The sequence below is a fragment of the Pan paniscus genome, chromosome 9, assembly GCF_029289425.2.
Source record: "Pan paniscus chromosome 9, NHGRI_mPanPan1-v2.0_pri, whole genome shotgun sequence".
NCBI classification, from domain to species: domain Eukaryota; kingdom Metazoa; phylum Chordata; class Mammalia; order Primates; family Hominidae; genus Pan; species Pan paniscus.
In genome coordinates this window covers 51,797,301-51,869,389 of record NC_073258.2, presented here as the reverse complement: position 1 = coordinate 51,869,389, position 72,089 = coordinate 51,797,301, and the positions used below count along the sequence as shown (strand labels likewise).

At 40.2% G+C, this 72,089-nt stretch overlaps 1 non-coding gene and 2 pseudogenes across 1 annotated transcript; 1 reads left to right on the top strand and 2 right to left on the bottom strand.

Moving 5' to 3' along the window:
* Nucleotides 1–20,906: 20,906 nt before the first annotated feature.
* On the bottom strand, nt 20,907–22,464 carry LOC100985420 (phosphorylase b kinase gamma catalytic chain, skeletal muscle/heart isoform-like; annotated as a pseudogene).
* A 17,458-nt stretch (nt 22,465–39,922) lies between these two features.
* On the top strand, nt 39,923–46,102 carry LOC117975148 (pantothenate kinase 3-like; annotated as a pseudogene).
* A 2,970-nt stretch (nt 46,103–49,072) lies between these two features.
* On the bottom strand, nt 49,073–49,144 carry TRNAA-UGC (transfer RNA alanine (anticodon UGC)). The gene has a single exon. It is a non-coding gene; the product is annotated as a tRNA-Ala (tRNA).
* Nucleotides 49,145–72,089: the final 22,945 nt, after the last annotated feature.

The window sequence follows — 72,089 nt, the reverse complement described above, 5'->3', positions numbered from 1 at the left end:
AAAGAAAAAAAAAACACCCAAGCATCTTAGCTACTTTAAAAGGTACAGCATGTTATATCGTTAATGTTTAGTGACTTTGCAAGTTTGTCACGTATTTTAGTAGATATTTATAATCCCTCCCTGGAAGATAGTTCTCCTCCCTTAGAATAATCGTCTTGAGTGATCATTTGATTGCCCTGAGGACTGGAGTCACTGAGAGCGGTGGCATTTCCCTCACCTGGTCCTGTTGACCCTGGATGCTTCCAGCTTCCTTGCTGACTCCATATGTCCCTGACAAAACACCGAGCCTCATTCTGGATCCACATTTAGTTCATGCCTTACCATTTTCCCAGGTTGATCTTGTCATAGTGAATGTATTTGATCCTGAAGGAAGAAAAGGAAAAATCTTTCTTGGGGTCACAGGAAATTCTATGATCAATCAATTCTAGCTATGATCATTATTATTATTAGATTTAGGAGATTTATATTATGGGTATATGGGAAGAAATAGTCAAGAGAAGAGAAACGTTGAGAGGAAACAGGAGAGAGAGTCATTCCTTAGAAGAAGTAATGTCCCAACTTTACAATTTTTCCAAGGAGCAAAATATACCCCCATCTCCAATTTTAGTTATTTAGGCTCTTAGCCATGTCCTCCTTCTTCTGATTATAATTTACAACAAAATGATGTGGCTTCCGTTTTTGAACAAATGATGCAATGGACAAAAACCTCAAATATACCCTTGACTAATTAGGCCACTCATCAATTGGGCTTTAGCTTATCTATTCAGTCAGAAGACACAGTCAGATGACATCAGACTTATTACCATGGGCAAAGAGATTACTAAGGGATTAGAAGATTGGAAAAGCTGAATGGTATATCCTGGTAAGATTTTTGTGAGAACTTCATTTTCTAAACCTGCCTCTCTATGTCCCAAAGATTTATACAAATGATTTAATGCTTTGATGTGAATATGCCTGTGGCTTCAGAAATGTCAAAAATATTGCGTGAAAATGAAAATTTCAGGCTGCCAACTTTATGGTCTCCATGGAGTCATAGAAACTGTTTGGTTAATTCTTGCCACTGCATTATTTCCAGAAGTTCCCTACTCCACTTCCCACATACAAACAAAATAGCTGAACCTTTCTTTACACACATCCATGTTTATTTATTTGATGACCTTCTGTATTGGCACCCTCAATCAGCTTAGTCATACAACTAACTGGTTAACACAGTGATAAAGCTTGGCTTCCTCCACCTCTACCTCTCTCATATCTGCCTTTTCTATCCCAACCTCACTGCTCTTGTAGTTTTGTGAAATCTTGTGTAGTTTTGCATGCTATTTTTCCTTATTTTTCCCCCAATTATCCTCCTGCCAAAGCTATTTTTCTAAAGTACAAATAGTCACAAAGCATTTTCCCACTTATGTCAATTCTAAGACTCCCAAACATCCATGGTAGTGCTGACAATAGACAATGATGATGGGAATGTTCTGTATCAGAGTTATTCAGTATGGTAGCCACCAGCCACATGTGGCTATTGAGGATGTCAAGACTGGTTGGCTAGAATTAGAAATTGAATGTTTAAAATTTTTAATTAATTTAAATGTAAATAAGCATATGTGGCTAAGGTGGTCCATATTGGATGCTGCAGATCTGTGGGATAAAGTCCAAGTTAAGTAGGGTACAGGGATGCCATGCTAATGGAAAATGATGGAGTGCCTCCAAGATTTAGCTCCTGACTGCCTTTTTAGTCTCAGCTACCACTCTTCTCTGCCTTGTATTTTTGCCAGCAATACAAATACCTTGTAGCTCTTGAACATACTTTTCCAGGCAACACTACAATGTCTCTGTACAACCCATTCCTTTGGCCTTGTATATCTGCCTTTCCTGACTTTTTAAAACTGCCATACCCTGTAGGATCCTTTAAAATAGATGTGAGAAAGAAATCACTGTATCAAAAAGACCTTCACCTGTATGTTTATCATGGCACTATTCAAAATAGCAAAGATATGAATCAACCTACATATCCATCAAGGGAGGACTGAATAAAGATGTGGCATATATCTACCATGGAATACTACTGAGCCATAAAAAGGAATGAAAATTTGTCTTTTTCAGCAACATGGATGAAATCGGGGGCCAATGTCTTAAGTGAAATAAGTCAGAAATGGAAAGTCAAATGCAATATATTCTCACTTATAAATGAGAGCTGAACATTGGAGGTGGGAGGCTGGGAGGAGGGTGAGTGTTGAAAAATTACCTATTGGGTATCTCCTACAATATTTAGATGACAGGCACACTAAAAGACCAGACTTCACCACTACATGATATTTGCATGGAAGAAACCTGCACTTGCACCCCCTAAATATATAAAAATTAAAAAAAAACAAATAAATTAATTAAATACACCTGAGACTTATTCCTCCAGAGATTCTTCCTTATCTAACCCAGAAAATCAATTTTTTTATTTTTACCTCTGTAGGTCATTCTATTATTGCACTGATAACATTAAATTATAATTACTTACCAAACTATCATTTTCTTAAGAACAAGTTCATGACTTCAGTTGTTTGTTTTTCTAGCATCTGCCACATTACCCAGGATAGAGTGGTCACTTAATAAATGTATGTTCAGTTAGATGTCACTGAATTATTTCATTGACCCGACACAGAAAAAAAAAATATTTAACTGATTTTTTTCTGGTTTAGTGAATATCCTTTAGACTCAGCTTTAAGTAAAGCACCAAGAAATCTCATTTCCTTAGCAATAGAAAAAGAGTTGGGGATAGAGTGAGGTTACTGAATAGAAAATTGACTGCAAATGTCAAATACCAGGTTTCATCTGTTCATTCAGCCCAGACAGTTTGAGAATCAAAAAACATTCAAAGTACAAAGGGCTTTTCAAAAACTACTTTCTGTTATTGTAAAATTGTTTCTCCTACAACCTCTTGCCAGATTTTGGTTGTGTTTAAAATATACATAGTGCCAGTGTTTTCAGGAAACATATATAAATTAGATCTCTCCTTTGCATGGTTTAAAATATTATAGTTATTTCTCAAGGTAGAGGGAATCAATTTTTCTTGTAGTGAGTTCATTCCTTTCACAGATGTCCATACAATTAATAGACTCCATGTGGGTATCTATGAATCTGACCTGGAAAGGCCATGAATGGCTGTCTCATTTTTCCCCAGCTGTTCTTAAATCTAAAACATAATACTACCCAGCAGAGTTTAGATGCACATCGAGGCTTTATTTGTAGGGAAGTAAAATAATATTTGGTTCTCAAATCCAAATGATCTAGCAGACTCTGAAAGGAAGAACTGAAAAGTCATACATGAGACTGAACCCTCACGTCTGTACAGCATTTCACAATTTACCAAGCATATTTTACCCTATTATCTCCTTGGATTGTTATAAGAAACTCTTGAAATAAACAGAGTAAAAGCCCATTGTCTGCATTAATGAAAGGAAGAAAGAAGAAAGAAAGAAAGAAAGAAAGAAAGAAAGAAAGAAAGAAAGAAAGAAAGAAAGAAAGAAAGAGAAAGAAAAGAAAGAAAGAAAAGAAACTGATGGCTCTGTGGCTGATCCAACATGTCCAAGTTCTGACAGCCAGCAGGGCAGGGATAGAAATCTTGGAGTCAGAGACAGAGATCTGAGATAGAGACAGAGTCTCGCTCTGTCGCCCAGGCTGGAGCGCAGTGGTGGGATCTCGGCTCACTGCAACCTCCACCTCCCGGGTTCAAACGATTCTCCTGCCTCAGTGTCCCGAGTAGAGGGAGACTGTCTCAAATAATAATAATAATAACCTTACTGAAATGTATAATCTTCTTTTACTCAACTAAGTTACTTCATGAATAGGTAAAATGTGGCCAGTTACTGAGGGTTTACAAAGTAACATTTAGCAATATCTCTAGCAGAGAGACCTCCCTTGTAAGCTACTGGTTTGTAGCATTGCCAAATGACATCATTGTAAAAAACACTGTATCTCTAATGGGTATGAACACACTTGTTCTATTTTTTCCCAAACCTGCTCTTTCTCTTACATTACATGTTTGGCTCAGTGACATAACACATGATCACCCAAAATAGAATATTCAGTATCCTCACTTCCTTCGATCATTCATCTAAATTCTCTTGTTCTACAAGATCTGAGTGCTACTATCTCTCCATTTTCTTGGCCACTGCTATAGTGAGGCCTTTATTTCTTATCAGGATAATTTCAGTGCTATCTTTATTATCAACAGGTATTTATTGCACTTCTCCTAGGCTATGCACTGCAAATATAATCATGAGCATTCTAGCCACCAGGGAAATCAGAAAGTTGAATAACAAGCTCTCCTTAGGGTAGTTCAAGTTTTCCTTCTGAAAAACATGATTCTCCTATCTAACTACATTTAGTGTTCTGTTTATGTGATATATTTCACTCAAAATAAAACAAAAGAAATAGAGCAAAACTTTCAGGGCCTTCCAATCATTAGACGAAGCCTAGATTCACTAGCATGAAATACAGGACTCTTAAGATTTTTGCAAAACTCAGTTCTTGCCTCACTCTCCAGACCCAATTCATGCCCTTCTTCCTTTCTCTCTCTCTCTTTTTTTTTTTTTTTTTTTTTTTTTTTTTTTTTTTTTTTTTTTTGAGAGGGAGTCTTGCTCTTTCTTTCTTTCTTTTTGAGGTGGAGTTTTACTCTTGTTTCCCAGGCTGGAGTAAAACGGCACCATCTCAGCTCACTGGAACCTCTGCCTTCCTGGTTCAAGTGATCCTCCTGTTTCAGCCTCCTGAGTAGCTGGGATTACAGGCACGTGCCACCATGTCCAGCTAATTTTGTATTTTTAGTAGAGATGAGGTTTCTCCATGTTGGTCAGCCTGGTCCCGAACTCCTGACCTCAGATGATCTGCCGGCCTCGGCCTCCCAAAGTGCTGGGATTACAGGCGTGAGCCACTGTGCCCGGCCAAATCTCTCTCTTTCACCTGGCCTATTTTATTATTAAATTTTATGTTTTAGTATGAACTGATGCATTTTTATTATATTCAATGGTTTTTTTTTTCTTTTCTTTTTTTTTTTTTGAGGCAGAGTCTTGCTCTGTCACCCAGGCTGGAGTGAGGTGGCATGGTCATGGCTCATTGTAGCCCTGACCTCCAGGGCTCAAGTCATCTGCCCACCTCAGCCTCCCAGTAGCTGGTACAACAGGCGTGCCTGGCCAATCTAAAAATCTTTTGTAGAAGGCCGGGTGTGGTGGCTCACACCTGTAATCCCAGCACTTTGGGAGGCCGAGGCGGGCAGATCACTTGAGGTCAGGAGTTTGAGACCAGCCTGGCCAACATGGTGAAAACTGTCTCTACCAAAAATACAAAAAAAAAAAAAAATTAGCTGGGTGTGGTGGTGCACACCTGTAATCCCAGCTACTCCAGAGGCTGAGGTAGGAGAAACAGTTGAACATGGGAGGTGGAGGTTATAGTGAGCTGAGATCGTGCCACTGCACTCTAGTCTGGGTGACAGAGCGAGATGCTGTTTCAAGAAAAGAAAAAAAAAAAAGTCCAGGCGTGGTGGCTCACGTCTGTAATCCCAGCACTTTGGGAAGCCAAGGTGGGCAGAAAACCTGCGGTTGGGAGTTTGAGAGCAGCCTGACCAACATGGAGAAACCCCGTCTCTACTAAAAATACAAAATTAGCCAGGCGTGGTGGTGCATGCCTGTAATCCCAGCTACTCCAGAGTCTGAGGCAGGAGAATCGTTTGAACCCAGGAGTGAGAGGTTGCAGTGAGCTGAGATCACACCATTGCACTCCGGCCTGGGCAACAAGAGTGAAATTCTGTCTCAAAAATAAAAAGAAGAAAAGAAAAATATTTTGTAGAGATGGTGTTTTGTCATGATGGCCAGGCTGGTCTCAAACTCCTGGGCTCAAGCAATTCTCCCACCTTGGCCTCCCAAAGTGCTGGGATTACAGATGTGAGCCACGACGCCTGACTTTAATTCTTTCTTGTATACATATGAAATAAATTGACATTTGTGTATGATGTGAGGTAGGAGTCAAGACTGACTTTTTTTCTTTTCTTTTTTTGAGATGGAGTCTCGCTCTGTCACCCAGACTGGAGTGCAGTGGCTTGATGTCAACTCACTGCAATCTCCACCTCCCAGGTTCAAGCTATTCTCCTGCCTTAGCCTCCCAAGTAGCTGTAATTACAGGCATGTGCCACCAAGCCCTGCTAATTTTTGTATTTTTAATAGATACGGGGTTTCACCACATTGGTCAGGCTGGTCTCGAACTCCTGACCTCATGATCCACCCACCTCAGCCTCCCAAAGTGCTGGGATGACAGGCGTAAGCCACCACACCCAGCCAAGATTGACTCTTTTTCATAGGGATTTCTAATTGACTGGCACCATTACTGAAATGATACTTTCCTCACTACTACAATGTCAACTTTGTCATTTATCAGGTGATTGGTAAGTTTTGGGTCTGTTTCTAGACTCTGTTCATTGACATTTTGTCTATCCGTGTTTATAAACTGTCTCAATTCTTGTAGTTTTATAACAAGTCTTCCTAACTGGCGGTATAAGCCCTTTAACTTTCTTCTGCAATATTGAATTCCTGTTTAGGTATTTGCATTTTTCACAAAAAAAAATTTTAATTGGCTTGTAAATTTCCAACAAAAAATAGTGCTAGAATTTTTCTTGTGATGTGTTGAATCTACAGATTAAGTTGGCAAGACTGATTTTTTTTTTTCAATATTGATCTTCCAGTCTTTGACCATAGTATATACTTATTATGTAAGACTTCTGGAATCCCTTTCAATAATGTTCTGTAGCTTTTGGGATAGTTATCTCATTAGTTTTATTCATAGGTATTCAATAATTTTTGGTGCTATTGTCAATGGTTAAAAGCCACCTACTATGATACCTCAGAATACTGGCAAGCAAATACATTTTACCTAATTTATTTTTTTCACATCAGAATTATTTTGCCTTATTATTTATTTATTTATTTATTTATTTATTTATTTATTTGAGATGGAGTCTCACTCTATCAGCCAGGCTGCAGTGCTGTGGCATGATCTTGGCTCACTGCAACCTCTGCCTTCCAGGTTAAAGCGATTCTCCTGCCTCAGCCTCCTGAGTAACTGGGATTACAGGCACCACTGGGATTACAGCTCATGCCACCACGCCTGGCTAATTTTGTATTTTTAGTAGAGACCAGGATTCATCATGTTGGCCGGGCTGGTCTCAAACTCCTGACCTCAAGTGATCTGCCTGCCTCTCAAAATGCTGAGATTACAGGCATGAGCCACTGCACCTGGTCTCTTTTGCTTGTTAGTGAGAGTTGGGATAAGAAAGATAAAATAACATTTACAGTTGTTTTGTTCATTTTGTTATGTTTTGTTTGAGACAGAATTTCACTCGTCACCTAGGCTGGAGTGTAATGGCACGATCTTGGCTCACTGTAATCTCCGCCTCCCTGGTTCAAGAGATTCTCCTGCCTCAGCCTCCCAAGTAGTTGGGATTACAGGCAGGTGCCACCACACCCAGCCCATTCACAGTTTATTTATTCATTTATTTTTTGAGATGGAGTTTCGCTCTTGTCACCCAGGCTGGAGTGCAATGGCGTGATCTCAGCTCACTGCAATCTCTGCCTCCCGGGTCCAAGCGATTCTCCTGCCTCAGCCTCCTTAGTAGCTAGAATTACAGGCACACGCCACCATGCCTGGCTAATTTTTGTATTTTTAGTAGAGACAGGGTTTCGCCATGTCAGCCAGCTGGTCTCAAACTCCTGACCTCAAATGATCCACCCACCTTGGCTTCCCAAAGTACTGGGATTACAGGCGGGAGCAACCATGCTTGGCCTGGATATTTCTAAAGAAAAAAAAATCTCACAATTCTGTTTTTAAAATTGTGTATTTGCTTCTTCACAAAATCTACCAAATTTTATTTCAAAACTGTAAATGGGGCTGGGCATCATGGCTCATGCCTGTAATCCCAGTACTTTGGGAGGCCAAGGTGGGTGGATCACTTGAAATCAGGAGTTTGAGACCAGCCTGGCTAACATGGTGAAACCCCGTCTCTACTAAAAATATAAAAAAAGGTTAGGTGACTCATGCCTGCAATCCCAGCACTTTGGGGGGCCGAGGCCAATAGATCACCTGAAGTCAAGAGGTCAAGACCAGCCTGGACAACATGGTGAAACCCTGTCTACTAAAAATTCAGAAATTGGCTGTGCGTGGTGGCATGCACCTGTAGTCTCAGCTACTCAGGAGGCTGAGACAGGAGAATTGCTTGAACCCAGGAGGCGGAGGTTGCAGTGAGCCGAGATCACGCCACTGCACTGCAGCCTGGATAACGGAGTGAGACTCAATCTCAAAAATATATATATACATCGAGCTTGGGCACTGTAATGAGACCCCATCTCTACAAAAAAAATTTTTAAAAAAATGAGCCTGGCCTGGTGGCCCACATTTGTGATCCCAACTACTCAGGAGGCAGAGGTGGAGGATTGCTTGAGCCTGGGAGGTTGAGGCTGCAGTCAGCAGTGATCATGCCACCGTACTCCAGCCTTGGTGACAGTGAGACTCTGTTTCAAAAAATTCATATAAATTTTCAGAGTCTCTCTGAATTTATTCTCTTTTGAGGGTTGCCTGTAAAAAATAAAATATGTTTAGCCCCTAAAGCCATGTACCATTTCTCAGAATGTTGACTGGTAACTCCTCGGATAACTGAAACAACTTTAGACTTTATTAAGTCCTAGATTACATTTTAGTCTCTCATTTTTTAATTGTAGGACAGTGTGTTACATAATCTTCTGAGAGGTATCTTTTGGTCAAGGGAAAAAACTTAATTTGTCATCTGTCAAGCCTAGTTCAGCTTACTCTTCTTGATATTCAGAATTACAGATAATTAAAACTGCTAGCTTTATCACTCTCAGTCATCTAGGAATTTGCTTTCAGTTAGGGTTTTCCTCCTGGATGTTTGTAATTTAGCATTTTGAGACATATGCACTACCCTATTTATTGAACAGTGAAAGATTGTTATAAGAAAGGAAGGGAGATTGTAGAGCTATTCACAGACATTAGAGAGTAGGTGCTTTGGCTAGGCTACACTTTCACAAGTAATTTTTAGTATGTGTGAAAGACAAAGAAAAGAACATTGGCCATGGGCAGTAGTGCCCGCCTGTAATCCCACCACTTTGGAAGGCCAAGGCAGGCAGATCGCTTAAGCCCTGGCATTGGAGACCAGCCCAGGCAACATGGTGAAACCCCATTTCTCCAAAAATATACCAAAAAAATTAGCTACACATGGTGGCATGTGCCTATAGTCCCAGCTTCTTGGGAGGTTGACGCAGGAAGATAGCTTGAGCTCAGGAGGTGGAGTCTGAAGTGAGCTAAGATCTCACTACAGCTTGGACGACAGAGTGAGACCTTGTCTCAAAAAAATAAGTAAATAAAATATGAAAGCAATCTAAAGTTGTTTCTAGACTATGTCTCTGAAGATTGGGTCTTTATATATCTCTAGCCAAGTGATTTTGGTGCAGTATCATGCATTTCATTAACTTTCATTGAATGACTGGACAATTAGTTTGCAAGTTTATCTAGTCAAACTGAAATAATCTCTCATATTTACTCTGGTTAATGTATTTTTTCTAAAATGTTAAAGGGCTATTATGTGCTTGGTTAGTTTAAATAGCAGCATATTAGAGGACACTATGTTTTTTTTTTGAGACAGAGTTTCACTCTTATTGTCCAGGCTGGAATGCAATGGTATGATCTCAGTCACTGCAACCTCTGCCTCCTCGGTTCAAGCAATTCTCCTGCCTCAGTCTCCCGAGCAGCTGAGATTACAGGCATGCACCACCACACCCGGCTAATTTTGTATTTTTAGTATCAATCTCCTGATCTCATAATCTGCCCGCCTCGGCCTCCCAAAGTGCTGGGATTTCATGCATAAGCCACCGTGCCAGACCTTTGATGACACTGTTAAGTCATCTAATATGCCATGTTAATTACCACACTAGCCTCTTAACTAATGCAAATTCCACTTGAAAAAAATTGTAATACCTCCATGGGCTGTGTTTCAGAAGCTAAAAAGTTAGGTAATGTTAATATGATACAAATTGAACCACTGACTATCCACTATTTTACATGTGGGTTTTTCCATGTAAGAATAGTCTAGTTCCAGAGCTATCATTTCAGAATTGCTTGACACACGCATTTTATTTTATCCCTTTTGGTGGTAGTCGGGGTGGGGCTAGCCTCTCTTGGCCACTGCTTTTCTCAGTTTTCAAACAGCCTTATCTCATTTTGGCATATGTTACATACCATATGCTACCAACTCTTTCAATTGAGGGCAAAGTTTTTGCTACCAACTCTTTCAATTGAGGGCAGAAGTTACATGTACTTAAATATACCTTTAAGGAATCTCTTTATATCACTACTGAGACTTCAGTAGCATATGGCACCACAGAACTGGACTTGGGGAAAAAAAAGCCTTTGTCATTTATTAGATATTTGTGTATTAACTCCAAGTATGTCAATATAAAACCATGTTGACTGATTCTGACCCATGGGTGTTAATTTCTGGAATCTTGTCACAATAGTTCAAATCTTACCCTGCCATTTTGTATGTATTATCTTTTCTAGGAAGAAAAATCTGTAAAACTGGCCAACATCTTCATCTAGTGTCAGCATAATTCAAGTTACACTATAATGTAATATTGAGCACCCTATTATTGTATATGTTTATTTTGCTAAAGAGCTTAACTTCAGATCTCTTTTTGTTGGTCAACCTTTTGGTTTTTTATTCCAGAGTGGTATTTCAAGAATTGACTGTATCAAAGCTGCAAAAGTCCTTTTCTGGTAGCCAGTCATTGTGGGACTATGATGGATAATGGCACAAGTGTTACCAGGAAGGATAGGAGAAAGCATCTCATTTTTTTGCATTATTATCATACTGAAATAAGACACAACTAGCAAATGAATCAGACTAATCTAAACAATTCAGGGCATTACCTTGACAATGAGACTCAGTGTTCAAGACGTATCCAGAAGGCATTGGCTAACTATCATCAGCTTTTCATGTCTGCTATGAGCGCAACAAAAGATAAATTTTTGCATTTTTCTGATTTAATTATGCACCATTAATACCAAGTAACTGTTTTTAAAGAAGGCCCTGATGTTCTCCTGCAACAGGAAGTGAGATACTATGGGGCCGGGCGTTGTGGCTCATGCCTGTAATCTCAGCACTTTGGGAGGCCAAGGTGGGCGGATCACGAGGTCAAAAGATCAAGACCATCCGGGCTCACATGGTGAAACACTGTCTCTACTAAAATTACAAAAATTAGCTGGGCATGGTGGCATATGCCTGTAGTCCCAGCTTGGGAGGCAGAAGCAGGAGAACCTGGGAGGAAGAGGTTGCAGTGATCCAACATTGCGCTACTGCACTCTAGCCTGTGCAACAGAGGGAGACTCCATCACAAAAAAAAAAAAAAAAAGTTAGATGCTTGGCTGGACACAGTGGCTCATGCCTGTAATCCCAGCACTTTGGGAGGCCCAGGCAGGTGGATCACAAGATCAAGAGATCGAGACCATCCTGGCCAACATGGTGAAACCCCCGTCTCTATGAAAAATACAAAAAATTAGTTGGGCATGGTGGTGCGTGCCTGTAGTCCCAGCTACTCAGGAGGCTGAGTCATGAGAATCATTTGAATCCGGGAGGAGGAGGTTGCAGTGAGCCAAGATCACGCCACTGCACTCCAGCCTGGGTGACAGAGTGAGACTCCATCTCAAAAAAAAAAAAATTGTATTTTTTGTAGAGGTGGGGTTTCACCCTGTTACCTAGGATGGTCTCACACTCCTAAACTGCAGTGGTGTGATCATGGCTCACTGCAGCCTTGCCAGTAATTTTTCTCCATTTAAAAAAAAACAGTTGAGGGCTGGCACAGTAGCTAACATGTGTTAACCCAGTACTTTGGGAGGCCGAGATGGGAGAATTCCTTGAGGTCAAGATTTCGAGACCAGCCTAGTTGACACAACAAAACCCCATCTCTGTTTTAAAAATAAAACAAAATAAAACAAAAAAGAGGCTGGATGCAGTGTCTCACGCCTATAATCCCAGCACTTTGGGAGGCCGAGGCAGGTGAATCATCTGAGGTCAGGAGTTCAAGAGCAGCCTGACCAACACGGTGAAACTCCGTCTCTACTTAAAAAAAAAAAAAAAATTAGCCGGGCTTGGTGGCACACGCCTGTAGTCCCGGCTACTCAGGAGGCTGAGGCAGGAGAATCACTTGAACCTGGGAGGTGGAGGTTGCAGTGAGCCGAGATCACCCCACTGCAATCCAGCCTGGGTGACAGAGCAAGACTCCATCTCAAAAAAAAAAATTCTTTTTTTCGCTTAGTATATCATTACTATCTTCTCTTACAATTAGAAATTTATAAAGTTTTTTTTAAATGCCTACATAATATTCTTTTAGGTAAATCAACATAACTTACCAATTAATTTTTTATTACTGAATGCTTCAGTTTCTTAAAAATTTTCCATATAGTAGGCCAGGTATGGTGGCTCACGCCTGTAATCCCAGCACTTTGGGAGGCCGAGGCGGGCTGATCACGAGTTCAGGAGATCGAGACCATCCTGGCGAACACAGTGAAACCCCATCTCTACTAAAAACACACACACAAAAAAATTAGCCAGGAGTGGTGGTGGGTGCCTGTAGTCCCAGCTACTTGGGAGGCTGAGGCAGGAGAATGGCATGAACTCGGGAGGTGGAGCTTGCAGTGAGCTGAGATAGCACCACTGCACTCCAGCCTGGGCGACAGAGTGAGACTCTGTCAAAACAGCAAAAAAAAAATCCATATATAGAAGTGAAATATTTAAAAATAAAATAAATCTCTGTTCCCATTTCAGTTTGTTTTCTTGCACTGGGATCAAGTTGAAAGTGTTAACAACCAAAATACTTAGTATTTTGTTGATGAGTTAATGCTTAATTATTTCTCAATCTTTACCACTTTTGGGAACCTGAAGTTTATGGTCCAGATATTTTTTGGAAAGTCAGTTCTATTTTCTTCTCCCCAAATCAGAAACTGTAGTTTATTACATTACTTTTGGTGAACACATCTTAAAACCCTCAAAGATGATGACTGAGCCAGCATTTCAGCAAATCTCCTAACTAATAACTGAATTTAACAACATCAGATTAGGTATTTGGTGTAATTTTAGCTACCATGCAAAATTAGAATTATTTATTTATTTATTTATTTATTTATTTATTTATTTATTTTGAGATAGCGTTTCAGTTTGCTGCCCAGGCTGGAGTGCAGTGATTCCATCTCGGCTCACTGCAGCCTCTGCCTCCTGGGTTCAAGCGATTCTCCTGCCTCATCCTCCTGAGTAGCTGGGACTACAGGCACCTGCCACCACACCAGGCTAATTTTTTGTGTTTTTAATAGAGACGGGGTTTTACCATGTTTACCAGGCTGATCTTAAACTCCTGATGTCAGGTGCTCTGCCTGCCTCAGCTTCCCAACATGCTGGGATTACAGGTATGAGCCACCGTGCCCAGCCAAGAATTTCTAGGACTAATTTGATCCTAGTTTTAATGATCCCAACATCATTCTTTCATATGATTTAGAAATCATAAAACTGCTACTTCTACATCAGAGGTTCTTAGGGTGAATAGGCTTCTATGGTCTGTGATTTCACCCCCTCAGAATTATATGCAGCATATTGTGTTTATATGCATTTTTTTCTGGCAAGATTACCCATAGCTTTTATTAGATTTCAGAGAAAGTAAATTGTATGTCCACTCCCCGAAATAAAAACAAGTCAAAGAATAACACCATTCAAAAAATTTTTTTTGAGATAGAGTTGGTCTGTCCCTAGGCTAGGCTGCAGTGGCATGATCATAGCTCACTGTAACCTTGAACCTCTGGGCTCAAGGATCCTTCCGCCTCAGCCTCTTAAGTTGCTAGGACTATACGTGTGTGCCACTATGCCTGGCTGATGTTTTTGTTTTTGTGTTTTGAGAAGGAGTCTTGCTCTGTCACCCAGGCTGGAGTGCAGTGGTGCAGTCTCAGCTCACTGCAAGCTGTACCTCCCAGGTTTAATCAATTTTCCTGCCTCAGCCTCCTGCGTAGCTGGGATTACAGAGGTCAGATACCACACCACTCCCAGCTAATTTTTGTATTTTTAGCAGAGACAGAGTTTCACCATGTTGGCCAGGCTGGTTTCAAACTCCTGACTTCAGGTGATCTGCTTGCTTTGGCTTCCCAAGGTGCTGGGATTACAGGCATGTGCCACTGCACCCAGCCCGGCTAATTTTTATTTTTTATTTTTTGTAGAGATGGGATCTCACTATGTTGCCCAGACTGGTCTTGAACTCCTGGCCTCAAGTGATCTTTCCTCCAGCTTTCCAAAGCGCTGGTATTACAAGCATGAGGCACTGTGCCTAGCCTCACACCAGTCTTTTAATGGATTTGAAGGAATGCAATTGAATATTTTTTCTATTGTTAAGGAAAAAACAGTTTGCTATGAATTTAGTTATTTCCTATATGGTAATCAGTGTGAGAGTGCACCTACTTGTAACATTGAGCTAGTCATACTGCAAAGCAGGGATGCCATGAGGAGCACAGATGATGTCTATAAAGGGTCTTGCAGTGTGCCTGCTATACTATAGATGCTTAAAAGTAGTGGGTATTATATATGTTTGAAGAGATTTGTGTATTTATTTCATACTTTCACCTGTTATCCATCTTGCCATTTTATTCATGTTATGTAGAGGAAAGTAATGAAGTCTTCCCAAGTACTCCATACCTACCATTTCTCAGTATCTGCTAAAGCATTTTTCGTGCTGGAGGATTAAGATATTTTATGAATGATTTGGTTTCCCTGTTCCCATGTGATGCAGAATTATAGTTGTGGTTTCCAGCGAGATGACTATGCCACAGTTATTTTCGTGTGCTTGTATAATAAGAGTGTTTTGGTGTTTCTGCTATGTTCTAGACACTTACACTATACAGCTCATTTCCATATTGTATTTCATATGCAACACCCTATTGTGGTGAGTTTTCTGTAAAAGTAGGATCAAGGGAGGAGGAAGTGAGAGGACAAGACAGTGGAAGGCCAGAGTTGATCCAAGCCATGGAATTTTGGATGGAGTGGATATAGGTTAGATTTAGAGAAAAAAGTGGATGTCTGTTAGTTTCTTCTATCCTTGGAGGAGTGAGTACTTTGAACAGGAGTTATTACAGAATTGCAGGGAGATTCATCTACTGGGTAACACAGAAATTAAGTTGCTTTCCTTATTCACCTAACCCAATTTTCTAGAGACCTTGCTACTGCATTATGAGATGGTAAAACAAACTAATAAAACATGGAAATGAAAACAATGTTCTACTTTTTTTCTTCCTTTTTAAAGAACCAATAACCTTTATTATTAATTAGGTGCATTACTAATGAGCATTACTTCATTACTAATTAGTTACATGCAATTTTAACAAAATTTAAACTTCTTTGCATGAAACACACACAAGAAGCTGGCAAAGGAAAGGAAAGTGGAAGGAAACTAACATTTTTTGAGGCCAGACATGGTGATGAAACACTTTCCATTACTGTATTCAGTGCTAACAGTAACCCATGAGGTGTAAGTACTCGGATTCTCGTTATGTAGACTGGGTAATAGAAACACATTTTATTGGTTTTATTTTGTTTTTTGAGACAGTCTCACTCTATCGTCCAGGCTGGAGTGCAGTGGTGCAATCTCAGCTTGGTGCAACCTCCGCCTCCCAGGTACAAGAGATTCTTGGGCCTCAACTTCCCAAGTGGCTGGGATTACAGGTGTGCACCATTAAGCCTGGCTAATTTTTGTATTTTTAGTAGAGATGGGGTTTCACCATGTTGGTCAGTCTGGTCTTGAACTCCTGACCTCAAGTGATCCACCTGTCTGGGCCTCCCAAAGTGCTGAGATTACAGACATCAGCCACCGTGCCCAGCTTTTCTCTATTTTTTATATGTAGAAATAGAGATGGGGTTTTATCATGTTACCCTGGATTCAAGCTATCCGCCCGCTTCAGACTCTCAAAGCAGGGATTATAGGCATGCATCACCACGCCCAGCTTTGTTCAGTATTTATTAAGTGAGCAGTATAGCATTAAGAACTCACATGCTCATTGTCCTATATACTCTTACAACAACCCTATGAAATATACATTTTACCTTAATTTATAAAGTAATACACTGAGGCTTAGAGAGGCCAAGTAACTTGCTTAAGAACATAGTTCATCTGGGATTAGGATCCCTGGACTAAATGGTCTATATCTCTGAGCTAAGGCAATGAGGAAAATGTGAAGGGCCCAGAGGATGGAGAGGAGTGAGATTCAGAGGTGGACTGGTTGAGGAATAAGTCATGCTGAAGTTATTGCTGTCATCTTTTAGACTTGTGAAATCTGGAAAGATGTTAGCATCTTCTAGGTTCATTTCACAAAAAATACAAAAATGTTAACATGATTTAAATACTTAAACTCTTTGAGTTTGTCAATTCTACTGCTGCTATATTTTAATACTAAGGTGTTCTTTTAACTGTGTTTAACTCTTTTTTTTTTTTTTTTTTGAGACGGAGTCTTGCTCTGTCGCCCAGGCTGGAGTGCAGTGGCGCGATCTTGGCTCAATGCAAGCTCCGCCTCTCGGGTTCACACCACTCTCCTGCCTCACCCTCCAGAGTAGCTGGGACTACAGGCATCTGCCATCACGCCCAGCTAATTTTTTTGTGTGTGTGTATTTTTAGTAGAGACAGGGTTTCACCATGTTAGCCAGGATGGTCTTGATCTCCTGACCTTGTGATCTGCCCACCTCGGCTTCCCAAAGTGCTGTGATTACAGGCGTAAGCCACTGTGCCCGGCCTGTGTTTAACTCTCTCTCCATTTTAAAATTTTTACTTAAAATATTTTTAGTGAGACCCTGTCTCAAAAAAAAAAAAAAATGTTGGTCGGGTGTGGGGGCTCACACCCAATTACAGGTGTAATCCCAGCACTTTGGGAGGCTGAGACAGGAGGATCTCTTGAGCCCTGGTGTTTGAGACAAGCCTGGGTAACAAAGTGAGAGCCCCGTCTTTACAAAAAATACAAAAATTAGCTGGGTATGGTGGTGAGTGCCTGTAGTCCCAGATACTAGGGATGCTGAGGTAAGAGGATTGCTTCAGCTGGGGAGATGGAGGCTGCAGTGAGCTATGATTGCACCACTGCACACTAACCTGGGCAAAATACCCTGTCTCAGAAAAAAAGAGTTTTTAGCCTCCCTGGACCTTATTTCCCTCTGAATCCTGGTCTGGTAATTCTTCACTATCATAGTAATGGTTCACTCCCCTATTCCTTCAAGCAGATGACTTCGTATTTTGTCCGACTTTTCTAGTTATCTTCAGCAGGAGATTTCTCCCAAAGTATCAATTTCATTATCACTAGAAGAGCAAGTTTCTTATTCTCTTTAACTTAATAAGTGTAAGGCTATATTATGATGCAATTACCATGGAGCTAGCCTATCCTGACACTAGCAGCAAACTTGTTTAATACTTAGATGTATCTATCTATCTATCTATCTATCTATCCATCTATCTATCTATCCATCTATCTATCTATCTCTACTTTAAAAAGAAATTTATAAAAAGAGATGGGGTTTCACCATGTTGCCCCAGGCTGGTCTTGAACTCCTGGGCTCAAGAGATCCAACTGCCTCTTCCTCCCAAAGTGCTGGGCTTACAAGAGTGACCCACCTAGCCCAGCCTTAGTACTATATTTATCTGGGAGAGGTTCCAGTGCCCCAAAATACTGTGTTCTGTTAATATCTCCAAAATTTTTTTTGGAAATAGAGTCTTACTCTGTCACCCAGGCTAGAGAACAGTATAGTGACATCTCAGCTCACTACAACCTCTGCCTCCTGGGTTCAGGCAATTCTCATGCCTCTACCTCCCAAGTAGGTGGGACTACACTCATGCACCACCATGCTAATATTTGTATTTTTAGTAGAAATGGGGATTCACTGTGTTGGCCAGGCTGGTCTCGGACTCCTGACCTCAAGCCTTCCGCCTGCCTTGGCCCTCCAAAGTGCTGAGATTACAGGTGTGAGCCACCATGCCCAGCCTTCCAGTTTTTATATTAAATGAGTTTTAACTGCTCATTACATAGTTCATGTGTACATTGCTTTCTTTAGTGACAGCCATGGTTCTCCACTGCTGCAGTTGCACAGACTGAGAGTCAAGTGCCGTAACACATGCTTTTCTTTTTTTGTGCGTGACAGGGTCCTGCTCTGTTGCCCAGTCAGGAGTGCAGTGGTGTGATCATGGCTCACTGCTATCTCAACCTCCCAGACTTAAGTGATTCTCCCACCTCAGCCTCCTGAGTAGCTGGGACCAGAGGAAGGTAAAACCATGCCCAGCTATTTTTTTTAAGAGTGATGGGTCTCACTATGTTGCCCAGGCTGGTCTCAAACTCCTGGGCTTAAGAAATTCTCTTCCCTTGGCTTCCCAAAGTATTGGGATTACAGGCATGAGTCACCATGCCCATCTACTACATGCTTTTCATATCCAATATTGCATATAACTCTAATGTCAGCATTTTCCCTCATTGAATCTACTGGAGGTTGACTTGCTCATGGTCCTGTCATTGGGATTTGGATCTCCCCAATGATATCCTCATCTTGTATAAGATAATATTTCAAGTTGGACGGCCCAGGAGGAAATAACACTTGATTTTCAAAACATATAGGCCAGGCACAGTGGTACACAGCTGTAATCCCAGCACTTTGAGAGGCCAAGGTGGGATAACTCTTGAGGCCAGGAGTTTGAGACCAGCCTGGGCAACATATCAGGATCCTGTCTCTACAAAACAAAAAAAAACTGGAGGCTGAGGTGGAAGGATCACTTGAGCCCAGGAATTAACTGCATGTCTGCCTTGAGCCATGACCGCACTAGTGTACACCACCCTGGGTGACAGAGCAAGGCCCTGTCTCTTAATAAATATTTTTAAAAATCTAAAGCTATTTCATCACACGCATTGTAAGTGAAAGAGAATTGTCAGGTATAGTGATCCTTCATCCTCTCAAAACCCACTAACACTTCATTTGTTATGATGATTAGCAAAAGTAGCCCTGAAAATATGGATATGTTTATAAGGTTAGAAATGTAATCACAGCATTAGTGAAAGCAGTTTGACATTCTCTTTTTAGATATTTTATTTTTGCGGCTACATAATAGGTGTACATATTTATCAGGGTTATATATATTTATGTTTTTTTTTTTGAGATGGAATTTCACCCTTGTCACCCAGGCTGGAGTGCAATGGCACGATCTCAGCTCACTGCAACCTCTGCCTCCCAGGTTCAAGAGATTCTCCCGCCTCAGCCTCCCGAGTAGCTGGGATTACAGGTGTGTGCCACCATGCCCTGCTAATTTTTTGGTATTTTTAGTAGAGACAGGGTTTTGCCATGTTGGCCAGGCTGGTCTTGAACTCCTGACCTCAGGTGATCCATCCACCTCGGCCTCCCGAAGTATTGGGATTACAGGTGTGAGCCACCATTCCCAGCCGAAAATCCATTTTAAAAGCCTAATTTTTTACTTCTATTTGCTTCAGTGTTTTTCATCTGTTAAATGGAGTAAATAATAATAACACCTGTTACATCTACCTCTGATGATTGTTTTTAGATATGTGATGAAGGGCTGGACGCAGTGGCTCATGCCTGTAATCCCAACAATTTGGGAGGCTGAGGTGGGAGGATCGCTTGAGCCCAGGAGTTCAAGACCATCCTGGGCAACATAGACCACATCTCTACTAAAATTTTTTTTTAAAATTACCCCTTCATGGTAGCACACGCTTGTAGTCCCAGCTAGTAGGGAGGTTGAGGCAGGAGGATCACTTGTGTGTTTGTTTTCCCAGCCAGTTGCTGTGGAAGGAGAATGCTTTCTTCATGGCCTCATCTGTCGTTTTGGGTCCCTCTGAAGAAAACTAGTTTCCACTGTGTAACAGGCAGGCATGTAACTATTTAAAGCACAGTTCAGTCCTAAAAGGGTCTAGGAGAACCTACTGATGTACTAGGGTGAAGCAGTGCATTGTGGGAATCACAAAGCAAATAGTATTCCAGAAAGACAAATATCAGAAGCTTCCCCTTCCATTTTTTTTTTCTTTTTTTTTTTCGAGACAGGGTCTTGCTCTGTTGCCCAGGCTAGAGTGCAGTGGTGATCATGGCTCACTGCAGCCTTGAGCTCCTGGGCTCAAGCAATTCTCCCACCTCAGCCTCCCAAGTAGCTCGGACTACAAGTGTGCACCACCATGCCTGGCTAATTTTTTGAATTTTTGTAGTGATGGGATCTCACTATGTTGCCCAGGCTGGTCTCAAACTCCTGGTCTCCAGTGATCCTCCCACTTCAGCCTCCCAAAGTGCTGAGATTACAGGTGTGAGCAACCTCACCTCGGCCCCCTTCTCCATATGCCTCCAGAAACATGTCCCTGGAGAGTAGCCTGCTCCCACACTGTCACTGGATGTCATCAGGTCAATAAAATCTCCTGCGATTGTGTATCTCAGACATTTCTGTGTCTTTCATCCTCACCCTGGGACCCTAAGGGAAGAGGGCCTGAGTGTCAGTAACTCTGGGCCTCCCCTAGAGAGAAATGGAGATGGTGGCTCATCTAGGAAGTGCAGGAGCAGGGGGTTCCTGGTTCTCGGGCCACATGTGATCTCTGCCCACCCAGGGCCTGTCCCAGCCTGCAGGTATTGCTGTGTGGTGGGAACACCCGCTTCGCTTGTGCACAGCCTTTGAGAGGGGATCGTGGCCTCAGCTCCAGGGGTTCCTGGCCAGGGCCAAGCGCTCCTTCTGCAGAGGCCTGCACACCTCACCCCTTTGACTTATATTTCCGTGGCTTCCCCTCCCCACCTGCCCCCCAGCCCTCCCAGACTGGCCAGCCCCTCAGTAGCCCTCCTTGGCCAGGGAGAGGAGCACGGCCTTGGGTGTGTTCTTGAAAAGGGCCGCCCAGTTCTGCTGCTGCCCCTTCTTCACCCAGTGGCCATAGATTCGGAAAGCATAGGCATCGATGAGCTGGCACGGAAGCTGGAGGGAGTAGCGGTGGGTCTCGGATGACGATCTCCCAGGTCACCGGCTTCACCTGGCGGTACTGGTAGTAGATCCGCACTGAAGCCAGCACGGTCACGGCGATCACCTGCAGGGCCAGGCAGAGTAGCTGGGCTGCAGCAACCCCTGCCAGGCCCTGCCCCTCCAGCACGGGACTCTCTGGGCTCGTTTGCCACGAAGTCTTGGGTGGCTTCTGTGGGGCCCTCCTAGTGTCCCCCAGTTCGCACTTGGCCAGCATCGGCAGGGTCGGAGTCAGTGGACTGACACCTGCCATCCCTGAAGCCATCACAGGGCGGCTGGGAGGGGAGGGGTGGGTACCCTGGAAACCCGCGGGGTGTAAGGACCCCTGGGAGAGGAGAGGGCTTAGAGGTTTGCACTTGGGGAGCTGGTGACAACTGCCACAGGGCTTGGGTCAGGACGCTTCGTACTTTGAACTTCCCGCGTGGGCTGAAGTGCCGCACTTCCTCCACCAGTACTGCTGGAAGAAGGGGTGTGCCAAGGCCTCTTCCGCTGTGCAGCAGTCTGGGGTTGCACCAACAGGAATCGGGAGACCTGGGAGGGGAGGAGAGGGGACCCGAGAACGTTAAGGCAGGTCCCCTCCAGCATGTCAGGAGAGGTGGGGCCTCCCTGGGCAAGGGAGCCTGGCATCGCGGCCCTGAGCCCAGGAGCCAGTCGGCCTCGCCTCTCACCAGGTCCTTCACGGTGTCCAAGTAATCGTCCCACTCGGGCGATCCAAACTGGTAGTTGCTGCTTATGATCATCCTCAGCACCAGCATCTGCTTCCGGTGGCAGAAAGGTGGGGAGCCAGCCAGTAGCGTGTACATGATGACGCCAGTGCTCCAACTGGACGTGAGAGGGCCCAAGGCCACTTACTCATTGCCAGGGGCACCGACCCCGCCCTGCCTGCTTCCTCCCTCACCCAGCCCAGGCAGGTGATCCTCCTCCCCCGGCACACTCACATGTCCACTTCCTTCCCGTAGCCCGGATGGTCCTCATTCATGCAGCTCTCGATGATCTCAGGGGCCAGGTAACTGGGGGTCCCGTAGACTTCTGCAGGAACAGTCATCATCAGGACAGGTCAGCAGGGCGCTCAGAAGAGGAAGTCCAGGCCAGGCACAGTGGCTTATGTCAATAATCCCAGCACTTTGGGAGGCCGAGGCAGGCAGATCACTTGTGGCCAAGAGTTTGAGACCACTTGGCCAACATGGTGAAACCCCATATCTACTAAAAATACAAAAATTAGCTGGGTGTGGTGGCACATGCCTGTAGTCCCAGTTACTCAGGAGGCTGAGGCAGGAGAATCGCTTCAACCCGGGAGGCGGAGGTTGCAGGGAGGCGGAGGTTGCAGTGAGCCGAGATCGCCCGACGGCACTCCAGCCTTGGGCGACAGAGCAAGACTCCATCTCAAAAAAACAAAACAAAACAAAACAAAACAAAAGTGGAGAATTACTTTTCAAGTGTACATGAAATATATTTTCAAGTGTAATTTTTTTTTGTTGTTGAAAGTTGATGAGATCCTTTTTTTTAATTCTTCAATGGTAAAGCAATTGTATCCTACTTCTGCTCCATATATATATATATATATATATATATATATATATACATATATTCCTCATATTAATGGTAGCTGTTTTTAATATAGTTGCCTCTGATCTCCTGAGCACACCCAGTGTCAGTGACTGCCCTGAAACAGCATATCAAATGTGTGTTCGTGTTTGCCAGCATTCTTCCAGTGAAAGGGTCCAAAGCTTTTGCTAGATTTTCAAAGAGTCTATAGTTCCTACTGTCCCCTAACACCCCAAAAATCTTTTTTAGGCTCTAGAAAAGAAATAATCTAAAAATGATTTTTAAATTGCTAACCTTAAGTAACTGAATATGTGTATTTAAGCAACTTAAGATTATTCAACAATGTAACTGTGATTGTAAATACATTAAATTAGAAATCAGAGAGAATTAAATATCTATTCCTACTTATATAACACATCTATAAAACGTTTATTTTACTTTATCCTTGCGAAGGAGCAGGTAATTTTGCCACCTAAATTATTATTTAAATAACTCTAGGGGGAAGATAAGAGACTGCAGAGAAAACATGCAATGATGTTTTAAAATCTTCTTTTAGGCCAGGCATGGTAGCTCACACCTGTAACCCCAGCACTTTGGGAGGCCAAGGCAGGCAGATCACAAGGTCAGGAGTTCGAAACCAGCCTGGCCAACATGGTGAAACCCTGTCTTTACTAAAAATACAAAAATTAGCTGGGTGTGGTGGCGCACCCCTGTAATCCCAGCTACTTGGTAGGCTGAGGCAGTGGAATTGCTTGAACCCAGGAGGCAGAGGTTACAGTGAGCCAAGATCGTGCCACTGCACTTCAGCCTGGGTGACAGAGCAGGACACCATCTCAAAGAAAAAAAAGAATTTTTTAAATTCGAAATTTAAGTATTAAAATCCCTGTATAGTAAGACTGCTATGTCTTTGGAAAAACAATCCCCCGCTTTACATGCCTTCAACTGTATCATATCTAAAGGAACAGAAATTAGTGATTTAGCACATTTAAAGTAAAGCATGCTAAAATTTCAATTAAAGGCAAATGCATAGCTTTCACAATTAAATTATTAAGGTATGTGCCCTAAATAAAAAATTTAAAGTAAAATTCGCTAAAGCTAATTTATTTCCCAAATTATGTTCATAATCATTACAGTAAATCACTATAAAATATGCTGTGCAATTATCTTCTGAAAGTCTGTTCAAAGTTCTAAACCTGCCAAATGTGTGTACTTTCGCAAAGAAATTTGCAATATTTAACAGTTAAGATACTGTAAGTTTTTTAGCCTTGTAAAAATAATCTGACCAAATACACTCAAATACTGTGAAAAATGTTCATGCATATTTAAAATGAATTTTTTGAAGTCCCTCACCAGTAAAAATGATCTTTCAAATTTTTAATTTTTAAATTAACACCTCACTTCTAGTCATCTTTATTAACTTTTAGAAAATCAAAACAAGAAAGTGTGCTTACAATGTAGAAAATGTAGGGAGATCGCTTTTTGTCTTCACATTTACTGTATTTTTCTGAGTAAAACCTTTTATTAAATGGCTGGAAAAACCATTTAAGTTATACGAAGTTATATATTTAAGTTATATATTTAAGTTATGTAAAAAGCCTGCCTGCTTTTTAATAGGAAACTCTTACCCACACACATATAGTAGTAAAGTTTATAAACCTATCAGTGAAATTAAAAACCCAGACAAAGAAATGAAAAAAGCCTAGTAAAACAAGAAAAAGTAAATGGTTACAACATAACCTGAATATGAAACTAATCCCCAAAGATTTAGCTCCTTCTAGGGTTTTCTTTATAAGGTTAAAATTCCTGCAAGCCACACCCCTTCATGTGACCAATAAGAGAATTAGAGCCACCACAGAAGGATGACCTAGTCAAGTTCACTTTGCTGCATTACACATGACCCACATTTGGAATATAATAAAAGACAATCATGTTTCATTTAAATTATGTTTGGTGGTCTTTCCTAAAGAACACAGTAAGCAAGTACATTTACATGCTTTTGCTCCAGTGGTTAGTAGGTGGCTATGTGCAAAATTTTCCAAAGGAATTTCACTTAAATAATTTCAAAGATCAATAAAAATTTCCAAAAATTTTTAGTTATAATGGTTGCCAACATCTTGTTTTGCCAAGTAAGAGTATTAAAACCAAAGATAAACAAAACCCCAACTACTATCATTATAATTTCATGAAAGGACACTTGAATAAATAGTAAAAGATACACCTCAATAAGTTTAATTTTTTGAAACAACTTGAAATTTTCAGAAAATTGTCTTTATTTCTATTTAGATCGATGAAAACTCTTGTCATGTATCAAGAATTCTGAGGATCTGCCTTTGAAACCTGTATTTTTAGTCATTTACTTATAAAGTTTTCCCAAGATGACTGATGGAGAAGGCTATACAGAACAGAAAAATAAGTTAACATAAGGGAAAGAGAGACTAGGGAGCAAGATATCTATTGCCACAATTGGTACCAATGATAGACATCAGTTCTGAAAAAGAGTCACCAATCAAATGTGACTTTAAGTAAAGGGTACAAGGAACATCAAGGAAAAAGGAGGCAGATAAAACTTTAAGAAGGAAGTTTAGCAAAAAAAAAAAAAAAAAAAAAAAAAAAAAAAAAAAAAAAAAAAAAAAAAAAAGATGGCTCTCCTCTTACCGGGGATCACTTCCTTTAAGAGATCAGCAATCTGGATATGACCAACTCTTCTCCTCTTTCCTTTACAAACCCTTGCTGAATTTTCTTTGATATGAGAGGTTACTCTTTCTGTGGCTTTCAACCACTCACTACCCTCCATACAGGGATGCAAGATACATTCTGTAAGCATATAAGAAGTATTTAGATGGCTCCATACTTTCTTTGTCAGAAACAGGTAATTACTGGATAGCTGTTAAGAACAGCATCCACTTCTCCAGATCTAACCTTGAGATAAATTATAGCTGACTGGACAAGTTCAGCTACTCTTCAGATTTAAACCACACAATCTAATTCTTGTTTTAAGTCCCTCTAAAACAGAATTGTTCTAGCACTATTGACATAACAGAAAGGCACATTTTCAGACATCTACACATATATTTTTAATCTTTATTTTTATTTCATGTTTCAATAGACTCTACAGTTTGCCCAAAGTACCTCAGAAAATTTAAATATAAGACAAATTGATCTACAGTCATACATTACTTAACAATGGGAATACATTCTGAGAAATTAATTTATCATTGCATGAACAACACAGAGTATACTTACACAACCCTAGATAGTATAACCTACTACACACTTAGGCTCTATGGTATAGACATTATAATATTACTGGAACTTGTCATATATGCAGTCAGTCATTTACTGAAACATCGTTATGTGGCACATGAATGTATTTTACTATTCAATGTCTAACATCTTTAAAAAGTTAGCTTATCTTCTAAAACCAAAGTGTGATTAGCACTTTGTGAAGCATCATATTGCCAACAATCAATTTAACTATAAATTTTCAATAGGTTCACCTTCCATTCCAAAATTCTTGCAACTTTCGACCCCTCCCCACTACCACTGTCAAAGAATACATTCCTATGGAGAGTCGCATGAGAGCAATACAAAAAGAACATTAAAAGAAGCTTAAACTCACACCTGCTTACTTCACTTATTTAAACATTAGTCTTTCTTTTCAGTTATTCATGGATATGTACTGAGCTATGAGGAAAAGCACCTTACATCAGCTAAAGCACCATAAGTTGTTAATAATTTTTAAAGAAAAATTTAATAAAATATTTTTTGAAATTGCTAACATTTTCAAGACAATGTAAGATACAATCAATAGATAAAACTTCTAAGTGATTTCTTTCAGATTCAGTTTGTGTTCTTCAATGAAGTAGTAACAATCTAATTTACCAAATCATATCAAATATCTATTCCAAGTACAGCCATTCCCCAGTTATCTTGGTCTTCTAAAATGTTTGTTTTCCTACTTATTGTTAACATAAAATAAAATATTATGTTAGCTCCTGGGGAAATTTGCTTTTTAGCAATGCAAACATTTCTTTTTTTATTTGCATAGGCAAAGTATGGTAATCATTCCTCTCTTTAAGCGACATATTTCCAGTAGAATTCTACTATTTTTGTTTCACCTGGGATATAGTATAATTCACGTATCCACACAGTAGAATTTTGTATATGCAGGAAAAAACTTAATGATATTGTAAAGTTTACTATTTTTCTCTGAATTATCTTACCTGCATCCATCAGCACTACTTTAAATAGCCTTATATTTGAGACATGGGAACAAATAAACAATTCCTTATATCTACAACATCACAACTGTTTAAAAAATATATTGAATAAGTACATATATTTAACAAAAAATATATACTGATAGTATTTTCTTTTAACATACAAGATTATCAGTAGCTTTGTGTATGTGTTTCTTTTACTGAGTTAAAAAGTTCATCGTTAATGAGTTTAAAGTGAATTAGGATATTATGAACAATATTCACTGTGACGGATCCTTACATTTTTGTGCCAAAGTTGCTCAATAAACATTTTGCTAAAAAGAGATAAAAAGCCTTCCTTTTGTTCATATATTGAGACTTACCTCAAACAGAAACTTGTATTTTAAATATTTAAGAAGGGACATTTTTCTATTCCATTATAAGGCATGTTAACCACTATGGAAAACACTATAGCTACTTTGAGAACTTGTCTTTCATATTTATATAGTTGATCCTTTAGGATTATCATCTAATGGTAGATAACACCTAGCTACATATGCACATTATTTTAAATGGTTTTGTAATACAGCTGTGCACTACATATGACATTTCAGTCAACAAGGGACTGCACATATGATGGTGGCCCATAGGAACTGAAAAATTCCTACTGCCTAGTAGCATCTTTCTTTTGTTTTGTCTTTAAGTGATAGAATTATAGGTATTTGTTTTGTTCTGTCTACTTTCCTATAATTGCTTTTTTTATTATTTTTATACTTTAAGTTTTAGGGTACATGCGCACAACGTGCAGGTTTGTTACATATGTATACATGTGACATGTTGGTGTGCTGCACCCAGTAACTCATCATTTAGCCTTAGGTATATCTCCTAATGCTGTCCCTCCCCCCTCCCCCCACCCGACAACACACCCTGGTGTGTGATGTTCCCCTTCCTGTGTCCATGTGTTCTCAATGCTCAATTCCTCCCTATGAGTGAGAACATGCGGTGTTTGGTTTTTTGTCCTTGCAATAGTTTGCTAAGAATGATGGTTTCCAGCTTCATTCATGTCCCTACAAAAGACATGAACTCACCATTTTTCATGGCTGCATGGTATTCCATGGTGTATATGTGCCACATTTTCTTAATCCAGTCTATCGTTGTTGGACATTTGGGTTGGTTCCAAGTCTTTGCTATTGTGAGTAGTGCTGCAATAAACATACGTGTGCATGTGTCTTTATAGCAGCATGATTTATAATCCTTTGGATGTATAACCAGTAATGGGATGGCTGGGTCAAATGGTATTTCTAGTTCTAGGTCCCTGAGGAATTGCCACACTGACTTCCACAATGGTTGAACTAGTTTACTACTAGTTTCCAGTAGTAAAAGTGTTCCTATTTCTCCACACCCTCTCCAGCACCTGTTGTTTCCTGACTTTTTAATGATCACTATTCTAACTGGTGTGAGATGGTATCTCATTGTGGTTTTGAATTGCATTTCTCTCATGGACAGTGATGATGAGCATTTTTTCATGTTTTTGGGCTGCACAAAAGCCTTCTTTTAAGAACTGTCTGTTCATATCCTTCACCCACTTTTTAATGGGGTTGTGTTTTCTTGAAAATTTGTTTGAGTTCATTGTAGATTCTGGCTATTAGCCCTTTGTCAGATGAGTAGGTTGCAAAAATTTTCTCCCATTCTGTAGGTTGCCTATTCACTCTGATGGTAGTTTCTTGTGCTGTGCAGAAGCTCTTTAGTTTAGTTATATCCCATTTGTCAATTTTGGCTTTTGTTGCCATTGCTTTTGGTGTTTTAGACATGAAGTCCTTGCGCATGCCTATGTCCTGAATGGTATTTCCTAGGTTTTCTTCTAGGGTTTTTATGGTTTTAGGTCTAACATGTAAGTCTTTAATCCATCTTGAATTAATTTTTGTATAAGGTGTAAGGAAGGGATCCAGTTTCAGCTTTCTACATATGGCTAGCCAGTTTTCCCAGCACCATTTATTAAATAGGGACTCCTTTCCCCGTTTCTTGTTTTTGTCAGGTTTGTCAAAGATCAGATAGTTGTAGATATGTGGCATTATTTCTGGGGGCTCCGTTCTGTTCCATTGGTCTATATCTCTGTTTTGTTACCAGTACCATGCTGTTTTGGTTATTGTAGCCTTGTAGTATAGTTTGAAGTCAGGTAGCGTGGTGCCTCCAGCTTTGTTCTTTTGGCTTAGGATTGACTTTGCAATGTGGGTTCTTTTTCGGTTCCATATGAACTTTAAAGTAGTTTTTTCCAATTCTGTGAGGAAAGTCATTTGAAGCTTGATGGGGATGGCATTGAATCTATGAATTACCTGGGGCAGTATGGCCATTTTCATGATATTGATTCTTCCTACCCATGAGCATGGAATGTTCTTCCATTTGTTTGTATCCTCTTCTATTTCATTGAGCAGTGGCTTGTAGTTCTTCTTGAAGACGTCCTTCACATCCCTTGTAATTTGGATTCCTAGGTATTTTATTCTCTTTGAAGCAATTGTGAATGGGAGTTCACTCATGATTTGGCTCTCTGTTTGTCTATTATTGGTGTATAAGAATGCTTGTGATTTTTGCACATTGATTTTGTATCCTGAAACTTTGCTGAAGTTGCTTATCAGCTTAAGGAGATTTTGGGCTGAGATGATGGGGTTGTCTAGATATAAAATCATGTCATCTGCAAACAGGAACAATTTGACTTCCTCTTTTCCTAATTGAACACCATTTATTTCCTTCTCCTGCCTGATTGCCCTGGCCAGAATTTCCAATGCTATGTTGAATAGGAATGGTGAGAGAGGGCATCCCTATCTTGTGCCAGTTTTCAAAGGGAATACTTCCAGTTTTTGCCCATTCAGTATGATATTGGCTGTGGGTTTGTCATAGATAGCTCTTATTATTTTGAGATACGTCCCATCAATAACTAATTTATTGAGAGTTTTTAGCATGAAGCGTTGTTGAATTTTGTCAAAGGTCTTTTCTGCATCTATTGAGATGATCATGTGGTTTTTGTCTTTGGTTCCGTTTATATGCTGGATTACGTTTGTTGATTTTCATATGTTGAACCAGCCTTGCATCTCAGGGATGAAGCCTACTTGATCATGGTGGATAAGCTTTTTGATGTGCTGCTGGATTTGGTTTGCCAGTATTTTATTGAGGATTTTTGCATCAATGTTCATCAAGGATATTGGTCTAAAATTCTCTTTTTTAGTTGTGTCTCTGCCTGGCTTTGGTATCAGGATGATGCTGGCCTCATAAAATGAGTTAGGGAGGATTCTTTCTTTTTCTATTGATTGTAATAGTTTCAGAAGGAATGGTACCAGCTCCTCCTTGTACCTCTGGTAGAATTCGGCTGTGAATCCATCTGGTCCTGGAATTGTTTTGGTTGGTAAAATATTAATTATTGCCTCAATTTCAGAGCCTATTATTGGTCTATTCAGAGATGCAACTTCTTCCTGGTTTAGTCTTGGGAGGGTGTATGTGTTGAGGAATTTATCCGTTTCTTCTAGATTTTCTAGTTTATTTGTGTAGAGGTGTTTATAGTATTCTCTGATGGTAGTTTGTATTTCTGTGGTATCAGTGGTGATATCCCATTTATCATTTTTTATTGCGTCTATTTGATTCTTCTCTCTTTTCTTCTTTATTAGTCTTGCTCGTGGTCTATCAGTTTTGTTGATCTTTTCAAAAAACCAGCTCCTGGATTCATTGATTTTTTGAAGGGTTTTTTGTGTCTCTATTTCCTGCAGTTCTGCTCTGATCTTAGTTATTTCTTGCCTTCTGCTAGTTTTTGAATGTGTTTGCTCTTGCTTCTCTAGTTCTTTTAATTGTGATGTTAGGGTGTAAATTTTAGATCTTTCCTGCTTTCTCTTGTGGGCATTTGGTGCTATAAATTTCCCTCTACACACTGCTTTGAATGTGTCCCAGAGATTCTGGTATGTTGTGCCTTTGTACTCATTGGTTTCAAAGAACATCTTTATTTCTGCCTTCATTTTGTTATGTACCCAGTAGTCATTCAGGGGCAGGTTGTTCAGTTTCCATGTAGTTGAGCAGTTTTGAGTGAATTTCTTAATCCTGAGTTCTAGTTTGATTGCACTGTGGCCCGAGAGACAGTTTGTTATAATTTATGTCGTTTTACATTTGCTGAGGAGTGCTTTACTTCCAACTATGTGGTCAATTTTGGAATAGGTGTAGTGTGGTGCTGAAAAGAATGTATATTCTGTGGATTTGGGGTGGAGAGTTCTGTAGATGTCTATTAGGTCTGCTTGGTGCAGAGTTGAGTTCAATTCTTGGATATCCCTGTTAACTTTCTGTCTCGATCTGTCTAATATTGACAGTGGGGTGTTAAAGTCTCCCATTATTATTGTGTGGGAGTCTAAGTCTCTTTGTATGTCTCTAAGGACTTGCTTTATGAATTTGGGTGCTCCTGTATTGGGTGCATGTATATTTAGGATAGTTAGCTCTTCTTGTTGAATTGATCCCTTTACCATTATGTAATGACCTTGTCTCTTTTGATCTTTGTTGGCTTAAAGTCTGTTTTATCAGAGACTAGGATTGCAACCCCTCCCATTTTTTGTTTTCCATTTGCTTGGTAGATCTTCCTCCATCCCTTTATTTTGAGCCTATGTGTGTCTCTGCACATGAGATCGGTTTCCTGAATACAGCACACTAATGGGTCTTGACTCTTTATCCAATTTGCCAGTCTATGTCTTTTAATTGGAGCATTTAGCCCATTTAAATTTAAGGTTAATATTGTTATGTGTTAATTTGATCCTGTTATTATGATGTTAGCTGGTTATTTTGCTCATTAGTGGCTGCAGTTTCTTCCTAGCCTTGATAGTCTTTACAATTTGGCATGTTTTTGCAGTGGCTTGTACTGGTTGTTCCTTTTCATGTTTAGTGCTTGCTTCAGGAGCTCTTTTAGGGCAGGCCTGGTGGTAGCAAGATCTCTAAGCATTTGCTTGTCTGTAAAGTATTTTATTTCTCCTTCACATATGAAGCTTAGTTTGGCTGGATATGAAATTCTGGGTTGAAAATTCTTTTCTTCAAGAATGTTGAATATTGGCCCCCACTCTCTTCTGGCTTGTAGAGTTTCTGCTGACAGATCAGCTGTTAGTCTGATGGGCTTCCCTTTGTGGGTAACCCGACCTTTCTCTCTGGCTGCCCTTAACATTTTTTCCTTCATTTCAACTTTGGTGAATCTGACAATTATGTGTCTTGGAGTTGCTCTTCTCGAGGAGTATCTTTGTGGTGTTCTCTGTATTTCCTGAATTTGAATGTTGGCCTGCCTTGCTAGATTGGGAAAGATCTCCTGGATACTATCCTGCAGAGTGTTTTCCAACTTGGTTCCATTCTCCCAGTCACTTTCAGGTACACCAATCAGACGTAGATTTAGTCTTTTCACATAGTCCCATATTTCTTGGATGCTTTGTTCATTTCTTTTTATTCTTTTTTCTCTAAACTTCTCTTCTCACTAGGTATATCTCCTAATGCTATCCCTCCCCCCTGCCCCCACCCCACATCACACCCCACAGGTGTGGGCCTGGCTTAAAAATATTATTAACATTTTTTTTGATGTTCCCCTTCCTGTGTCCATGTGTTGTAATTTTTCTTTTCAAAAAAAAAAAAAAAAGAGTCAGTCTTGACTCCTACCTCACATCATACACAAATGTCAATTTCGTATGTATACAAGAAAGAATTAAAGTCAGGCATGGTGGCTCACATCTGTAATCCCAGCAGGTGTTGTTACATATGTATACATGTGCCATGTTGGTATGCTGCACCCATTAACCCGTCATGTAAGAAATGTAAGAGAATCACAGACCAAATCACACTGTTTCTGCTTCTAGAACATTTCATCCCATCAGTTTTATTCTGAGGTTTCCTCTCCAGCAAACTTCCTCGGGGCATTTTCTCCCACAGTCAACAGGTAAGATGTCCAGATGGAACTTTCAAACTTTCTCTGGGGTCTTCAACCTGTCTGTCTCCATTTCTTCTCTTTCATCTGCTTACAAAGTTTTTCAAGCCCCATCCTGCTTAAGAACAGATGATAAGCCACATTCTAGGAGAAGATATTTCAATTATTATATTTTACTAAGGATCTTTATCTGGAATATGTTAAAAAGACTAAAACTTCAATAAGAAAGAGCAAATTAATATGCACTTCACAAAAAATTGCTATTGAGTAATATAAAATACGCTCGACATCTTTTGCTATAAAGGAAATGCAAATTAAAAACACAACAAAGCTGGGCACGGTGGCTCACACCTATACTCCCAGCACTTTGGAAGGTCAAGTCGGGTGGATCACCTGAGGCCAGGAGTTCAAGACCAGCCTGGCCAACCTGGTCTCTACTACAACTACAAAAATTTAGACAGCCACATGCCCCTGTAGTCCCAACTACTCAGGAGGCTGAGTATCTCATGAGATTATCATGAGAATATCATATCATGAAAATCTCTTGATCCTGGGAGGCAAAGGCTACAGTGAGCCGAGATTGTGCCACTGCACTCCAGCCTGGGCAGCAGAGCAAGACACCATCAAAAAATAAACAAACAAACAAAAACAAACAAAAAAACCACACACAAAATAATACTGCTCTTCATCGGAATCATTTAACCTAAAAAGTGGATAATATCAAGTGTTGCTGAGTATGTGAAGCAATTGGAACATGCATACATGGCTGATGAGACTGTAAACTGCTATATCTACACTGGGAAACTATCTGAAAATATCAACTAAAACTAAATATATACATATATATATATATATATATATATATATATATATATATATATATATATACACCTATGACCCCAAAACTAGACAGTTACATTTATACCCAAGAGAAGTGCATGAGCATTTCCCTTGAAGGACATGTATCGAAACACTTACAGCGGCATTAGACATTTCAACCAAAAACTAGGGGTGCTGCAAATGTACTTGGACAGTAAAACGAATTAACGAATCATGATGTACAGTATTCAGATAATGGAATACTCCAGAGCAATAGAAAATAACTACTGCTACTAGCAACAATATATAGAAAATGAATCTAATTTTTTTTTACAAAAATTGAGTGAAAGAATCCATACTCACATGAGTACAGATTTTCTATGGTTTGAAAGTGTCCCCTCCAAAGCTTGGGTGTCGCCATGTGATAATTATTGAGAGATAGAGCCTTTAAGAAGATTAAGCCATGAGGGTTCCTTCCTCATGAATAATATTAGGTACCCTTATAATAAGACTTGACAAAGAAAGTTCATCTCTCTATTGCCCTCAGTTTTCTGCCATGTGAGGACACAACAAAAAGGCCATCACCAGACACCAGAGCCAGTGCCTTGATCTTGGACTTCTCAGACTCCAGAACTGTGAGAAAATAAGTTTCTGGGCCGGGTGCCATGACCCTCTCCTGTAAGCACAGCGTTTTGGGAGGCCACAGTGGATGTGGCCAGGATGAGGTCAGGAGTTCAAGACCAGCCTGGCAAACATGGTGAAACCCCATCTCTACCAAAAATACAGAAAAATTAGCCAGGCGTGGTGGCACTCGCTTGTAATCCCAGCTACCCAGGAAGCTGAGACAGGAGAATTGCTTGAACCCAGGAGGCAGAGGTTGCAGTGAGCCAAGATCATGCCACTGTATTCCAGCCTGGGCAACAAGAGTGAAACTCTGTCAAGAAGAAGGAAAGAAAGAAAGAAAGAAAGAAAGAAAGAAAGAAAGAAAGAAAGAAAGAAAGAAAGAAAGAAAGAAAGAAAGAAAGAAAGGAAGGAAGGAAGGAAGGAAGGAAGGAAGGAAGGAAGGAAGGAAGGAAGGAAGGAAGAAAGAGAGACAGAGAGGAAGGAAGGAAGGAAGGAAATAAGTTTTTGTTCGTTATAATTTATCAGTCTTGAGTGATTTTGTAGCAGCCCCAAATAGACTACCATCATTTCATATGATCCCATTTAAAACACAAGAAAAGTAATCTATGGAGGTGGAGGTCAGAGTTAGGATAATTGAAATGAGACAAAAGGCAGCTGTTGGTTGCTGAAAAATTCAGTATCTTGGTCTGAGTTTTGGTTATATATATAGTAAGCCATAAGCTGAATAGGTTTCATGCATTTTATTTTATATAAATGAAGGCTTAAATTTAAATACAAGAAAAAAAAAAAAAGAGAAGGTTCTCCTAGATACTTCCTATCCTCCAGTACATTCTCTCTTTTCCTTAGGGTTGTTTTGTTTTGTTTTTTTGAGACGGAGTCTCGCTCTGTCGCATCCTGAAGATTATTAGGACTTCGATGGACTGGATAGTAGAGTGAGTCTAAGCGCCACATTCCTCCATTGCTTCCTCTGGATATGAGGGAAGAGAGGTACGTTTCTTGTCCCTAGGGAGGTAGGCTCGACCAGGAGGGACCTGGTTCATTTCGGCCAGGCTGTCACGGCTTCCAGAGCACCTCGCCGCTGTTTCCGTCCCTCAACAGACCGGCTGAGCTCTTTGGAGGAGTACATGATATTGGGTTTTGGTTTGCGCTTCAGGAACTGCTGATACTGTAGCTTCTGAGGGAACTGCAGGGATTTCCCGATTTCCTGCGTGCCTGTGTTAAAAGTTAGAAGCGGGATCTGCTGGCAGCTTTGAGACTGAGCATGACGGTGGAAACATCTAATTTTATTAGTTTTTGCTTGAAATGCAAAAGATGAGAAAAAAAGTTCCCGTTTGTTTGCTTCACATATTTCTCTTAGAATGAAGCCGATTGAAAGTTAACTTCACCCTGAAGAAATACCTCCTGGCGTTTGCAAAGAGCTCCCTTATGCCTCACGTCCAGCTTGGCTCAAAAGGACTCTAAAGAGCCGGAGAGCTGCTGCGGAAAGGCGGAGTCACAGTACAATCGGTGTTAACTACGTGTGCAGCCACCGTCTCCTTAGTCATATTACAGGTGCAGAAGCAGTATAGGTGAATCCCTCACAAGCCGAGTGGGTTAACCTCAGATTGACTTTAGAGATGGTTTGTGACCACCTGGTAGATGGTAGCCGTTACAGCATTTAGAAAGTGAATAAAAGAAAGGATGCATACGGAGGCCCACACGCTTGCTTGGCTTCTGCAGATGGAGAGAGAGAGGTCGCTGTTCTGCCTTCTGGGTGTTGAGTAACCTTGGCATGAAATAGAGCTGAAAATAAAAGCAGATTTTCTTTCAACAAGATAGTATTAACATGCTTGCAGAGTATTTCCCTGTGGATTTCTGCTTAGCACAGTGATACCACAAAGAGCTCTAATCTGGAGGTATGGGTTGTTCCCTAGCTTAGAAGGAGGTCAATCCTGGAGAGTAAGTACAGTGAGGTACAAAAGGATCCTTTGGGATTGGAAGAATAAGCGTTCATTACTTTTATTTATGTAAAACAACAAAATGAGCTTTCTCCTATACTGACTGACCTTGGTCCCTGGAGTTCAGAGTGTTTGCATCTCACACCAGAAGCTTCCTCAGAGGACCCAGAGAAGTACTTTTTATTTCCACCAAATTTCGGCTGAGGTGACTGCTATCTTTTCATCATTTGCTGTGTGTTTGTAGTTAAATCGTTTAAGTTTCAGAGTTTGCGGATCTCCAATGGAAAAAATGACCACCAGCACATCAAATCGTCAACCCCTGGCAGTGTAATCTTTTAGTGAAAGCTTGTAGGGCTTCTGCAACCTGGTTAGGGGGAGTTAGAAAAGGAAACAGAAAAGGACTTGAGCCTTTTAGCTTCCAATCTGAAATCAGACTTGGGCCACACAGTTCTATGGTTTCTGATGATTTCATTTACAGCTAGAAATAGGCTGGATGGCCAGAAATACTACTTGCTTCCCCCATGCGTGGTCCATGTTAGTGATTGATGGGACTGCTTAGAAAGAATAGGTGGATAATCCTAAGCAGCAAATAACCTCAAGTGAATAAACACGAGTCACCTCTGTGTATGAGAGAGAAATGCAGAGGCCAACACAATTCATCTTGACAGAAAATTCCAAAGTTGGGGAATATCATGGACCGCTTCTTACTGGTGTCCCGGGGAAGAAAACAAAACCTGGAGGTACTGGGGATTGAGCCTAGGGCCTCGTGCATGCTCTACCACTGAGCTCTACCCTCTCGGCAACCTAGATCCTTCAGAAAACCCTTTGGTGACCGCCAATATCTGAGCCTGCCCTCTGTGTCAGGATAATCACGATGTTTCCAATTCTGCTGTTAATTCCCTACACGAAGCGCTTCCTCTTTTAGGCACGGCTATACCAAAAGAAAGGTGGCTTGGCCCGGCGCAGCGGTTTATGCCTGTAATCAGAACTTTGGGAGGCTGAGGCGGGTGGATCACGAGGTCAGGAGTTCAAGACGAGCCTGGACAAGATGGTGAAACCCTGTCTCTACTGAAAATATGAAAATTAGCCAGGCATGGTGGCAGGCGCCTGTAATCCCAGCTACTTGGGAGGCTGAAGTACAGAACGGCTTAAACCCGGGAGGCAGAGGTTGCAGTGAGCCGAGATCACGCCACTGCACTCCAGCCTGGGTGACAGAGCGAGACTCCGTCTCAAAACACAACAAGAACAACAACAAAAGGTAGCTTAGTGGTAAAAATAAAGGCACTGTTCCTGATTTGTGGTCAGCCCAAGATCAACTCACCCCAAGGTGGGCTCTCCATCATGTTAGACTTCCTGGAGCATACTTCCATTTTATCATTTGAGTGTGTCCCGGTATACGACATTCTCTTGCAAATTTTCTGATCATAATTTTCTGTAATCTTTTGACTCTTGGAAGCATGTTGGTGTTTCATATAGTCAAAAAATAAACCTGACTCAAGTGTGTGTGAAAATACCCTAAAATTGAATACAAATAGAGGCAAACTAAAATTGCATTGTGAAACAATAACATAATCCAACTGAAAAGGAAAGAACTGATCTATGAAAATGGTTTATACAGTTTGTTGTTCTAATTGTAAGATTAAAAAGAATTGCAAACAAATCTTGAACTCTGTATCAGGGTTATTTTTGTAGAGCTAGGGCTGTAAGAATTCTGAGATTTTGTGTGAATTTCAGGATTGGGAAAATGAGTGTGTGTGAGCAGGTGTGTTGTTGGAACCAGACTGTCACTGTAAGAGAAAGAAGGTAAAGAATAGTCCTGTTGGTGTTGATGGGAATTGGAGGCATCAGTATGAAATTATACATATGTAATTTTATAGGCTGGGCATGGTGGCTCACGCTTGTAATCCCAACACTTTGGGAGGCTGAGACGGGCAGCTCCCTTGAGGTCAGGAGTTCGAGAACAGCCTGGCCAACATGGTGAAACCCCATCTCTACTAAAAATACAAAAATTAGCCAGATGTGGTGGTGTGTGCCTGTAGTCCCAGCTACTTGGAAGCCTGAGGCAGGAGAATCGCTTGAACTTGGGAGGCAGATGTTGCAGTGAGCCAAGATCCCACCACCGAACTCCAGCCTGGGCGACTTAGCCTTTTCTCAAAAAACAAAAAAAAGTAAAATTTCCCTGCAGATCTGTCTGCTAACTAGGTCTAGAAGAAATACCTCAGAAACAATGAACAAAGATAATAAATTTTGATTTTCAAATACCATTCCCTACTAAAAGGCACCAGAGATACTAATAGAAAGTAGCTACTAGTGTCAACTACACTGACTCCAGGACTGGGCCAGGGAAACTACAAGGTGAACCTAAGATATCTTGCTGTGCCAGAATGTTGGGGATGATTGAAAAGAACACAGAACTGGGCTTGAAGGGAATCTCATTGACCAAATCTGACACACTTTGAACATTAATGATGACAATAAATGATTATCAATCTTGGGAACTTAAATAAATAAATATGGAAGATGGGAAGATTTTCCTTACAGTGGTATGCCAGCTAATAAATGTGGAAGGAAGGATAAAATTTGAAAATCCCCATTAGAAAATTACAAAATCTGGACACCATCAGAATGCTGATAAGTGCAGGCATAATTTATAAGTCAATACTAAAAGTATAGGTAAAATTTTGATGAGGATCAGGATATTTATATAGTCTCAGAGTATTTACCTAGAGCTTACTTATTGATTACAATGAGGAAGATGATACTTTTGCAGGGAAGAAATAGCAGCTACAAACTTAACCAAATGATCAAAGCTAACTTCACTAATAATGGGGAAAACTGACATCACATGCCTCTTGGTGTGATAGAGGATAACATGATTTTTGTGACATTTCTCCAAGTTTCCATAACCTTAATCTTATCATGAGTAGCACAAATAAGAAATATTCCACAAAACCACTGGCATATACTCTTCAAAAACATCAATGTTGTGAAAGACACGATTGAGCAACTGTTCTAAATTAAAGGAGACTAAAGAGTCAAGACAATTAGATTCATATGTGTCTGTGAAATGGATCCTAGCTTGGGAGAGAAATTTCTGTAAAAGATTGTATTGATACAATTAGTTAAATTTTTAAAGATTGTATATTAGATAATACTATTTTATCAATGTTAAGTTTACTGAATTTGATAACTGTGCTGTGTTAAGGAATTGATCTTGTTTTAAGAAATACACATTGATGAATTTAGGGATTAAAAATATATAATGTGTGAAAATCATTATCAAACAGTTTATAGAAATAATCTTTGAGATATATATCTCAAAGTATGTATATATATACATACTTATGTATATGTGTGTGTGTGGGGGGGTGTGTGTATATATATATATATATATATATATATATATATATATATATATATATATATTCCTGTTGGGAGCAAGCTCCCCAAAATATGGCCATAAACTGGCCCCAAAACTGGCCATAAACCAAATCTCTGCAGCACTGTAACATGTTCATAATGGCCCTAATGCCCAAGCTGGAAGGTTGTAGGTTTACGGGAATGAGGGCAAGGAACACCTGGCCCACCCAGGGTGGAAAATCGCTTAAAGGCATTCTTAAGCCACAAAAAATAGCATGAGTGATTTGTGCCTTAAGGACATGCTCCTGCTGCAGTTAACTAGCCCAACCTATTCCTTTAATTCGGCCCATGCCTTCGTTGCCCATAAGGTATACTTTTAGTTAATTTAATATCTATAGAAACAATGCTAATAACTGGTTTGCTGTTAATAAATATGTGGGTAAATCTCTGTTCAGGGCTCTCAGCTCTGAAGGCTGTGAGACCCCTGATTTCCCACTTCACATCTCTATATTTCTGTGTGTGTCTTTAATTCCTGTAGCACCTCTGGGTTAGGGTCTCCCTGACCGAGCTGGTCTTGGCATATTCCACTGTTGCTGATTGTTTGGTTGAAGAGGCAAGATATTCAGAAATGATCCCAAGATGTGGACAATATGTGCTTCTCAGGTGGTTCCCATTCCATTTTAAATGTTTCCAGGGAGGGACAAAGATACAAATTTCTCAATTTGTATTCAAATCTAACAGGTGTTTTATTCTATTTTCCTGCTTACAATCCCTGTTTGTAAGTCAATCAACTAAGGACATCTGAAGGAAACAGAATTTAATTCTCAGAGTCAGGAAGTGATGAGAGACTGCTTTGGTAGGGAAAGTAATAGTAAATTTGTTCTTTCTTGCATAAATAAAGAAGAAAAAGAAAGAAGAGACAGAGCCAGGGAAAGAAATAGAAGGCATAACAATCCTAAATATGTATCCACCAAACAGCAGAGCTGCAACATATGTAAAGAGAAAAAAATAGTTAACTTTAAAAAAAATAGACAAATCCACAATTACTTTGGAGACTTCAAAACTTCCCTCATAATGATTGATAGAACAACTAAACAAAATCAGCAAGAATGTTGAAGAACTAGGCAGGGTGTGGTGGCTCACGCCTGTAATCCCAGCACTTTGGGAATCTGAGGCAGGCAAATCATGAGGTCAGGAGATCAAGATCATCCTGGCTAACATGATGAAACACAGTCTCTACTAAAAAATACAAAAAAATTAGCCAGGCGTGGTGGCGGGCGCCTGTAGACCCAGCTACTCAGGAGGCTGAGGCAGGAGAATGGCGTGAAACCAGGAGGCAGAGCTTGCAGTGAGCCGAGATCGCAGCACTGCATTCCAGCCTGGGCAACAGAGTGAGACTCCGTCTCAAAAAAAAAAAAAAATGTTGAAAACTCAAAATCGTCTTCAGCCACCAGAATTCAGTTAACATTTATAAAACAGTCCACACAAGAAGAGCAGAACACACTTGTCAAATCCACACAGAATATAGGTCAAGGTAAAACATATCCTGGGCCATAAAACAAACCTCAACAAATTTAAAAGAATTAACTAATATGGTATGATCCCTGACCGCAATGAAATTAAACTAAAAATCAGTCACAAAAAGATGACAGAAAAATATCCAAATGCTTGGAAAATGAACAACACACTACTAAACAGTTCATAAAACAAAGAGAAAGCCTTAGTAGACATCAAAAAATAAGTTAACCTGAATAAAACTGAAAATACAATATATTAAAAATTCCGAGACATCCTAAAGGAGTGCTGAGAGAGAAATACACAGCACTAAGTGCACACATTAGAAAAGAAAAAAGTCCCAAATCAGTCCTCTAAACTCTTACTTGAAGAAACCAGGTGGGAAAAAGAGCAAAATAACCGAAAGCAAATAGAAGAAAGGAAATAATAAAAAATAAAAGCAGAAATCAATGAAATGGAACACCCGCACACATACAAAAAATAGAAAAACAAACAAAAAGCTAGTTCCTTTCAAGGATCAATAAAAGAAGAACTCTAGCAAGATAGAAATTTTCAGCAGAGAGATGACACAGTTTACCAACATCAGGAATAAAAAGAGGATATCACTGTAGACTCAGCCGACGTCAAAAGCATAAGGGAGGCTGGGCGTGGTGGCCCACACCTGTAATCCCAGCACTTTGGGAGGCTGAGGTGGGCGGATCATTTGAGGCCAGGAGTTCCAGACCAGCCATGGCCAACATGGCAAAACCCCATCTCTATTAAAAAGTCAAAAATTAACCAACCATGGTGGCGCATGCCTGTAATCCCAGCTACCTGGAAGGGTGAAGCATGAGAATCACTTGAACCCGGGAGACAGAGGTTGCAATGAGCAGAGATGGCACCACTGCACTCCAGCCTGGGCGAAGAATGAGACCCTGTCTCACAAAAAACTAACAAAAAAACAAACAAAAACCTCTATGGGGGGAGGGAAGGAGACCTCTTAGAACTAAAAATGTAATACAGCAAGGTCACAGGATAAAAGTCTACAGAAATAAATTATATCTCCAAATAACGGCAATGAACATGTGGATAGTGAAATTTAAAATGTAATACCATGTATTTCCTAATAGCTAGAAGAGAAAATTTGGAATATTCCCAATGCAAAGAAATGAGAAATATCTGAGGCGATGGATTTGCTAATTCCCCATATTTAATTATTACACATTGTACGCATCAAAACACCTCTCTGTGCCTCACAAATATGTGCAATTATTATGTGTCAAGTAAACATAATTAGAAAATACATTTTTTAGGGCGGCGGTGGCGGCTCCCGGGACCAGGGCCTTTTGTCTGGAGCGGCTGCGTGTTTGTGTGTGGGCGGGGGCCGGAGCCACCAGGCAGTCAGCCTTCCCAAGCTTGCTCAGGGCATCCCCTCAGGCGCTGCCGCCCCGCCCAGCCTGAGGGGAGGAACCCTCCGGGCCTCATCTAGCGGCCCGGCCACCTCCGAAGTTGCAGCCTCTGCTCTCAGTGCTCCGGACCCGAGGCCGTCCCTTGCCCCTCCGGCCGAGGCCATGAAGATCAAAGATGGCAAGAAACCCTCTTTCCCATGGTTTGGCATGGACATTGGGGGAACTCTAGTAAACCTCTCGTACTTTGAACCTATTGCTATCACAGCAGAGGAAGAACAAAAAGAAGTTGAGAGTTTAAAAAGTATTCGAAAATATTTGATTTCTAATGTAGCATGTGGATCCACCGGCATTAGGGATGTACACCTTGAACTGAAAGATTTAACACTTTTTGGCCGAAGAGGGAACTTGCACTTTACAGGTTTCCAACCCAGGACCTGCCTACTTTTATCCAAATGGGAAGAGATAAAAACTTCTCAACATTGCAAATGGTGCTATGTGCTACAGGAGGTGGTGCCTACAAGTTTGAAAAAGATTTTCACACAATTGGAAACCTCCACCTGCACAAACTGGATGAACTTGACTGCCTTGTAAAGGGCTTGCTGTATATAGACTGTTGGTTTCAATGGACATGCGGAGTGCTATTATTTAGCTAATGCCTCAGAACCTCAGCAATGCCAAAAGATGCCTTTTAACCTGGATGTTCCCTACCCACTGCTTGTAGTGAACATTGGCTCAGGAGTCAGTATTTTAGCAGTCCATTCCAAAGACATCTATAAACGAATGACTGGGACAAGCCTTGGGGAGGGTACCTTTCTGGGTTTATGCAGTTTATTGACTGGCTGTGAAAGTTTTGAAGAGGCTCTTGAAATGGCATTCCAAAGGTGACAGCACACAAGCTGACAAGCTGACCCATGATATTTATGGAGGAGATCATGAAAGATTTGGTTTGCCAGGTTGAACTGTAGCATCTAGTTTTAGGAATATGATTTATAAGGAGAAGCGAGAATCTGTTAGTAAAGAAGATCTGGCAAGAGCTACTTTAGTTACTATCACCAATAACTTCGGTTCTGTGGCACGGAAGTGTGCTGTTAATGAGAAAATCAACAGAGTTGTCTTTGTTGGAAACGTTTTATGTGTCAATACCCTCTCAATGAAACTTTTGGCATATGCACCGGATCTTTCGTCAAAAGGTCAACTGAAAGCATTGTTTCTAGAACATGAGGGATACTTTGGAGCAGTTAATGCACTTCTTGGGCTGCCAAATTTCAGCTAAAGCTCCAGGTCTCTCTCTCAGCTAATAAATGTCATCCAAGAGGAACTGAAACCAGAGGCATTATTACTGTATTGTTTGTCACTGGCAACCAAAGGATAAAAGAGTAGCATAAGCTGCTGAATGTTGCCATATTAAGGGAGAGAATTTAGTAACGTGAAAAAAAAATTTAAAAAGACAGTAACTGTATAATCTCTGACAAAAAGGAAATATTTAGACGTAAATCTAACAAAATCTGAATAATGCTGAAAAAGACACAATGTAATGTAAGGCGGGCGTGGTGCCTCCAGCCTGCAATCCCACCACTTTGGGAGGCCAAGGCAGGTGGATCACCTGAGGTCAGGAGTTCAAGACCAGCCTGATCAACATGGTGAAACCCCATCTCTACAGAAATACAAAACTTAGCCGGGCATGATGGCAGATGCCTGTAATCTCAGCTATTCGGGAGGCTGAGGCAGGAGAATTGCTTGAACCCAGGAAGCAGAGATTGCAGTGAGCCGAATTGCACCATTGCACTCCAGCCTGGGTGATAAAGCAAGACTCCGTTAAAAAAAAAAAGAAACTTACACAATGTAATGTACACAATGCTGATGAAATAAGTTTAAACAAACCAAAAACACACAAAAAAAACTAAATAAATGGAGAGATGTACAGTGTTAACAGTTTGCAAAACTCAACACGGTAAAGATGGCAGTTCTTCTCAAATTGACATATAGGTTCAATGAAATTCTTATCAAAATCCAAGCAAGATTTTTATTCTAAAATTTATGTAGGAAGTTAAAGGCATTAGAATAGCTAAAATAATCATTAAGAATAAAAATATAAGGGGAAGAAACAGTCAACTTGACTTCAAGACTATTGTATTACATTGTTGTATGCTTGTATTATTGTATAAGAAAGGCAGGAAGCAAGTCCGGGCCCCCTGGCTCATGCCTGTAGCCTCAACACCACTTTGGAAGACTGAGGCGGGAGAATTGCTTGAGCCCAGGAGTTGCAGATCAGCCTGAGCAACAAAGGGTGATCCTGACTGCCAAAAAAAAAAGAAAAAAAAATAAACCTGGTCACAGTGGTCTTGCGCCTGTGGTTCCAGATACTCAGGGAGGCTGAGGTGGGAGGGTCACTGGGTCCCTAGATGTTGAGACTGCAGTGAGCAGTGATACTACCACTGCACTCCAGCCTGGACTACAGAACAAGACTCTGTCTCAAAATTTTGTTTTTTTGTTTTTGAGACGGAGTCTTGCTTTGTCACCCAGGCTGGAGTGCAATGGCACAATTTCAGCTCACTGCAATCTCTGCCACCTCCCGGTTTCAAGTGATCCTCCTGCCTCAGCCTCCCGAGTAGCTGGGATTACAGGCACCTGCCACCACACCCAGCTATCAACAAAAAAATTTTTTAATAAAAAAATTAAAAGAATGTCAACATTATGCCTTATACAAAAATGAACTCAAAATGGATCAAGGATGTAAACATAAAATGTAAAAGTATAAAACTTTTGGGAAAAAAACATGGATGAAAATCTTTTTGATCTAGGGCAAGGCAAAGAATTTTACAGTTGGCATGGAAACATGATCCAGAGATCTTGTAAAGCTGGTTCTTCTCTTCCTCTTTCTCTCTCCTGCTGTATCATTTGCTTTGAGTGATGCTGAGGCTGGAAACAGGAAATGCAAATAGGAGAGCATTAAAGGCAACTAATTGGGTCGTGTCTTTAGTTTTTTTTTTGTTTTTTTGTTTTTTTGAGATGGAGTTTCTTCCCTCTTGTTTGCCCAGGTTGGAATGCAATGACGCAATGTTGGCTCACTGCAACCTCCGCCTCCTGAGTTTAAGCAATTCTCCTGCCTCAGCCTCCCAAGTAGCTGGGATTACATGCATGTGACACCACGCCCAGCTAATTATTTGTATTTAGTAGAGACAGGGTTTCACCTTGTTGGTCAGGCTAGTCTCGAACTCCTGACCTCAGTTGATCCACCCGCCTCTGTCTCCCGAAGTGCTGGGATTACAGGCGTGCACCACCACGCCAGGCCTGTTTTTACTTTTTATTTGATCAAGAAATGAGATAAAAAGAAAGAAAAAAGAAAGAGAGAGAGAGGGGAAGAAAGAGAGAATGGAGGAGAGAGAAGAAATGAAAGAAAGAAAATTGGAAGAGTTGAATCATAGTTCTTTGAGGAGTGGATTTGAGGAGTGAGTCAGAGAAAAGTAAAAAATAAAAGTACACAGAGTTGAACCCAGGGTCTCAAAAATGCAAAACACAAGCTCCTCTATCACTGTCATATAAAGAAAAATCCAAGTTAAAACAAGAAGACACAATATCAAAAGACTATTGCAATAGGAGAGCACTCAGCAATCTAAGCATCTCAAAATCAAACAGAAAACACTCTTCTTTTCTTTTATTTATTTATTTTGAGATGGAGTCTTGCTCTGTCACCCAGGCTGGAGTGCAATGGCACGATCTTGGCTCACTGCAACTTCTGCCTCCTGGGTTCAAGCGATTCTCCTGACTCAGCCTCCTGAGTAGCTGGGATTATAGACGCAACACCACACCTGGCTAATTTTTGTATTTTTAGTAGAGATGGGGCTTCACCATGTTGGTCAGGCTGGTCTCGAACTCCTGACCTTGTGATCCACCCGCCTTGGCCTCCTAAAGTGCTGGGATTACAGGGGTGATAAAAAGGCCTACCCTTTTCTTTTATAGGTAGGGAGGGCTAGGCAAAACTTTAGCAAACTTTAGCAAAACTTTTAAAGGAAATAGGGCAAGCAAGGGGGATAGGACTAGCAGGGTCTGACACTGAGCATCTCTCTTATGGTTAGCCAAGGAGAATAAGCAGATAAGGGGCAGGGTCTGCTTTTTAGTGCTTACCCAGGCTTGGGCAAGCAGAGTTCAGGAGCCTGCAAGGAGAACAGTAGAAGAACGGAAGAAGTTTAGGGGCCTGACTAAAGTTTGGTTAAAACAAAGCAGAAAATAAGAAATGGTTTCCCCTTGGCCAGCACTTGGTCATCACTAAGCTATACCCCTAACTCTTCACTGAGAGCACTTTGATTTTCTGAAGCTCTGAATCCTTCATGACTTGTTATTAGTATTAACTGTAAAAGATGGACTTACCACTTTTTTTTCTGCATAGGGCTTGTGATGGAAGAAAAGTAGTGGAAATAAAAATCAGGTAATAGCTGCGTGCAGTTTACATTGCAGTTCTAAGCAGATTAATTGTTAAAGCTTCAGACTTCTCTTATGAGTAATAAGAATCAAGTCTCGATTTGGGGCTTTTCTGATTTCCTTCAGAAATATCTTACCCTAGGAGGCAAGGATATTAAAAGTAAGCTTTTCCCTGGCTAAATACTTTGTGGTTATGTTTGCTCAACAAGATTTGATAAGATTTGTTGGAAAAAACTTGACATTGGGAGCAACAAAGAGAAATTCGTTTAGCATTTTGTTAAGAAGGGTCTCCTTTCCAGGAGCGATGGCTCATGCCTGTAATCCCAGCACTTTGGGAGGCTGAGGTGGGCAGATCATTTGAGGTCAGGAGTTTGAGACCAGCCTGACCAACATGTCAAAACCCCATCTCTACTAAAAATACAATTTTAGTATTTTCAGTATTTTAGTACAAATACTAAAAATAAAATTTTTGTATTAGCTGGGCATAGTGGCAGGCGCCTGTTATCCCAGCTACTCAGGAGACTGAGGCAGGAGAATCGCTTGAACCCAGGAGACGGAGGTTGCAGTGAGCCGAGATCGCACCACTGTACTCCATCCTGGGTGACAGAGTAAGACTCCCTCTCAAAAAAACAAAACAAAACAAAACAAAACAAAAACAAACAGATGGTAAATTCAACCCCACCCCTGACATAATGCAACTACAAACCTCACTGGCTTTCCTAGGTGGTTTAAGTTTTTGATTGAGAATAGGCAAGGGACCCCAGGAACAACTCTTCCCCCTCAGCAGGTGCCTGACCCTGGGACCTCTGGAAACTTCTAGAGCAGTGCTTCGCTAACTTTAGCATCAGAGTCACTTGAGGGCTTATTTAAACACAGGAGCCTGAGCCCCATACTCAGCAGTTCTGATTCAACAGACCTAAGGTTGGGTCTGAAATTTATTGTTCTGCTTGCAGCACCCTAATCCCCCCCGGCTTGCTCTCCTGTGCAGTGTCCACTGTGGCTAACGTGCCACCGTTTGCCTGGAGAGAACCAATGGATACCAGGAGATTAAAGAAGAAAAAGTATGAAACAAAAAGAAAATACATGGCATGTGTGTATTACCTTCCTCCAAAAAATGTATCTCAAAACAGTTGTAATCAGATGGATCGAGAAAGAACATGAAATGTTTGTTTGGTTTTTTCGACCAGAGGAAGTGCCCAACACAACTGTGATCTACTTACCTTTTACTCTGCATGTATTTTCCATTGTGACAAAACCTTTTCCTGTTTTTTTCATATGGGGCCTCCGTTTGCTGTTACCAGAAGCTCCCAGGCAATATTGGAGGGACTGAGGAAATACAGGAATATGAATATGAATCAGTCTTATGGAATATCCGTAGGGAATGTTGATCCGTATTGGTTTCTGCTTCTCGCATGTTGAAGGCCTCTTATTCCCCGACAGTCTTCGTTCGGCCATCCAGCGCCCTGCCACTCCCATCTCAAGCGACTAGAGAGCCACAGTAGTCCTTGTCTCAGTATTGGATTGCACTTGTGTCCCTGTGCAGGTCGACAGGGAGAGACTGGTGGAGAAATCAGCAGACAGATGCTTTCACTCTGCTCTTTTGCCTAGAAAACAAAAATAACTAAAAAGAAAAAAAGATGCCCACGGGCATTTTTCTCCCTTCTTCGTCTTTGCGTCTCTTTAATCATTGTACAAAATGGAGGGCCGGGCGCGGTGGTTCATGCCTGCAATCCCAGCACTTTGGGAGGCAGAGGCGGGTGGATCACGAGGTCAGCAGTTTGAGATCAGCCTGACCAACATGGTGAAACCCCGTCTCTACTAAAAATACAAAAAAATTAGCTGGGCGTGGTGGTGGACGCCTGTAATCCCAGCTACTTGGCAAGCTGAGGCAGGAGAATCGCTTAAAAACGGAAGGCAGAGGTTGCAGTGAGCCGAGATTGCGCCACTGCACTCTAGCCTGGGCAACAAGAGCAAAACTCCATCACAAAAAATAAAAGGGAGCGAACGCGAACCGTGCATGTATTTGTTTGGGGTCGAGAGACCCCTGTTGTGATCCCGTTCTTCTTTCCCCCTCGTTACTTTTTTGTCTTCCTTCTGCTGTCGCAATCGCCTTACGTGATGTTGAGGCTCACAGCATAGAGGTTGGGGATAGTTCAAGGCAATGCATTGGAGTACATTTTTTACTCTCTATATGTGCAGAAATAGGATAGAAAAATGTGAGGAGGCAGAAAACTGCCAGAGTAAAACCATCACTTGGAGGTGCCGGGGATCGAACCCAAAGCCTCATACATGCAAAGCATCCGCTCTACCACTGAGCTACACCCCCTTCCTAAAAGGCCTCTTTGTAATAATTTTCAGGAGGTAACTTTCATTTCCTGAGACTCTCCGTGAGCATGCTGGTAGTAGTGGTCAGAACTATAGAGCATGGAGAGCTACTCTGAGCAGGAGATATTTGGTACTAATGGGGGATACAGATTCTTTAGAATACTGTGTAGGACTTGAAATGAAAAAAGATTAGAAAAGTGTCAGATAATAACCACAAGAAGTTTCCATTATGGCTTCAAGACGTTGAGTTCTTAGGGTCTCCTTCTATTATGCTTGGCAAGAATCAAGTTCTGGTTTTCGTTTCTTTTGATTTCTTCCAGATATGACACGAAGCCATTGAAATTCAGCCTTTCCCTGACTAAAATGCTTCATATTTGTTGTTTACTCAATAGGAATATCAAGGGTAAGATTTGGTGGAGGAAAGCCATAATCAGAATAAAAACTGAGAGCGGTGCACTCAGCATTTTTTCATATGGGTCCCTAGCTGGCGTGGTGTCTTAACGCCTGTACTCACAGCTATTCCAGAGGCTGAGGCACGAGGATCGCTTGAGCTCGGGAGTTGGTGGTTGTAGGGAGCTATGATTGTGCCACTACCCTCGAGCCTGGGAAACGTAGTGAGAAAAGCAAGCAAGCAAGACAAAGTGGGAGTAAGGGAGTGAGGGAGGGAGGAAGGGAAAGAGGGAAGGAAGGAAGGAAGAAGAAAGAGAGAGGGAGGGAGGGAAGGAGGGAAGGAAGGAAAGGGGAGAGAGAGAGAAAAGGAGATGGGAGGGAATTCATAAGGCATAAATGAAAAACAGCTTTGGGGGTGGAGAGGAGGGTTGAATTATGAGAGTAAGACGAAAGATAAATAGAAACAGGATTGAAGAGTAGTTCAGAAAAACAAACATGCTATTGCCAAAGACAAGCAGGTACAGAAAAGGGGAGGTTTTAACAACTCTTTTAGGAATGGGAGAAAGATTGAAAGATGGAGAAGATGAGTTAGTTTGGCTCACACTAAATTTAAAATATCTCTGGGCATGGTTGTGAAGATATTACACGGAGAACTCAGGCAATTAACTCCGTCTCCAGCCTGGGATTTGTAAGCATTAGTAGTAGGAGACACATTACACGGAGGTGGATAAAGACTAAAAAGTATACTTTGAGATATGGGAATTACAAACCTATTTGTGATATTTGTGGGCAACAAACAAGTTTGCTCCTAAATAGTTCTCGAATCTTGGGACTTATCACGTTGAGACTGGGTTCTTTGAACTATATAAGAAGATGAGAAGAAAACCCATTTCCCGGAACCAAATTTCTAGTGACTGTTAACTCTTTCTCATTCTGGTTTGCCCACATATGAGCCTTTGCCAATGTTAATAAAATAACATTGATCCATTTTAAAAATGGCAGATTGCAAGTTGTATGCCAGACTTTTCAGTTGGCTGATGGGATTTCTAGAATAAAAATAGGAAACACTGAGTAATAGGTTTCACTGAAGGAAAGACTAGAGAAGCGTTACACACAAAATTGATGTGTATTCATGTGTGTGTGTCTGCCTGTCTGTGTCTGTGTGTGTGTGCATGTAAATGCTGGGGAGGATTATCTTGACTCTTTGATGCCATAAAAGCAGTATTAGGACAGTTTGCAGAACACTCCTTCATCCTTATGTCATGTCACACCCAGAGAAACCTGCCTGTCTATCAGATTCTTGGGAATTCACAATAAGAAAGTATGCTTTTTTGTTTGCCACATAAAAGGGGGGAATTTAAAATAATTAAATATCCATATCTATCTTCAGACTATCTACCAACATGATTGAAACACTTTTCTTTTTGCGTATAATCTGTAGGATGAGCTCATTTAACACAGCATTCTTCTGAGGAATTAAACATTTAATTTTGAAGACAGAAGACCCTCATGTCATACATATTCAGTTTTGAAAACCTAAAAATATATAAAGTATCTTTTTAAATCTGCACTGTCCAATATGGTTACCATTACCACATTGGCTATTGAATGCTTGAAATTGCCCAGTCCAAGGTAAGATGTGTTGTAAATATAAAATACATACCAGATTTCAAAGATGAAATATCACTTTTTAATATAAAATAACTCACTTATAATTTTAAGATGGATTACTTAAAATAATGTTTTTGTTATACAAGGCGATTTACATATATTATTAAAACTGGACATAAAAGATGGAAACAGTAAACACCGGGGACTCCTAGGGAGTAGCCAGGAAGGGGAAAGGCTTGAAAAGCTAACTGTTGGATACTATGCTCACTACCCGGGTGATGGGATTAATCCCACCCCAACCCCAGCATCATGCAATATACCCATGTAACAATCCTGCACATGTATTCTTTTGATTCTTCGAAGCATGTTAGTCTCACATAGTCAAAAAATAAAACTGACTCAAGTGTGTGTGAAAATACCCTAAAATTCAATACAAATAGAGGCAAATTAAAACTGCATTGTGAAAGAATAACATAACCCCATTGAAAGAACTGATTTAAGAAAATGCTTTACACAGTTCGTTGTTCTAATTGTAAGTACAAAAAGAAGAGGAAACAAATCTTAAACTCTATGTATAAGGGTTATTTTTTGTACAACTAAGGCTGTAGGAATTCTGAGATTTTGTGAGAATTTTAGGATTGGGAAAATGAGTGTGTGAGAGTAAGCAGGCTGTCACTGTTAAGAGCAAGAAGGTAAAGAATAGTCCTGTTGGTGTTTATGGGAATTGGAGGCATCAGTAAGAAATTATACATATGTAATTGTATAGGCCAGGCATGGTGGCTCACGCTTATAATCTCAGCACTTTGGGAGGCTGAGAGACGTGTGGATCACTTCAGGTCAGGAATTGAGAACACCCTGGCCAACATGGCGAAACCCCGTCTCTACTAAAAATACAAAAATTATCGGGTGTGGTGGCCACGCCTGTAGTCCCAGCTATTCGGGAGGCTGAGGCAGGATAATCGCTTGAATTCGGGAGGTGGACGTTGCAGCGAGCCAAGATCGCACCACTGCACTCCAGCCTGGGATAGTGAGTGAGACTCTGTCTCAAAAAAAAAAAAAAAAAAAAGTACATTTTCCCTACAGATCTGTCTGCTAACTGGGCCTGGAAGAAATACCTCAGAAACAATGATCAAGATAACTCTATTTTTCAAATACCATTCTCTACTAAAAGGAACCAGAGATACTAATAGAAAGTAGCTACTAGTGTTAACTACAGTGACTCCAGCAGGACAGTGCCAGGGAAACTACAAGATGAACCTAAGATATCTTGCTGTGCCAGAATGATGGGGATGATTTAAAAGAAGAAAGAAGCGCCGGGGTGGCTCACGCCTGTAATCCCAGCACTTTGGGAGAACTAGGTGGGCGGATCACCTGAGGTTAGGAGTTCCAGACCTGCCTGGCCAATATGGTGAAGCCCCATCTCTACTAAAAATACAAAGACTGGCCTGGCATGGTGGCACATGCCTCTAATCCCAGCTACTTGGGAAGCAGAGGCAAGAAAATCACTTGAACCCGGGAGGCGGAGTTTGCAGTGAGCCGAGATCGCACCACTGCACTCCAGCCTGGACAACAGGGCGAGACCCGTCTCAATAAATAAATAAATAATAAAGTCCATGAGAAAAATCATTGTATGTGTGTTTAGGCGTAAAGAGAGAGGAGAATCACTGTGGCAAAATACTGGGAATTGCTAAACCTGAGTAACGTGTGTATGGTAGTTCTTTGTATTATTTTTGCAACTTTTCTGTAGGCTTGAAATAATTTCAAACTAAAAAGGTTTTTTAATTCTCCCTTCTCAAATTTATTTTTCCTCTTCCTTCAAGGGCTGTACTCTTCCATCAAGAGTAACATAGATGGATACTAAAACAGAAGGGTCAGTACCGCCTCAGGGGATTTAGGTCCAGGTGAGGAGGTGAGAAAGTGGAATTCCGAACTCTTAGAAATGAAGACCCAGGAGCGTGGGTCGCTGCCCATCCTTACCCTCGCCGGTGACTGGGCCAGCACAGGGGTCGCAAAACCCAGCATGGATTTCATCTTGGGGATGCTGTGGTTCCAGTTCTGACACTCAAGAAACGACAGACGGAGAGAAGAACGAGGACCACCTACGAAAAGAGCTCGAGAGGGAAGCAGGCATGTGGTGGGGTGTGCACCTGCCGCAGCGGCGGCAAAGGCGGAGGAGAAGTGAAGTGGGTGAGCGCCCGAGGCTGCCAGAGGATCTGGGTGGGCAGGGAGGCTGACTGCAGCCCCGAAGCCCATCGCTGCGTTTCCTCGGTGTCCGCGATAAACGAGAGGGCTCATTCCCTGTAGGAGAAGTGAGCTGAAAACACTTTCCCGCAAGATCTCCCTCCTTTTGCTCAAGGCAGTCGTGGCGTTGAGAACGCGTCACAGCTCCTTTACTGGCTGGGGCACTGGGGAGCACAGGTACCCTTGAGTTTTGGTACAGGCGAGTGGTATTGGTGGCTTCCAAGAAACTACAGAGAAACCACCTATTTCCAATCCCTACTGTTCCTGAGGGAGAGAGTGTTGAACCGGGAAGAGAGACCACCCTCCTGCTTAAGCACCTTTGTTACAGATAGGAAGAGTGTTGCTTTTGTTTTAGCTTTTCAAGCTTGGAATACAAGTTATGAAAAACAAGAAAGGTAAGGCAGTCCCAGTATATTTTAAACTTAAGATGGTTTTCAGAAGTACTATCTTTTTATGGAATTCACGGTGTCCAGATTTCAACCTACCTAGCAGAGTGAAGCTCTATGAGTCTAATATCTTGGCTTTCTTCCACATCAGCAAGCCTCTGAAATTCAGGTTTCTTTCTGGACAATATCACCTACACTTTCGCAGTGGGCTCCTATATTGCCTACGTCCAACTCGTGGAAGCATGAACAGTGGGAAAAGCCAAGGTTACCACATAAAAAAAGATCCTTACATGAGACATGTGGAAATAAAGCAGCAGCTGAGGTGTGTGTAGAGGAAGAGACAAACATGAAAATGTAGAAAGTGGATAGATAATTTTTTCCAAGGAGGAAGAGGAATGGTCTGCTCACAACAAGGAACTCTCTACCTAGTGCTGCGAAGATACTTTTTTACATTTCATGCATACACTGGATTTTAACAACCAGAGACAGCAGTCACTCCCAACCCTGAGGGTGAGACCCCAACCTGAGGGTGAAGAGAAAATGATTACAGTCTCTGCCATAGAGCTTAGAATCATCCAAACCTGGGTTTCAAATTGAAAGGCCCAAATAGCTTGAGAGGGCTCCAGGTATTTCAGCTCAAAATAGTCTCCTGGTTCAAGAGAACTCCTGTGAGGTCTTCCACAGGAAAATCAGTCTGTTATGTGTGACCGGAAAAGTTACCTAAAAGATTGAAGGAGTCAAAGAAATGGTAAATCCAACCCCACCCCTGATGTAAGGCGAATACAAACCTCACTGGCTTTCCTAAGTTTGAGTTTTTTATTGAGAATAGGCAGGGAATCCCAGGAACAATTCTTCCTCCTCAGCAGGTGCCTGACCCTGGGACCTCCTGAAACTTCTAGAGCAGTGCTTCGCTAACTTTAGCATCAGAGTCAATTGAGGGCTTATTCAAACACGGGAGCCTGAGCCCCATACTCAGCAGTTCTGATTCAACAGACATAAGGTTGGGCCTGAAATTTATTATTCTGCTTGCAGCACCCTAATCCCCCACCCCTTGCTCTCCTGTGCAGTGTCCACTGTGGCTAACATGCCACCAATTGCCTGGAGAGAACCAATGGATAGCAGGAAATTAAAGAAGAAAAAGTATGAAACAAAAAGAAAATACATGGCATGTGTGTATTACCTTCCTCCAAAAAATGTATCTCAAAACAAACATATGATTGGTCTGGAGGCACACACACAGCCAGTCCTCGGCTAAGCAGGTTTCACCAACAGTATCCCTCTTGGATGCTGGTTATAGATATTTTCACTGGACAAAAGAATCAAGTAAGGGCATGTCAGCCTCATAGAGTGTATCTATCATGCCAGCCTGATAGGCTGGTGGGCTAGGAACAAACATCATACTCTCTTGCCTCTCAAAGACACTTTAATTCAACAGGAAGTAAGTACAGAGGGAACAGCAGTTTTGAAACCATACACCATTGGAAACCCTAAAAGGTATCTTGAGTGCATAGGATTTCTTGGGAGTTTGTTGTGGGAAGTCAGGGACCCCGAACGGAAGGACCAGCTGGAGCCATGGCAGAGAAACATAAATTGTGAAGATTTCATTTTAATATGGACATTTATCAATTCCCAAATAATACTTTCATAATTTATTACACCTGTAATCTCTTAATCCTGTTATCTTCGTAAGCTGAGGATGTACATCGCCTCAGGACCACTGTGATAACTGTGTTAACTGTAAAGACTGACTGTAAAACATGTGTGTTTGAACAATATGAAATCAGTGCACCTTGAAAAAGAACAGAATAACAGCAATTTTTAGGGAAGAAGGGAAGATAACCATAAGGTCTGACTGCCTGTGGGGTCGGGCAAAAAGAGCCATATTTTTCTTCTTGCAGAGAGCCTATAAACAGACGTGCAAGTAGGGAAGATATCGCTAAATTATTTTCCTAGCAAGGAATATTGATATTAATACTCTGGGAAAGGAATGCATTCCTGGGAGGGAAGTCTATAAACAGCCATTCTGGGAATGTCTGTCCTATTCGGTTGAGATAAGGACTGAGATATGCCCTGGTCTCTGCAGTACCCTCAGGCTTACTAGGATTGGGAAACTCCATCCTGGTAAATTTGTGGTCAGACCGGTTCTCTGCTCTCAAACCCTGTTTTCTGTTGTTTAAAATGTTTATCAAGACAATACGTGTACCTGAACATAGACCCTTATCAGAAGTCCTGCCTTTTGCCTTTCGTCCTGTTTCCTCAGAAGCATGTGAACTTTGTTCTGCTTTTTGCCCTTTGAAGCATGTGATCTTTGTACCTATGCCCTGTTCGTACACCCCCTCCCCTTTTGAAATCCTTAATAAAAACTTGCTGGTTTTGAGGCTTGGGTAGGCATCACAGTCCTACCGATATGTGATGTCACCCCCGGTGGCCCAGCTGTAAAATTCCTCTCTTTGTACTCTTTCTCTTTCTTTCTCAGCTGGCTGACACTTATGGAAAACAGAAAAAACCTACGTTGAAATATTGGGAGTGGGTTCCCCCGATATTTTTTTCGTTTTTTTTTTTTTAATACAGGGTCTCACTTTGTCGCCCGGGCTGGATGGAGTGCGGTGGTACAATCTCAGCTCACTACAACCTCTGCCTTTCATGCTCAAACCATCCTCCCGCCTCAGCCTCCTGAGTAGCTGAGACTACAGGCATGCACCACCACGCCCAACTATTTTTTGTATTTTTAGTAGAGACGAGGTTTCGCCATGTTGCTCAGGCCAGTCTTGAACTCCTGAGCTTAAGCAATTCTCCCATCTTGGCCTCCCAAAGCGCTGGGATTACAGGTGTGAGCCACTGCGCCTGGCCTAATTTTAATTATTATATATTACACGCATCACTGAAAAATCATTAAAGGTTCTAAGGAAGAATACTTACATGAAATGTTTGCATGAATGTGTAAAATAAAAGTAAGGTGAATTTACTAATTGTTAAGCTATTTTTGTTAGTGTCATCTAACATTTTAGATAATGAATGATTTTCCCTTTCACTAAAATCACTTTCACTTCTATATGACTACATAATTCTGATTTTTTCCAGGTTATAAAAGTCTTTATTTCCATTTAATTAAATATGCTTTATCCTTTTATGATTCAACCCACTCCTCCATTCTCAAAATAATTTGGTAATTAGCAATACAGTTTCCCCACAGTTTCAGGAATTTGTCTCTTCCATTTCCCATCGCTGATACCATAACTCTCTCTTCTCCTCTTTTCTTTCCCTATTTGATTTCTGAAACACCCATCTCCACACCCAGAAAATATTTGTATAGTTTTCCTCCTTTCCATTGTCTTCCTTGGTTTACCTAAGTCTCTTAATTAGCAAAGACTTCTTTGAACTTGCCTCTTTCTTAGAAGAAAACACTATTTCTTTGACCTGCAAAATTTCAATTACTTGGGATTTACAGACATCTATCTGCAATACTGGTATTGTATTTCCTTCCTTCAAGTACTTATTAAATATCCACTAGATGCCTTTGTCATAAAGACATGAGCTAAATTAAATATACATCTTTTTAATAATATATAACTTTAGAATTTTTAGGCATAAAAGTCTTGCTGGTCTGCTATATTAATTCTTCCTGCAGGCATGGTCAGTTTGCTCTGGAATGCTTACACTAGGGAGGCCCCTTACTAGCTGCCAGGCTGTGAACTTTTGAATATTCAAAGTAGCCTCTGGGCCGGGTGGGCATGGTGGCTCACGCCTGTAATCCCAGCACTGTGGGAGGCCGAGGCAGGCGGCTCACTTGAGGTCAGGAGTTTGAGACCAGTCTGGCGAACATGGTGAAACCTCATCTCTACTAAAAATACAAAAATTAGCCGGGTGTGGTGGTGCAAGCCTGTAATCCCAGCTACTCGGGAGGCTGAGGCAGGAGAATTGCTTGAACTTGGGAGGTGGAGGTTGCAGTGAGCCAAAATCATGCCACTGCACTCCAACCTGGGAAACAGAGCGAGACTCCTTCTCAATAAAGTAGCCTCTGGCTCAGTAACTAGATATCCCCTCTACGGCATTTTAGGTATGTAGGCAATTATTGATTGTATACTTTTAAAATACACAAGAAAATGTTATAGAAAACCACCGTGTCAAGCACTGGGCAAGTACCATAGAAGATTTAAAAACAAGAGGAATGCAATGGCAATTAGGATTAAACATTCTCTACTTATATACTGTCATAGCAGATTATATTATTAATAGTTATTCTTTTGAAGTCACACCTTAAGAATGGAAGAGGAAGGGAATAGTTCATAATAGAGCCTGAAGTGTTGTATTCTCAAAACCCAGAGGATGACCTCCTCATGCATTTGCTCTTCTCTACTAAGTGAGGCCTGGTAACCCCAACTGCTGAATCAATCCTATCATGTAGTTCCTACCAAAAACACCTGCTCCTTTGAAAATAAAGATCAATTACATGCCAATTTCTTTAATTTCAAAATTCACTCTCATCTCTACTGTATTTCTTAAGGTAGCAGTTTGACTCTCTTAAAATTTTCCCCTCACTTCTCACTTATGAGAATGACCTTGTTATTCCACAATTTCCAATTATTATCCAGATTTATGTTACTACCTTTTTTTTACACAGCTAAAGAGATTCTTATGTTTTGGGAAAGTGGGTAGAGGTATGAAAATGAATAGATATCAACTTAAGACAGACATCTAAAGCTGGAGGATAAAGAGAGTATGTGGTAAAAATGTAGAGAAGCAAGAGAGAGAAGTGGGAAATGAGGAGTGAGGTAGGGAGAGGAAGGAATGTGCCTCAACATGAAAACACTGAGGATCATTTTGATGCCCTTTCAGTTCCTTACCTACTAACATCTCTAGTCCTATTACACTATTTCTTCATGATTTCCTCTCTGCTGCTGCTTTTCTAATTCATTAGTAAGAGATCCTCTTTACTAGTCCTGGTCCTTTAATCAGGATGGCCTCAATGTCCTGCTCCCATAGGCTTTCCGTCTCTTTTTCAGCAGGTGTGCAAGACACAATTTAAGGATTTTTTTCTTACCTGGTAGGAAGATTGATTTTGTTTACTATGTTCTAGTATGTAAAATGTGCCCTACTTACCAGCTACCAGGCTGTGCAACTTTTCACATTCAAATTCTAGCTTTTGACTCAAAAACTAGCCTTGGATTATATACTTTTCACACGGTTTTTACATTAAGAAAGAGTCTCTTCTATTTCACTTTCCATAGTTATTTCAGTATTAAACCTCAATACAAAGTATAATGACAAAGTACAGAGACTAATTTTCCTATGTATCCCTAGACACACAAATTATTTTGTAACTTTTGCTCATGACTTCAAAACCTTGGAGAAAGAATCATCTACATGTAGCGCCTACTTCATTGCTAGACTGAAGATATAAATTTAAATAGCTACATTTATAGAAGGCAAAAAGTAAATCTGTCCAACTCTTATTTAGGGAAAGAAAATCTCATGCTATTTCCATGATTGCTTGCACTTACCTTATCAACATATTTCTTAGAATTGTAAAATAACAATGTTCACCATTTTCAACCGTAAGAAAAAAATAGACCACATATATTTCCACTAAGCCCAGTCTTTTCAAAAAATATTTCACCGGAACTTGGGGGGTAAAAACAAGGAGGGGAAATGCAAAACAGCTTAGATCAATTTTTTTGAGATTTAACACTAACATACTACTCAACGTAAGGGCATGACAGAGAAGTGTACTATATTATTGCCTTATTGTAGTTTAATCTTCAGAAATAGATACATAAACGTAACAAATGAGCTCTCCGGAAACAACTTTGAAATTTTGTAAGGGGAAACCATGTATTTTCGCATTATTGGCAAAAAATATATTTATTCTATAATACATTTAAAAAATTCAGTGGTGTAAGTGAAGGGAGAATCACTTTAGAAAAAATCTTAAGGTAACCAAAATGAAAAAGGGAGACAAGAACTTTAAGGTTCTTTACTTTTATTTTTAAATAATGTATCACAAATACGAATATTACTTGAGAGTAGAAGGGTAAACTACAAAAGAGAGATGAAAATCAATTTCTCCGTTGCCTATTTTTAAGCAGTATGTAAGTTTTAAAGCCTCAGCTCAGCAATTGAAAGTTGCCTGGGCATGGCAGAGGGAACTGGGAACAAGGTACGGGGGTCACTGGTGGGAAAATTGCCAATAAGGACAGTAACTTGAAACAATATCCTAAAAATTAAAGAACTGTTCAAAATAAGACAGGGGCAGTGGTGTGTGCCTATAGTGACGTGATATGGGAGGAGCATGACGTAGGAAGATCACTTTGAGCTCAGGAGTTTGAGGCCAGTTGGGCAACACAGCAAGACCTTGTCTCTTAAAAAAAAAAAAAAAAAAAAAAGTTCAAAAATAATAGCAACAAACATAAAACAATCACGTCTCAATTTTGGTTTCAGCTTACTGTAATACAGAAGATTAAATATCAGATTAAACAAATACAATAAACCTATTGCCAAGAGGAAGGACTTCTGAGGTTTGGTGTTATAACTAAGATTTTATTGGTATTTAAAACTCCTTACTTAACCCTTAATAATTTAAGATAGCAAGTTAAGAAACAAAAAACTCCTTACAAAACTAGTAAAGAGGATCTCTTACTAATGAAATTTTTTTACTCTAAATATGCAATGTCAAAAAGGGCAACTTTTGCACTGAGGAAAGGAGACTGTGAATGTTTTAACTGGGCTTATACATTTTTAAAATAATTCTTGAGGGTCCATGACCCATCTGACATTCTGATAAAAGTGACTGGCCTTCTCTCCAAAATGTTTGATTCCAGGAGGTTCATTAGATTCCCTGGGAGCAAACTGTGGGCCCCAGGTAAAGAACCCCTGAATTTTAGGTATGTTTTCAAATAAGAAAACAGAAATAGACTTAATGATGAGGCAGAGATGCCAGTCTGGGTGGGGCAAGTTGAGTATCTCTTATTTGAAATGCTTGGGACCAGAAGTGTTTTGAATTTTTTTGGAATTCTGGAATATCTGTGTTATACTTACTGGTTGAGCATCCTTAATCCAAAAATCCAAAATTCAAAATGCTCCAGTGAGCGTTTCCTTTGAGCGGCATGTCAGTGCTCAAAACGTTTTAGATTTTGGAGCAATTCACATTTTGAATTTTCTCTTTAAGAATGTTCAACCTAGGCGGGGTGCGGTGGCTCATGCCTGTAATCCCAGCACTTTGGGAGGCTGAGGCGGGAGGATGGTAAGGTCAGGAGTTTGAGACCAGCCTGGCCAATATGGTGAAACCCTGTCTCTACTAAAAATACCAAAATTAGCCAGGTGTGGTGGTGCACGCCTATAGTCCCAGCTACTCAGGAGGCTGAGGCAGAAGTATCATTTGAACTCGGGAGGCAGAGGTTGCAGTGAGCCGAGATCATGCCACTGCACTCCAGCCTGGGTGACAGAGGGAGACTCCATCTCAAAAAAAAAGAATGTTCAACCTATACTACAACTTTAGGACTTAACACATACTTACCTGACTTAGTAGGATACAGGCATGAGCCACCACGCCCAGCCAATGCTAATATATTTTTTACCTTTTTCCTCCCAAGTATGGGACAACTTTCTGTAGTGATTTTTAGTAAATAATTTGCCCAGTATATTCTTGAATATTCTTAACTTTAAAGAGGAAATTTGGCAGGGCGCGGTGGCTCACGCCTGTAATCCCAGCACTCTGGGAGGCCAAGGCGGGCAGATCACGAGGTCAGGAGATCGAGACCATCATGGCTAACACGGCGAAACCCCGTCTCTACTAAAAATACAAAAAATTAGCCAAGCGTGCGGCATGCGCCTGTAGTCCCAGCTGCTGGGGAGGCTGAGGCAGGAGAATGGCGTGAACCTGGGAGGCAGAGCTTGCGGTGAGCCGAGATCACACCACTGCACTCCAACCTGGGCAACAGAGCGAGACTCCGTCTCAAAGAAAGAAAGAAAAAAAAAACACTTAAAACAGCCATATTTAAAAACTGACAAAGGATAAGGATACTATAATGGGTAAGAGCTTTGAGGGGAAAACTAAGGCAGAAGATTCAAGAGTTATTTTTAATACAGCATAAATGACAACACAGTAAAGCAGTAAGAGGAATGGATTGCAACACATTATACTAAAAATAGTAAAAACTGCAAATTATGAGAATGGTATAAGAAACCTGAGTTAACACATCCTGCTCACCTGTTTTTTAAACTGTTGGCATTCCTCTGGTGTCAGTGTGTCTGCTTTGGCAATAAGTGGGGTGATACTCACTTTTTCATGCAAACGCTTCATAAACTCAATATCCAATGGTTTAAGTCTGAAATACACAGTATTTAATATGACTGAATTGATCAGTTTGGGAGAACAAGATTCTTCACATCCCCAGTTAGATTTCAATTATCTTCAATTGGTCAACTGACTCTCAAATCTTCATACACAGCCCATATCTCACTGTTACGTTCCAGATTTGTGTTTACCCAGTGGATATGCTACCTGGGTGTTCCATGGGCTCCTTAAAATCAAAAGCTCATCTGAACCCCATTTTCTCTCTTCTATGCTTCCTATCTCAGTGAATGGCACTACAGTCTACCTAATTACTCAAGTGTGAAACCTAGGATTCCTCCCCTCCTCTAATCCTCTTCCCATATATATAGTATGTGTATAGATGTAAATATATATATATGTATGTATATCTCCATTTCCATTACTTTAGTCTAGGCCACCAAGACCTTTGGAATGAATAACTGTAATACAAACCATCCATACTGAAGTCAGAGTGGTCTTTCTAAATCCAAATCTTATTGAGTTATGCCCTGACCAAAAATCTTATTAAAGACCAGATGCCTTAACTAGTATGGCCTACAAGGCTTGTGAAGACATAGATTCTCCAGCTGACCTCATCTCTTAGCATTCCTAGCATTTCCTTTGCCTCCTACTTCCAATGTGCCAACCTTTTTGAACTTCTTACAATTCCTTGAAAGCACCATACTTTGACATCTGGCCACAGGCTACTACCTTGGCTGGAACACCCTCCATTATCATCCTGCTTCTCCTTGGCCTGGCTAATTCCTACTCATCCTCATGACACTGGTTTATGATCCAATTTCCACTGGGAATCCTTCTCCAACCTAATACTAGGCATATTTCTATGTGGTCACAACACTTAATGTGCTGTACAGTAATTGCCTGCCTGCATACAGATGCTTCCTCACTATGATTCCACTTAACAATTTTTCAAATTTTTGATAGTGTGCAAGCAATACGCATTGAATAGAAACCATACAACCATTGTTTTTTACTTTCAGTATAGTATTCAATAAATTACATGAGATATTCAAAACGTTATCACAAAATAGGCTTTATGTTAGATGATTTTGTCCAACTGTAGGCTACGCTATAATGTTTAGTAGGCAAGGTGTATCAAACATATCTTCAACTTACGATGGGTTAATGTAACCCTGTCCCAAGTCGAAGAGCATCTGTATTTGTTTCTCCCATCTTCTCACTGAAATACTCTTCGCAGTGAGGGCCTTGTCTCATTCATCTGTATCCTCAGGACCTAGCATGGTATCTAACACTCGTGAAGGTGCCCAAATATCTGTTGAGGAAAAAGTAAGCTGCTGTGATTTTCCTTATGTCCTTTAGCAATTCTAAATGAGAACCAAAGTCCTCAAATTTAGAATACACTGTGGACTAAAATTTTATGTTTCACAAGAATAAATGAAGACACTAGAAATATTTTGAAAAGGACTACCATTCTAAAGTGGTACTCCTTAATTTTTATAAAAACATGAGAAAAATGAAATAAAGGTCTCATTCTGTTATTAATTTTATTGACATACTAATAATTGAATTGACTGACATTTTAAAATGAAGAAAGAGAAACATATATACTAAAATTGGGGGGATCAGAGTCCTAAGACTAATAAGATAGTCCAGTCTTTTTACTAACAAAGGTTACTGTATATACTTCACTGTGGTAGTAAGGCTGACAGGCAGAAAGAGACAGTGAGGGGGAGAAAGCAAACATGGAGAATTAAGATAGCGGTGTAGTCATAGCTCACCATAGCCTCCAATTCTTCCACTTCGACTCCTAAGTAGCTAGGACTACAGGAGTGTGCCTCCATGCCCAACTAATTTTTTTTTTTTTTGAGTTTCACTCTTATTGCCCAGTCTGGAGTGCAGTGGCACAATCTTGGCTCACAGCAACCTCTGCCTCCCGGGTTCGAGCGATTCTCCTGCCTCAGCCTCCCAAGTAGCTGGGATTACAGGTATCCGCCACCACGCCCAGCTAATTTTTGTATTTTCAGCAGAGACGAGGTTTCACCATGTTGGCCAGGCTGGTCTTGAACTCCTGACCTCAGGTGATCCCCTGCCTCAGCCTCCCAAAGTGCTACGATTACAGGTGTGAGTCACTGCGCCCAGCCCCAACTAATTTTTTTTATTTTTTGTAGAGACAGGATGTCACTATGTTGCCTAGTCTGAGGCCTCAAGCAATCCTCCTGCCTTGGTCCCCAAAGTGCTGGGATTACAGGCGTAAGCCACTGCATCTGGCCTGAACCTATCCATCTTTGAAAAAAAAATTAAGTTTTGCTTCTTTTTATTAATCATTATATAAAACACTAAATAGAAATGCCATGAATTATTCAATCTCAGATTTCTAAATTGTTATGGTTTTTCAATTTATACTCATGACTAATTTAAATTGTCACTGCCTTATTAAGCTATTATGTCAGATACAAGCCTGCTTATTAATCCAGTGACAAAAAAGCAGAGTTCAATTAATCTAAAATTTTAATAAATCTTAAAGGCATTTAATATAAAATATTAAAATCCAAATAACAAGATTTTATATTTAAACGCAAATCAATACTTGCTGAATACTTATTATAATATCCCAACTTTTAAAGATAAAAATATTTAAAAATAAACATGACAAGGAAATTAGAGAAGTCAACTTCTTAAATATAACCAAAGGGTCAAAAAACATTTAAGTCAGTTTAAAAATTAAACTTTAGGAGAAATGATAAACCTTGCAAAAGTCTCATTAAATTTCAGAAGCCTACAAAACGTCAGCAACAGAAAACATTTAGTTCACATGTATATTACATTCTGGTTGAATTTTTTTCTTCTGTCCTTTTAGTTTTATATTGGCTGGTCTTTTCACCAACAAATTTAGTTTGTAAATCTCGTTTTTAAGCAATAGAAAATCCTTTATCATTTCTAGAAGATAAACCCACACTAGAGAGAAAAGACTAATTAACCTCAAAGTCTACAGCATAATAAACAACTACAGGGTAAATGAAAAATTTTTTTTGTGTGTATGTATGTATTTCTAAGGGAAAAAATCCTGTATAAAACTCACTGGATGACACCAGTTTTTCTAAAAGTGGTAATTAATACTTGAAGGATAAAACACTATTTTAAAATTCATGTTCCAAGTCAGTTTTTTACTTTAATAATAGTTACAAAATAAGGAACAACGCACATGAAGCAATAATAACTGAAATCATAAATTAGCCATGCATGCAGTTCATACTTTGTAGAGGGAGGTAGGAGGCACTGAAAGTACACTGTTGGACCAATTTATAATTACTCTAAAAACAAATCCCTCTAAAAAGGGAAACTAGGGACTACCCAGACAAGATGGAAATGCTCTGATTAATTTATTAAACTGCATGGAATTTCAGTCTGTAGTGAGCAGGGTATCTGGAACTATATACATAAAATTCTGTGTCATATTCTTTTTTTTGAGGAGGAGGAGTTTCACTCTTGTTGCCCAGGCTAGAGTGCAATGGTGTGATCTCGGCTCACTGTAACCTCCGCCTCCAAGGTTCAAGCGATTGTCCTGACTCAGCCTCCCTAGTAGCTCAGATTACAGACATGAACCACCACGGCCGGCTAATTTTGTATTTTTAGTAGACACGGGGTTTCTCCATGTTGGTCAGTCTGGTCTCGAACTCTCGACCTCAGGTGATCCGCCCGCCTCAGCCTCCCAAAGTGCTGGGATTACAGGCGTGAGCCACAGTGCCCGGCCTCATATTCTTTCACTTAATCCACAATATCATGTACCAATGGGCAAAACTTTGCTCCATTTCTAAAACTAGTTAAACTGAGAAATTATTCAAAGGCACATTTTATATATAAGATATAGCAATTTTAAACATCTTACCCCTTGTGACAAATAAGAAATGGTGCAAAGCCACTAGATATCATTTGAATATAAAAACTTTTCTTTTAAAAAAGCTCTCATTTCCCATGCAATTTTAAGAAATAAAATTTTCCGCAAAGGGATGGGAGGAATGTGATTTCATGAGAATTACTAAACTTGGAGAGAGTCCAGATCTAAAATAATAAAATTGGTTATAAGCTGACAAATTTTATTGACTTAACTGCAGGTTAAGATTTCACTCAGAAGGCTTTCAGGAAAAGGCCCTGACAAGTTAAATGAGAAAGATTTAAAAACATAAATTCAAGAAGCTACATAAATACTCATAAAAGGTTATACAGTGTGCTGTATTTTTGAGATTACTTTTTTTGAGCCTTTTAAGTCAAAGAGTCAGTTTAGTGATTTAAATATGTAAACTGAGAACACCGTTAAATGATAGACTGGATTAAGAAAATGTAGCACATATACACCATGGAATACTATGCAGCCATAAAAAGGATGAGTTGATGTCCCTTGTAGGGACATGGATGAAGCTGGAAACCATCATTCTGAGCAAACTATCACAAGGACAGAAAACCAAACACCGCATGTTCTCACTCATAGGTGGGAATTGAACAATGAGAACACTTCCACAGAGGGTGGGGAACATCACACATCGGGGCCTGTCATGGGGTGGGAGGATGGGGGAGGGATAGCATTAGGAGAAATACCTAATGTAAATGACGAGTTAATGGGAGCAGCAAACCAACATGGCACATGTATACATATGTAACCAACCTGCACGTTGTGCACATGTACCCTAAAACTTAAAGTATAACAATAATAAAAACTGAAATTACCTCAACAAAAGGCAATGTGAAGTAGTTACAAACATGTACTACACAATCCTGCCTGAAGGTGGGAGTCTTCAGTTATGTAATGGTCTAGGGCACAGCAAAAAAATAAAATAAAAATAAAAAAAGAGTATTAGACATAAAAGAAGAAACATTTTTACCCCACTCCAGTCTGACAGTGCAAAAATATAAGTATATAATTAAGGCTCCCTTATCTATCTAGAGTGATAATGGGCGTTGACCCATCCATTAAAAAAAAAAAGAGAGAGAGAGTGAGAAGCCAAAAATTGAAGAGAAAGGTATACTTGAAGGAATTGGTTTACACTACTACTGTAATGTGAGCATTAGATAACTTAATGCTGTTTAGCCTGATGATACTACGGTTCTTTCAGTGGAGAGATGGTGGAGTTACAATTATCAGGTGGCTGAATTATGTATGCTGAGTTACTTACCCAAAGGAAAAGACTGAGGAATAATAATTGCAAAAATCTGCAGTTGTCAATGACACATACATGTACTCAAAATAAAGGGGAAGTACAAACAACAAAAAAAGGGAGTACAGGCTAACTATAACAGAACAATCACATCAGATTAATGTCTAGATTCTTAGGTCTTATGCCTTAATAAACAAAAAGTTAGTAATGACAATATGATACCTAAACGACATGTCTATGACAGCTAAGGTGAAACAGAAGCCAAATAGATTTATTGTAGAAAGAAATGGCACAAGAAAACATTGGCATGCAAGTGCTTTTGATAACCATCTCTTATGAGACTTATAATAAATAGCATCTTTGATTTTGAATATGTCTAACTGGTATGGCTGCTTGTCTTCATTTGGTAGTTCAATTAGTAGCAGAGTGGTCAACATGAAAGCTAAATTTGCCACATTGAGACCTCAAACCATGGTGGCAACACTGTTTATTTCCATGAAGCAGGGAAAATCCTTATGAATAAAGAACTAAGGAGTAAAATCACTTAGCTTATACAGGACTTAAAAAGGCTTTTCAACTAAGACATTTCTACATGAAATTTGGTACTTCATAATGGGTATAGTTGTATGTACTTCACAAACTTCAAGATTACTAAAATATGCACATACAGATAACAGTAAGCAACAACAACAAAAAGGAATCAGAAGTATCAAGGTACTGACCCATGTCCTGAAGGAGCAATGAAGTATGAACAACACTGCACCCTGTTATCAGGCATCTGACGTCTGTTCATGCATGATTCTGCATTTAGGTAGTCCTCAAATTTACTATCAATGTAATCGATAACAGGCTGCCAGCTATAGAATGCAAATAAACAATTAAGTTGCAATTCTACATATGAATTAACTGATGACTGTTAACGGACAATAATCAATATTTTCAAATAGGCAAAATGAATTTACCAGTGGAAGACATGTCCAGTTAGTCTATATAAAGATTCAAAAATATAAATTATGTTGAATAAATCTTTATTCATTTCAAAACGTTTCAAATGAAAGAAAATAAACTATTGTCGAAACACAGCTAATATTAGCATATTATTTGCACTAATAACACACTTCATAATATGAAAACAATTATATTCAGTTTTAAATTTCAAATGAGATATTACTTTAAATAATATAAAAACTTCATGATGAACTTAGGAGTTTTAAGAGTTGACAGAAAAATACCTCAAAAACAATGTGAATTCAAACAAAAATAAAAGTATTATTTATAAAATACTAAGATAATTACTTCAGACTAAAATTTCATAGTTGTTTTCTTCACTTAGGACTTACGGAAAAACTGAAGGTCTAAATATCAGGTTTAAATTAGGATTGAGATAGAATTTATACAAATGGATAAAATTAAAGCAAACAGTTTTAAATTTCTTACAATAATGAGAATTCTTCTATCTAGCTACATTATTTTAGAGTACGTCTTAAAAACAATTTTATGATAGGTATTATCTCCATTTTATAGAAAAGTAAATGGGTTTAAAGAAGTTAAACAACTTTATCAAATAAGTGGCAAAGTTCGTATACAAACCCAAGTCATGTTACTTGAAGTTCGGTGACCTTTGCTAAGATGAGAAGTGACTACAGGCTGCTGTACCATTTAATAAGAAGTGCACATCTAGAGTCTAGTCCCTTGCTCTATAAAGTGTGATCTACCCCATCCAGCAGCATCAGTATCACCTGGAATCTTGTTAGAAATGTAGAAATACAGCCCATCTCAGACCTACTAGAAGAACTAAATTTCACAGGATACCCAGGATTGGAATGCATAGCAAAGACTGAGAAGCAGTAAATTAGATCACATACAACTTGGGAGTCTTACAGAATTGCTATTGCCATTCAACTATGATATGGTATTATCCCACTGACTAATATAGAACACTGTATTGAAATAACAATAGCTTTTCTAAAAATCATGTTTTCTCTACATCATCCAATGCAATTTCCTGCAATGATGAAAATCTTCATATATGTGCTGCACAAAATGGCAACCACTTGCCACATGTGGCTGTTGAGCACTTGAAATGTATCTGGAGCAAATGAGAAATTGCATTTTTAATTTAATTAATTTTAATTGATTTATACACATGGCAAATGACTATCATACTAGACAGCACAACTCCAGGGGAACTGGTTACTATGTCACAGTGTCATCTCTAGGAGAGTCCTTAGGACAAATTTGGAAAGTTCTAGTCAAGATAATTCTTCTGATTAACTGTACTTCTTTTTTTTTTTTAATTTTATGAAGTCATATTTATCATCTTACACTGGCTAAGCCCAAGTTTGCATCTTACCTCTAAGGAAGAATAATAAAAGTTACAACATGTGCTTTGTGTGTATTAATATTATTCCAGCTTATCATCAATTAACAATACTAATATCCATACCTGTACAGTCTTTTTAATTCTGTGAGAAGGACCTGGATACTCTGGAGAATACAAATCTATGAGGAATAATGAGTTGATTAATGTCGACTTTCCCAATCCACATTCGCCTAAAAGAAATAAGGGAAAATATCTGTTAAACTCACCCACTTTACTCAACCTTAAATATTCAACAGATGCTAGAATCGAACTGGCTTTATGCAAATACTTCTTGGTGAGACAATGAAATGACTTTAGAAAATATGCTACAAAGAATAAGTATCTTCTCCTCAGTTTCTTAGCTATCAAATTAAACTAATGTTTCCAAGGATTCTTTTCACCCTTCTAATTATACCACTTATATTCATTAAAAATAATGTATCTAATAATCTACATTTTTAACAGTAATGTATTCCCAAAGAAAAATGTCAGTCATTATTAAAAAACCCAACTTGGATTATATATCACTGTTTTAGTGAAATAAAGTTTTTCTTTATTAATAGACAATAATCAATGAATAATAAACAAGAAATCATGCAGCTATAAAAAGCAAAAATCTGCTAATACAAAGAATAATTAATCACAATGAACATCTCCATATAAAATTCTAAATCACAAAAAATACTTTCTAATTTAGCCACCCATCAGCCTAAATATAAGGGTGCTTCTCCACAAACCAGAATCCAAAAAATCTTAGGTAAATACTTTTTCTACTGCTTCTACTTGAAGTAGGAGGTAGACACGAAGGAAGCCAGGGCATGATTTCTACTCTGATCACATACTCTTTTTTGACTCTCCATGTCTAGTCCAATACACATAGTCTAGTGTATAGTAACCATTGCAAGTATACCAAAATATAAATGGCTTCAAGGTACATATAACCTAAGGTTAAAACAAATTATAAATCATATTATGATAATTAACATGGCACAAAGTATTTATTGTTAATAATTCACTTAGCATAATAGGCATGTTTAGCCTAAGTAACTGATGTCACAATGCTTATATCTAGGAGGAATTCTTTTTATATTAGCTCTCAAGAGAGATAAGATCCTTTCCACGTGGTTTGGGCTTGCCCCTTTGACTGAGAGCATGCCACTTTTTACTAGAGGTTGATGTATGACTCAACTCAGAGTTGAGGATGAAAAGTGGGGATAATAGCACCTGCCTGTACCCTGGTACAGATCATATGATGTTGACTTATTTACTTGTGGAGTCAGGGTCTCTCTCTGTTGCCCAGGCTGGAGTGCAGTGGCACGATCATGGCTCACTGCAGCCTTGAACTCCTGGTGTGGTGGTGCGCACCTGTAGTCCCAGCTACTCGGGAGGCTGAGGCAGGAGAATCGCTTGAACTCAGGAGGCAGAGGTTGCAGTGAGCCAAGATCACGCCACTGCACTCCAGCCTGGTGACAAAGCAAGACTCCATCTCAGGAAAACAAAACAAAACAAAATTAAATTAAGAAGTTCTAGTATCTAAAATGAGCAAAATCACCGGGCATAGTGGGTCACACTTGTAATCCCAGCACTTTGGGATGCCAAGGTGGGTGGACCATCTGAAGTTAGGAGTTTGAGACCAGCCTGCAGTGAGCCAAGATTGCACCACTGCACTCCAGCCTAGGAGACAGAGTGATACTCCATTTCAAAAAAAGAATTAGCCAAGGGTGGTAGCATGCACCTGTAGTCAGTCCTAGCTACTGGGGAGGCTGACGGGGAAGGATTCCTTGAGCCATGATTGCGCCACCTCACTCCAGCCAGGGCAATAAAGCAAGACCCTGTCTCAAGAAAAACACACACACACATACACACAAACAAAACACATAACAGGACAGAACAGCATCATTTCCTTATCATTAGTATGAAGAAGTGAATTGCCTGTAAAAGTTTCCATTTTCAAAAAAAAGCATTAAAATATAGCGTAAGGCCAGGCACGATGGCTCGTTCCTGTAATCCCAGCACTTTGGGAGGCTGAAATGGATTGCCTGAGCCCAGGAGGTGGAGGCTGCAGCGAGGATTGAGGCTCAAGAGATCCTCCCGCCTCAGTCCCGCAAGCAGCAGGGACTACAAGCGCTTGCCACCATGCCCAGCTAATTGTTTGTATTTTTGTAGAGACAGGGTTTCACCATGTTGCCCAAGCTAGTCTGGAACTCCTGAGCTCAAGCGATCTGCCGGCCTCAGCCCCCCAAAGTGCTGGGATTACAGGCGTGAGTCACCGGTCCTGGCCCAATTACTTTCTTCAATCTGAGCATGAGCACTGGAAGAAAAGCTCTCACTTACATATAATTTTTAAGAGACAGAGTCTCCCTCTGTCACACAGACTGGAGTGCAATGGCACAATTTCGGCTCACTGTAACCTCAACCTCCCGTGCTTGATCGCTTATATAATTTCGGCTCACTGTAATCTCAACCTCCCGGGCTGGATTGCATATATATAAATACATACATATATTTGTTTG